Source organism: Malaya genurostris, chromosome 3 (assembly GCF_030247185.1).
Source record: "Malaya genurostris strain Urasoe2022 chromosome 3, Malgen_1.1, whole genome shotgun sequence".
Classification (NCBI taxonomy): Eukaryota; Metazoa; Arthropoda; class Insecta; order Diptera; family Culicidae; genus Malaya; species Malaya genurostris.
This window is the reverse complement of record NC_080572.1, coordinates 28,849,780-28,921,868: the sequence shown is the minus strand read 5'-3', so window position 1 is coordinate 28,921,868 and position 72,089 is coordinate 28,849,780. Positions and strand designations below refer to the sequence as shown.

Here is a 72,089-nt window from a genome sequence, read left to right as displayed (position 1 = left end):
AATATGATATAATGGTTTTAAATAGCCTTCATTGTTTGTGTTGATGTTGTTACTACTTTCTGTCGGATTCATGCAAACAATTTCTAGCTAACTAACATTCTATAAAAAAAAGCATACCAATGCGAAATTCACCCATCGTAATGATAATAAATTTGTCACAATTTTGTCCATTGTGATAAGGTTCGAATAAGAATGACCAGAGGGATACTTTTTTCAGATGTTAAATTTTTCATAATTTCAATAATGTATCGTTTTCCCGATAGTGAAAAACTGAGTTAGTGGTGACTTTTCCGTTATAACTCCAATCAAAAATTATTTCATTAGAGCCGTGTGATTACCCAAATTATTTTACTATTCAATAAAGAAAAACATGCATTTCGTATCTTTATTATATTGTTTACCTTTATCCAGAATCATTTCCGGTCTTACAGTTAAGTGATGTGAAATAATGACATAAAATTTATCTAATTTATCCTATTAATTCCAGTACTTCTATTCGACATAGCTATTAAAACTATTAGTTGCAGTAACCTTAACTATCTCTTTGCAATCAACTCAAGCAGTCTTTATTATTCACAACAGCATGACTCTTCAATTGTTTTGAACAACCGAAGAAAAAAATCAGTACCGACTGGAGAGCAATTTCTTGATTGTAGTTCAAAAAAGGTGATAAATGAAACGAGATTTTGTGAGAAATTTGAGAACGAAAATCAAGAAAAAATCTACTATTCAGCCAAATTTTAAAAAGCTACGGTAATCAAACGTATCAAAATATCAAAATAATGTGGAGTTACGAATAGTGGAATGAGTATACTTGTCATGTATGTATAAGCACTCATCGTGCAGCTATTTCAGGTGTATAACAAATATTCATGACTAAGAGCGGAGTAATTGGCCGAGTATGCAAATCGATGAAATCGTTTCTCTGATGGATCTAAACGGCTATCCGATCTTCAGAAAACGGTTAGTGCCCAGGCTAATGAATTTCCCTTCTTTTGGACGCACTAATGACATGGAAGTTGAGAACGTCAAAAAGAGTGGTCAACTGTTTCAAGCAAAATCCCAACCTCTCAGTCCTCTCAAGCAAACTAGGAGAATCGATCCGGACTATAGGCTTACAAGAAGGTGGAGACTCCAAATCGTAATGATATAATATATAATATATGATAAATATATAACTGTATTCAAAGCGACTATTTTCGCTTTACTGTGTGGTATGCATTAGGGGTGAAATCAAGTGAATGAAAGTCGAACTCAATTAAAGAGCTGAGTACTTCGAAAGTTATTTAATTGAAATTACAAATCTTACCATTGTCAAACTAATTAGATAAAAACTAACATTCAAATTTGGTATGTCCTCGAATATGCTAACCGATGTCGAAGCTTTTAAACTAGTATCCAAAAGTATCAATTTGATGCATTTTCCCAAGCATACAGTTTACAGTTTCCAAATCAAAGCACTGAAAGGACATTGAAAACTCAATTCTAACAGAGCTACTATTAATCGTGCTTAGTATAATCATAATCTATTTTTGATTCTTTTGAATTATAGTCAGCTTTTTGTATTTGTTCAATTGAATTATAGCCAGCTTAATAAAAAAGAATTCTGTCGTCATAGGTAAGGAACCTTATGTAGCAAGAACCTATAAGTAGAAAGGAATCCTCCATAAGGTGCTGAATGCTGCTCATGCATTTATTTTTCATGAAACTTATGAGATATCATGATAATTTCACCAACTTGAAATAAATTGGCCAATTTTCCAAACGTTTTACTTGAGCCGATTCCTGATGCCCGTCTTTTTTTTTAGTAATTGAATCAAAATTCTGATGCGAGCAAAGCGGTTTGAATCATGCTTTGATCTCTTGACTCAAATTGTTCTGTACCCTCTTTATTGTGCTGTAAAACATTACTTTAACTCACACGATCGTTACAATACAGATTTAACTCCATGCTGAGCTGACACTGTATTACTGTGTGGATGCAAGTGATGACATTTTTATAATACCCACGAGAACCACACCGTCGTTTCTTATGCGATTACCGTATACTTAGTTAGCTCATAAAGTTTAACCACCATGATTTCCATTCGTTTGTTTACATTTCCTTTTATTCTGCCTCGTTTCAGATTTTTCCTCAAATTTTTCCTCAAGTGCAACCAGAACTGTTTAAAGAATGCCGGCAATCCGCGTGACATGCGACGATTTCAAGTGAGTATTAATTGCCGTTTTTTTGCTGCGGTCTCCTCTCGGTCGATTATAGCGCATTGAACAGCTACCCGATTAAAGCAAAGAAAAATTATCCCGCATGGTGTTTGATAAATTTTAAAAGCGTTTCTCATTCATTTCCAACATCACTTGAAGTTCGGAAAACAGTGAAACCAAAAGCTAAGCGATATAAATTAAAGCGACTGGAAAAGAATTGTAAAATGCCGAGTTAACTGTTTTCGTATGAGAAACGTAATAAATTTTGTCGAACACGAAAAGATCAGCCCAAAATAGACCGTACTGAACCCGTTGAGCTTGTCGTAGAAGCTCTGAATTCAGCTGATGTACAGGAGCAAATTAGAAACGTCGCCGCCTACTTCGCTCTTCGTGTCGGCACTTCAAACCGAACCAACTAATAACGATGGCAATAAATTCCTCCATCTTGGCCCCACAAGGCTGCTTCTTCGTTTACCTTCTCGGCCATCGGTTGGTTTAGCATGCAGACCATAAATTAAAAGCTTGTTTCTCCCACTCCACCATAGCGAGTCATGATGGTGCAAGGGAAACTGCAAACCATTCGACGATTTTTAGATGTTCTCCATCTTTTCTTTGAGACGCATTGACTCTCTTTTTTATATCGTTTATTTTTACCCGGTTTTAACCTAATTGTGGTCGTCCACCGGTATTGATTCTCTTTATGTTTCTACTACAAACACTCGTTGATTCAATTAATTATATTTCTTTTCTTTTTTGATCCTTTCCTTCGCCCACCTACAACAACCTATCTTCACCTCCCTTCCACATATATTGCAGGTAGTGATAGCGACCCAGGTCGCCGTAGACGGACCACTTCTGGCGATATCCGACAACATGTTCGTGCATAACAACAGCAAACACGGGCGCCGAGCGAAACGGCTCGACCCCGAAGGTACGGGAGGTTCTCCATTGGCAATTTCGGGCCATCCACTGGCACCGGACAGTACGTACGACGGTCGGTTTCAAAATTCTTTTCTTATCCATATCAGCAAGTATTCTAGCGTGCGTGTGTATTCCTCTACCTAATTGGTTGCATTCTTCTGTTTGATTGGCCCAGAAACGAAGACCGATTTCGAGCGGAAGCATAGATTCTGCAATAAATTACAAAACGAAGTGAGAAACACTTCCGCTCGGAAACGAAATGCGAATACCATAAGCTATCGTCGTTCGTACTGGGGATATTCCCAGCAGACACAGCGAGATACGAGCGGTAACGGAGTTCATTAAAAATGATGCAAATCGAACGATTCACTGAACAGCAACTTTCAATGGGTGGTACTAACAAACTGCAGTGGTAGAAGAATATATCAAACTCCCCACTGATTTACTTCACATCGATTCGAATGTACTAAACTTTACAGCATCAGCTTCTCATAACTTATGGCAGCTTAAATGTGTTTTTTTGTTTAAAATACAATACGCTAAAAAATGGCAAAACGAAGAAAAGTTCACAAAAAGCTCCGATTCATCTTCTACTTCTACTTGATTCGTCGAACAATGAATGATCGAATGATGATTACTACATCAAACAAAAACTTTTGCTTCACTCAAAAGAACTGCAAAAATGCATTTTATACGTATTGATTATGTTGTAGGGGAGACCGGGCCTGGCTGACCGAGTTTTGCTTTCGGAATTTCTGTACTCTTTCTGGTTAGACTTTTTGATAAACTGTTCACACCTCTTGAGCACATTTTCATACTTGAATAAAAATCAAGGAAATAGTTATTAACAATCAAATGCGGAGAAAAAAATCGACCAACCTCTGAGGTTAGCCGGGGTAGGTTGGCCGAGTTTAAAAAAATATGTGAAACACATCTAATGCATCAATGGAAAACAAAAACAAACTAGCATGCATCATTTTGTATCATGTAGGTACGTAAAAATACTCCCTCCTTACTACTTGGTCTTAACTATTTTAGTCTTAGTTTTGTCAGCATTGGTTAACTATTTCAGGTTAACTTCTATCTTTTCCGCGCGCTTATGTTTGATTTCATTTTTCTCATCCTCCAATGCAGCTTTTGTTGGGAGATTAGTCAAAGTTTAGATCATTCCACGATTTAAGACCTTGACGCTCCTCAAAATCAGTTCGCACACTCGCCTTGGGGAGAGGTCTGGCGTTTTCAGGCCTTGGTCTACATCTGCAGCAGATTCTATACTGATGGACGAGTGTCGTTTGAGGTCAGATCAATCTGAGACAAATCCTCTCAGGAACTCTAAGTACAGAAATTCTTGATGCCATCTAATTTATAAAATATTGGAATAATCTTTTTTATCGATAGTTTCCTACTTTTATTGATTCTAGTCTCTTATTTTTATTTGTTAATAATTTTAATTTATTTTCATTACATATTTCTCATGAATGTTTTTTTTAATCAAAAGGATAACATTACACGAATATCCAAGTGCACATTGTTCTAAGCTAAAATTACAACTCGGCTAACCAACCCCGCGCAAAGCTTGGCCAACATGCCTCAATGAATGTTTTCGAGAATAATCACGTAGTAGTACTTTATGAAAACAGAAATTTACTCACCAGCGCCGAAAAACGAACAAACGTGCTCCTGTCACCCCCTGCTATGGAAGCTGGTTCCTGAAACCGACGCATTTTGTTTTGGTGGCGTTGTTGTAAACAATATGTTAAGCTACGTTAATACCATACAATCAAACCACACTGGTGTCAAAAGCTAATTTCTTCAAACCCAATATAAATATATCTCTAGTCTAGTATTCTCTATAAAACAAATAATTTGACCTCTTTTTGAATAAGAAAAAGAAATTGTGGTTTATTATAGTTTGATTATGTTACATCAAAATCGTTTTCTTATGTTGGTGCAACCGCATGAAGAAAAATATAAACGTGTGAACACTGCTTAAACACAGCATTTGATAGCGAACTAGAACCAAAGAACCAAAATTTTCGGCTTCAAGCCAATTGTATGCAGATGACAATCGTGCCACCGGGGTGGCTCCTGTACGTCGACACACTCCACCAAAATCACTATAGATGTCGTCACTGTGCATAACAGCCGTTACAGAAAAGCCCCCTCGGCCTGACCTGTCCCTTCGGCCAACCTGCCCCTTCGGCCATCCAGCCCCGGTCTCCCCTATATGTATAACATCTACAGCAACCTACAGTTACATACGATTGTAATCATTCTCCAACTTGTTTTTCTTTTGCCACTTTTTTTCAAGCATTCTACCATGACCATCGTTTGCGAACTCAATTAAATTTTCATTTTCAACTATGAAGTAAAGCACAGAATAAATACATCGACTTCTAGTCATGTTCATATTAGTTTTCCGAACCACGAATACGTTGTTGACCGTGGCGCAAGGTTAGCAATCAACACGTGGTTGAATTTTTAATTTGCATAACTTTAGTCAGATCCGTATATGCGGACCTTTTTCACCACAAGTTTCATTCATCCAGTCTCGAATGCATATATATGACACCAAGGCTAACGTTGATTGCCCCCGGAACCGCAAAAATTAAGTCTCCGCAAATAGAGACATAAATTGAGTGTGCTCGGTGTGTCTGCTGGTTGTAGCTATGATTCCTGTAATCGGATTATGTCAACCATCAGGAAAAATCCAACTGGAAGAGGAGAGAAAATAAATCCTTGTTCCTTTTTTTTTCTTACTGCCGTTTGTGATCTGCTACCGATACACAACCATTAGGAATCTATCCGCCGCTGCCTATGGCAACCCCCTGCATCAAGGCTATATCACCCAGTGAAGGCTGGACGACTGGAGGCGCGCAGGTAATCATCGTGGGCGATAACTTCTTCGACGGACTACAGGTGGTTTTCGGCACAATGCTAGTGTGGAGTGAGGTAAGAGACCGGTCCTTCCTTACACAATCATCAGAGTGCTCGTTCTAAGACAGATTTTTTTGTCTAATTGACAGTTGATAACATCGCATGCGATTCGGGTGCAGACTCCTCCTCGTCACATTCCAGGAGTAGTGGAAGTTACGTTATCCTACAAGAGTAAGCAATTTTGTAAGGGGTCTCCAGGACGATTCGTCTATGTCTGTAAGTGTTGCAATCTTTCACCGCAAAATCGGAGGACGGTGCCAGTATTGAATTTAGCTTTTGATTTTGCAGCTTTAAGTGAACCTACCATCGATTATGGTTTCCAGCGGTTACAGAAATTAATTCCTAGGCATCCTGGTGATCCTGATAAACTACCCAAAGAGATAATCTTGAAGCGAGCGGCAGACTTAGCGGAAGCACTGTACTCAATGCCACGGTCACCAAATGGCTCTTCGGGTTTTAACTCCTACACTGGTCAGCTAGCGGTCAGTGTCCAAGACGGCACCGGACAATGGGCAGAAGGTAATCCACAATCTACACAACTCCATATCGAATCAACTGTGACATCTGCTTCCATTTGTAGCTGATGAGTACACCCGAGCACAAAGTAGTAGTGTTAGTCCCCGGGGAGGTTACTGCAGTAGTGCCTCCACACCACACTCCTCCGGAGGCGGGTCCTATGGAAGCAGTAATGGATATGCGACTGCTTCTAACATGAGTGGACTGACGTCTTCAACGGCGAGTGTTTTCAACTCATCGTCGAGTAAGTATTCAGTATTTGTTTTCGTATATAATCGATTAACACATGCAATACTAACACTAAGGATTGGGTTCTAATCACTACAAAATTGATATTAAAGAAAAAACAAGTATAACCAACCGCTACAGAACGATGTGACGAACAATTTTATGGATTTCAGCAATGTGAATCAACCCCGTTAACGGAAATCGATGAACACGCTGTCGTTAGTACTGCATGTGGCTGTCGATTTGTGTCTTTGGTTGTGTATTGTCAATAGTAAATTTCAGAGTCGAAAATTATAATAATCTAACTTGCCCAACCTCCTTATTATTTCAACATTTTTTCAATAACACACAGTTACTTCGACGCCGAATCTATGGCACTCGCAGCTGGTACCGTCACACAGCTACTCGGCCACCGGTGCACACCAATTCTGGCACGCTTCGTCATCGTCTGTAGCGACAGCGGTTTAGGAACCATCTTTATTGTTAGTATATATGTTCAGCATACTACTACTACTTGCTAGTTTTCAGTCACACGAAATTTAATATATATAAATAAATAAATATATATATATATATATATATATATATATATATATATATATATATATATATATATATATATATATATATATATATATATATATATATATATATATATATATATATATATATATATATATATATATATATATATATATATATATATATATACTTATATATGGATAACATCGCAAGTTTTTGGCACATTAAGGGTTTCTATACCTTCCGACGAATCCGTTAATCCGTTTATTTAAATCATTTTTCTTAAGAAAATTATGACTTTTTCATGATAGCGATAATGGAGAAAACTGCATTTTGTGTTTTTCAACAATGACTGTTTTTCTAAGATTGAGCCTTAATCTAGTAGATGCAAAAATGATTTTGTTCCGATGAAGCAAAAACCATCGGATAGTACATGCGTTTAGAGGTTAGGCCACCATGCGCATCAAAAAATAAGAAAATTTCAGATACACTTTCCGGGTTAATAGTGAAGGCTTACGAAATATATTTTTCTGTGTTTAATCAAGTGTATTTCAACATACAATAAAACTATTGCTACATTATTCCGATAAAAATAGCCTCTTCATGACCAAGTTGCTGCGGCTAGTTTTCCGGGAGGTCCAAAACGGGTGAACCGGCTGTGTCTTCAAATTTAAAGCTGAAACAAGAGCCAAAGTTTTTTCTTTAAGTATATATCATAAGCGAGTATATCACTGAAGAGACTTCGAAAACACAAATTTTTCGAAAAATTTTAAGCATATAAGTCAAAAGCAAAATTTTTTACATGAAAATTTCATATTGTATTGTTTATAAAAATAAAAGTTTTCAACATATCAAGAAACATATATATATATATATATATATATATATATATATATATATATATATATATATATATATATATATATATATATATATATATATATATATATATATATATATATATATATATATATATATATATATATATATATATATATATATATATATATATACTTATATATGGATAACATCGCAAGTTTTTGGCACATTAAGGGTTTCTATACCTTCCGACGAATCCGTTGATCCGTTTATTTAAATCATTTTTCTTAAGAAAATTATGACTTTTTCATGATAGCGATAATGGAGAAAACTGCATTTTGTGTTTTTCAACAATGACTGTTTTTCTAAGATTGAGCCTTAATCTAGTAGATGCAAAAATGATTTTGTTCCGATGAAGCAAAAACCATCGGATAGTACATGCGTTTAGAGGTTAGGCCACCATGCGCATCAAAAAATAAGAAAATTTCAGATACACTTTCCGGGTTAATAGTGAAGGCTTACGAAATATATTTTTCTGTGTTTAATCAAGTGTATTTCAACGTACAATAAAACTATTGCTACATTATTCCGATAAAAATAGCCTCTGCATGACCAAGTTGATGCGGCTAGTTTTCCGGGAGGTCCAAAACGGGTGAACCGGCTGTGTCTTCAAATTTAAAGCTGAAACAAGAGCCAAAGTTTTTTCTTTAAGTATATATCATAAGCGAGTATATCATTGAAGAGACTTCAAAAACACAAATTTTTCGAAAAATTTTAAGCATATAAGTCAAAAGCAAAATTTTTTACATGAAAATTTCATATTGTATTGTTTATAAAAATAAAAGTTTTCAACATATCAAGAAACCCCTACTTGGGATACTAGATAATGTGTTTATAAAAGTCTCCTCAAAATTTGAAACAATAGATAATGGTTTGTAGCTGCTATGAGTTCGCCCGATTTCGAAGATCGTGTTTCGAGAAAAACGCGTTTAAAGTTTGGCGAAGGATTTTTCAGGCTTGTTTTCTCGCGCCGGAAAGTATACAACTCCTTAAACGATCCTCTTAGTCTGTTTATTTTATCTTACTATTGCTTCAGACTTACTATAAAAACGTGAAACCCTCAACTCATCATATTTGGATTGTACCTTTTCTTAAACATCCATTATAACTAAGGACATTCGTGTGTTTGACTAAGTTATTTCAAGAGAACTATAAATTAAATATTAAACTGCAATTCGTACTGAATACCACGGATTCTTAGAACTTTTCTGATGAATTTTAGAGTTAAAAAATTTGGGTTATGCCGCACTTTACTGAACAATACCAATTATTTGCTCAATTTGTGTAATTTTATTGACACCTCATAATTCACTTTTAATCCACGAATTGTAATAGAATCGGGAACAATATATTTGCTTCCACTCTAAGAAGCAATAGAAGTTTCAACTTACTCATACAGTCTATCTATCGAACAGAGACAGCAGATCTAACTCTAAGTAATGGTTTTTGTGTATTGAGATAAAAGAACTACCAATTTCAAAATTATAAAATAATTCCAATTAATATTCGAAAAGCTCAAATTTTTTTAAACTTCTGGAAACTTTTATTCGAAAACTGCTCACTGCGATGTAGTTCGACAAGTTTCGTTTTGTTATGAGTCAAGTTTCGTTTTGTTATTAATCATGCCATGCCTTCTATTAAATATTCAGTTGACTTCGTCACAATAAATTATGAATTCGAATTCGTTCTGATCCTTAAGGATCATATTCCAAATATCATGATAAATTCAGAGATTTTAGATCGATAGTCGAAAATCGATAATTGATTTTACCTTTTCGCCTTTCTCTAAAGAAAGGTTATAGAATTGCTGAAAAAACCGACGGGGTATGGCCATCAGAGCCATCAACGATTTTTCCATAATCTCATCTCGGGTGCTGAAACGCACTCCACCGAGCGGTTTCTTGAGTCAACCGAATAAGAAAAAATCGCAGGGAGCCAAATCAGGTGAATTCGGTGGTTACTGAATGGTATTTGTTTCGTTTTTAGCTCAATGTTTACGAATAACGATGACATTGTGTGACGGTCACGCAAACGTCTAATAACGCCCAAATAATACTCCTTTTTAACTAATACTCCTGGCCTTGTGGAAAGAATTCATGATACACAACACCCTTGTAATCAATGAAAACTGTGAGCATCGCTTTCTTTTTCGACTGAAAACGACGTGGGTTTTTCTGTCGCGACTTATTCGATGCACGCAATTCACTCACTTGATGTCTGGATTGCGTGTCATACTCATGATTCCACGTCTCATCTCCAGTAATAATCCGTTTGATGAATGTTGGGTCAGATTCGGCCTTGAAAATCATGTATTTCACGACGTCAACGCTCTTTTTTGTATGAAACTCTGGTCTTTCGGCACCAGCTTTGCAGCGACACGTCTGAAACCCAAATAATTAACCAAAATGTCTTGAACGGATCCAAGAGCAATGTCCAACTCCTCAGCCATCTCTCTAATAGTCAATTTGTGGTCTACGGTCATCCATTCTTTGATTTTGTTGATGTTTTCGTCGGTTTTCGATGTCGATGGCCTACCGCTTCTCTCATCATCATTTACAGACTCACGGGCACTTCTGAAACGTTCGTGCCACTGATAAACGACTGTTTTCTTCTGAGTATCGTTGCCGAAACACTCTTCTAACATTTGCAATGTCGTCGCACCATTGAAACCGTTTTTAACGTAAACTCGATGTTGCAAATTCAATTTCATTTTGAAAATTGTACAAAATCGAGAACACGCTCAATCGCAGATGCACTCAATCTAGCGTAACTTTTACAAATGTCCAGGTATCAAACTAAAAATTTGATAGAATATCAAAGACAGATGTGGCAACCTGAAAAAAATCAAATCAGGTGACTGAGAGCGTCACACGATGGTGATTTCGGGAACTTTTTGATCAAGGTAGTATAATGGTATTAGAGACGTAACCGACAAAACGAACTTTATTTCTTACTTAAATTAAAATTGGGCTGCTAGTCGATTTCGAAAACCATGGAGCTGACACTTCGATTTTCGAAAATATAATCGTACAAGTAACGTGATCGACGTGATTAATTTTCCTATCCGCTATCCTGTGATCACGCTCAAATGTTTTATTGTTAATGCACTTGGTCTGAGAAATGTTGCCGAATATATGGCATAAACGCTTAAGCATACTATTGTTAACTACCCAAGTCAATCTAAATAAATTGGTTTCGAGAATGAGCTAAAAATAGTGTCAGAAATTATCCTAATAAAAGAGGTAAACAATGTTTTAATGAGACTGTTTAGATAAAAGTGCAACGCTTTATCACACCTCTAGAGGAATTAGAAATAGGTTTTTCAACTTGAAATCAACTAATCGATGTCATTCTAAGTAATAATAGTATTTGGGTTAGTGTTGAAAACGGAAAAATAAAGCCGTGTTTAGCCTCTTCGCCATCAAATATAATGCGAAACCTCGATGGGTTGATGAACTAAAAGAATTTTGTTTAGAAAAAAAAATCTTAACTCTACTTTGTTAAAATTTCTTCACTATTTCCTCATTAATGAAATAGTGACATACACAGATACTAGCATTTCGGTCTGCTTTCTTCAACTTTCATCAGTGTATCAATTTTGCGTCTGTCTTTTTAAAAAAAAACGACCTTCTAATATCAAATTAATCAATATTTAACATAAAATGGAAGCCGCCTAAGCAAAACTTGTGAGAAATGACTGCTTTCTAGTTATTCATTTTAATTCAAATGTTTAGTCCTCGCACATTACTCTCGATTTTGAGTAAAGGTATCCAAACTCACCCGTCAGTGAGCGCCAGCATAGCAAAATGTCTTAGATTCAACCTCTGTGCTATCAAGCACTGGGAATCATTGATGTAAAAAAATTAGACTTATGATCAAAAATAAAATGGAAGTAACAGGTTTCGAAAAAAAGCATATTCCCCAAGTAACGTTTACGATGACCACAATAAATTGGGTATAGTATTTACTCGTAATATGTGAACCATAACATCATTAACCAACGTTATGAAACGACTTGATACAACTGTTTTATCAGGGAGACTTGATACTACTGTTTTATCAGCTACTGTTTTATCAGGGTTTAGATGCCAAAAAGAAACTTAATGCAAACTGCTTTTCATTTAAGATGCAGAATATTGGATTCTGATATCATCATCCTTCAAAGTACTGCTTTGAAGTGGTAATTTGAACAGCACTGCAACTTAACTAACGCAAAGATTACATAAAAGAAGGAAATAAATTTATTCCAACATTTGCTATAGGTAGAGGCTATAACTTAAGGTGCGAGAACGATTCGACCGATTCCACACAGCTGCATGTGCAACTTTGCAGAAAAAAAGTCAATGCCAGAGAGCTCGGATCGGTCCGATCGACTAAATGCGGATAAACCTTTATAGCCTGTTCGCAATATACCGGGACGACCGGGACGGGACCATCCGGGACTACTACGAAAAACTCGGCGAAGAATATCGGTGGCAAAGAAATGGATTTTATCCCGGATCCCGGATTCCAATACATACACACGCCGGCAGCTGAGTCATCGCCGATGAGGAAAAAACGTCCCGGATAATCCCGGATGGTCCCGTCCCGGACGTCCCGGTATAGTGCGAACAGACTAATAATGTCAGCCATGTAATTGTTCTGTTCCCTTGCGAATCGACCTTCAATTGAGCATCTGTGTTTGTTGACCATATCATAGATGAGTATCTTTGAAATTGTTTTATAACAATATGGACTTCAAACCAATAAATAATATACACAGTAAAGGAATCTCGAAACTTGATGAAGAATTTGAATGCAGTTTTCTATAATGAAGCAAAATGTTTTAGATTCAGTGGGTACCTCAAATTTTAAAAAAATGATGAACAAATTTTCGAAATTTTTCGGGAGCTGCTTTCAGGATTTTCGTAATTGAGTACCTGGCATCGATGTTATCAATGAGACTTTGAAATTTGCAAAACTATTCAATTTTCTGAGCATTCCAAATTAAATTCCTTTTTGTACAACGACTTTAATAACGTGTTGTAGTCACTCCGGAGTCAGAACTCGGAACGAATTCAACCAGAAGAAACTTTTATTCGCTATTGTCATAATGAAATTCATCCAACGTTCTTGAGAAGACATAGTAGCCATTTCGTTTTAAGAATGATTCTAACATTTTCCACGACGTCTTGAAGTACTCGCAACATTCAAGCTATCTATTCGCTATTTTCGCTGTGATAGAACTGAAAACGCATGTTGCCATTTTATTACAATTGATTTTCACATCATAAATTTGATGTTTTTAAGAACACTGATATTTTATTAATCATTAAAATATGTTTGCGATAAGCTTCGACAACTAATAAACATGATAAAAATTTGTGAACTCTGGTTTTAGACGTATTCAACCAACTTGTTTATGCTTGTAATTATTGGTATCCCAGATGAACCTTCATAGATTTTGTCCCTTTTTTGTCACAGAACTCAAATGGGTATTTTATATTCGATCACACTCATCAACCCGTAACTCAGAAACCATGTGATTTATTGTTTTGGTTTTACTAGAGATTTTTTTATCGTTCTTCAATGATCAATGATCAGAGATAATTAGTAGTTAAAAATGTTATTATTGGGAGCTATTTTTTCAAACGTGCAGTTGTTCTTTTTTCAACAACTTCAAATACTATACTTGGTTATGTATTTGTCAGTGCTGTTTCCAGAATATATTTAAGTTTATTTATATCCAAGGATCCGAAAAAGCATTCGATGTCTATGATTTATCACTTCCCAAGCATTTTCCAATATTGTAGGAACTGGAGTGTTGTTTAACTAGAATAAGCTCCAACTCAGATTTAAAAGTAGTTTCAAGCATCGATTTCCTCATCAAGTTATGTTTGCTCCCTCAAGCACTGAGACATTATTAATGAGTACCCCGGTTGTCAGTTACTTATCTGAAGTAGTCCATCCACTCAATAATACTCTCACTGACTCAACAAACCATTACTTGTTTACCTTTTAGCAAAATAGTGTAATTAGCATTTCGATTTGATCTCGATAACTAATATTATAAAACTAGAGACAACATTTGATTCCCTGCGTGTTTTACGAGAATCAACAGAGTAAAGGTCGGGGGCGCTTGTATCGGAATGTAAGAAACGACTATTTCCAAATTCAAGTAAAACTTGAACACGAAAACTACAAGGATCAGCCCTATGGGGTTGTTCGAGCCATTGATGTGGAACAAGGCAACCAAAATTTCTAATGATCGACATTTTCAATAAGTAGTCACACTTTTGAATCCGCAAATGCACGAGAGTCTACTTAGATCGTTATTAGGAACCAACACCGAACACGCGAACGCAGAATATAGACTCTAATTGTCGTGATTTGTTTTATAGCCGACGAAATTACATCAATAGCCCTAATGTATGCAATTATATGTTTGTACATACTTGAGATACGGATATCGATATTTAAGCTTCTCTTCTCCAAGTTTGTGTTCAAGTTTTGTATGCAAGCAGTTATTTTTATAGCGTTTCTCTACCATTACTACCATTCTGCGATTTCGGTTGAAGCCAGGCCCGTGCGCAGGAATCATCCATGGGGGGGGGGTTTCAAGGGGAGAGGGGGGTGTCCAAAAATGTAAAACGAATTCTGACAGGATCGTGCGCGGGGGATTATGTCAGTTTATAAATTGATAAAAAATTGATAAAAAAATATGAATTGTCAAGTTATTTGCACTTTATTATAATAAGTACTCCATTGTTCATGAAACTTAATTTTAAAAAAATTCTTCATGGGGGGGGGTTAAAACCCCCAAAACCCCCCCCTGCGCACGGGCCTGGTTGAAGCAACAAACTTTTTCTCATTATCAATCGAGTTCATCTTATATAAATTAGAAATTAATCTTATGCACTCAAAATTTACCCTGGGGTAGTTGTCAATTTCTCGAGCGAAACGATATAACATGGAATTTCATCCGATCTTGCATGACACAAGATCATAGCATACCAATTAAAGCTTCAAGTCATTTTATAGCGTGTTTTGTCTTGCTGTCTAGCTACAACCTATCTCTGGCATGCTACACGTAGGATGAAACGTTAGCTATAATTTCGCTTCTATTTATAGCTTCGCGTGCTTCCAACAGCTTTGCTTTTGCATCGATTGACCAATCAGAACGATGCTTTCCCTTTGGTATATCGCTTACTCCTTCAAAAACCGTGGACTATGGCAGGGAAATCCTGTATGCCGGCAATTTTTTGCAGGCAAAATAGAACACTGCTAGCTATTAATCAACATTTCAATGATACATAATTAAAAATACATGGCTATGAACATTCAAATCAATACGTAGAAATATTTCCAATCAAATGGTGACATAATATTAATAATTGATAAAAAATTGACTGAGCTGTAATTGCTTAAAACCTGACCACATTTCTACGTGTATTTTTCTTGAGTTTCTAATTTGCACCCCTATATAGAAAACAAAAATGTGTTCCACATTAAAAAGCACTAAAGAATTCTCAGGGAAAGATTATTTCACATTTAATTTAAAACATAGTTGTTCTTCTCCTATACTAGTGCATCATGATCAAACATAAACCCAAACTGATGTTCTGTCGTCCCTCGGCGAAAGACCAAAAGTTTAAAACCGAGTATAAATAAACATAAATAATTAATGTTCTGTCGTCGTTTCAAAAATTAAGAAAACCATCAAAATCAACATAAAACTTAAACAACAACGTGCTGAGTAAATTATTTGCGATTTTCTCCATATACTTGCTTTATACATTAAACACTCTTTTATTATATATTTGCATTTTTTTGTCATAGGAATCAACGGACTGATGAGTGGTGGTAGTGGATTTAGTCCCTATTCGATGACCACGTGCGGATCCCAAGGCTACACACCAAGTCCGCTAGCTGTATCCACAACTTCGTCGAAATAATACGAAAAAATTAGCGTTATTTGTTAATCAGTTTTATGTTTCTTTTAAACATTGTTTTGTATATTATCCGCATTTAAAGTACAATATTTTACTTTGGTTGTTCTTGGATTCATATTTATTACACATTTTCTGTTTTTGTTATAGGTGCAATAAGAAATTTACTGTACTGTGAACCTGTATATTTGTAAAAAAGAAAGTTATTTAAATATTGAAGCGTATCAAGTATCTTTGATAGTAAAAATTTTACCAACATAAGCTCCTAACACAATGAATCAACGAAATAAGATAAACAGTAAATGAAACATATCCAGATACAAAAAATAAAACGAACATTTCATCAATCATATCTACATGTGTCAGTAACAAAATAAAAACAACCATAAAGCAAAAAAGAACATCAAAACCAAAACTAGTTCTAAACTTCTATTGCAATCGAAAGCTCTGTCTAAGCAGAAGACGCAAAATTTGTATACGAAACGGTAACAAAGTACAGAAGCCAAAAGCACCATCGCTACTTTCGCAGTTCTAACATACAGCCGTACTTTCATGCTTTTTCCACAGTCAAGTGTTTTTGTTGGGAATTATTCAATGGCACTAGCCGCTTGTAAACATACCATTTTATAGATGTACTCAGTGTAATCTGATTTTGCTACTTTATAATTGTATTAATTCAGTTTTTAATTTAATTTATAGTTCATAATTCATATTACATACAATCATTTTCAAGCAAAAACAATTCCTTTTCATTCATTATACCGCGATGCCGCACTTGAATTTATTTACCAACATTACAGCGATACCCTACAAACATGTGCTCGTATGAATTTAGGCGAAATTGTGAAGAACAGTAGTACGCACGTGTGACAGTGCTTTCCCTGTGAAAGGTTTATCTAAACTCATCTTTTGTTGTATAAACTTGCTTGAACAGATCTTGTACAACACTGCTATTCTGTAATATTATATTTCCTTCCCCCTGACACGAGCGAATCGATCTCAGCATAGCTAATTACATAAAAAAAATTATTTCACATTGCATTATGCAAATTGTTAATGTGTAATTTCATTAGAGCAAATTCATCAGCTAGAAGTTACAAACAATTTCTGTAGATTCTTTTTTGTACAAAATTAATAAGTCAATCGTTAGAACTACAGGCGCATCGAAAAAAATAAAAAATTGAACCGAAAATTCAATTAATGTTAAATAGTTTCAATTCTCGCATAATGTCAAGCAAAACAGTTCAATTGCATAAAACTGTTAATGAACACAAAGAAGAACGATCTTATTTATATAACTACTAGGAGAAATATTAAATTATGATTAATGAGCCATCATTAAACGTCTTTTCTGTCCAAGTAAGATAAAAATGGAGAGCCTGTGACAATTGCCGGAATCGCATTTGATGATACCAAAAAATGGGAGACGATTTACAATTAAACAATTATTGGTGTGGAACATTCTGAACAAAATTATCTTAGCTCTTGCATAGTATCCGAATGTCCCTTTAATTGAATCGATTTACCTTTTTTAACTTATTTTATGAATACAAAACATAGCTATTACAGGGATGCAAACTGCCTCCCTTTTTGCCTTTCTCTATAGAAAGTTATTAGAATTGCTGGAAAACCCGACTTTCGAACGGAGCCTCGGAGACCCATAGTGTTATATACCATTCGACTCAGTTCGACGAGATCGGAAAATGTCTGTGTGTATGTGTGTGTGTGCACTTTTAGAAGATATTTGAACGCGCTCAATTTTCTCAGAGATGGCTGAACCGATTTTAAAAAACTTGGGCTCGTTTGAAAGCTCTTGTTGGGCCATTGATCAAGTTCAAAGATCAAACGGCTGTGACTTTCTGTTCCAGAGATATGATGGTATAAGTGGCGTAACCGACAAAACGCGTTGTATTTATACGCGCTCAATTTTCTCAGAGATGGCTGAACCGATTTTAAAAAACTTGGGCTCGTTTGAAAGCTACTGTTGGGCCATTGATCAAGTTCAAAGATCAACCGGCTGTGGCTTTTTGTTCCGGAGATATGAAGGAATAAGTGACGTAACCGACAAAACGCGTTGTATTTATACGCGCTCAATTTTCTCAGAGATGGCTGAACCGATTTGAACAAACTTGGGCTCGTTTGAAAGCTACTGTCGGGTCATTGATCAAGTTCGAAGATCAAATGGCTGTGACCTTTGGTTCCGGAGATATGATTGTATAAGTGACGTAACCGACAAAAAGCAGTGTATTTTTACGCGCTCAATTTTCTTGGAGATGGCTGAACCGATTTTGACAAACTTGGGCTCGTTTGAAAGCTACTGGGCCATTAATCAAGTTCGAAAATCAAATGGTTGTGACTTTTGGTTCCCGATATATGATGGTATAAGTGACGTAACCGACAAAACACATTGATTTTTACCGCTCTTATATATATATATATATATATATATATATATATATATATATATATATATATATATATATATATATATATATATATATATATATATATATATATATATATATATATATATATATATATATATATATATATATATATATATATATATATATATATATATATATATATATATATATATATATATATATATATATATATATATATATATATATATATATATATATATATATATATATATATATATATATATATATATATATATAAAGGACTATTCACACATATCCGGTCCGGTTCAGTGCCGGCACGACACCGTGCACGGATACTGATATTATTTCATTCGTTTTCTATGCGCGCATTTACACCTATCCGGCACCGTGCCGTTTCAGTGCAGCTCGCCGTCAGTGTAGCGTCCGTCCGGCAAACTCAAATTCGTCGTCACCGATATTTTTTATTTTCACTGAAGTCGGTATGTCATTCCATTGGCTGTGCCGGAACGGAAACAGCACGGAAACGGAACGGAAGGGTTCCGATAAAAAAGAACACTGACGGCGCACTGAAGGCACTTTCACTGAACCGTCACGAAACTGAAATGTGTGAATAGTCCTTAAGGGTGCCAAAATTTTGGGATCACCTCTATTTTCGTTAAGTTCGCAATATATATAAGAAATTTTGAAATTTCCGATCTTCTACCGATTTTTTGAGATTCTACGAAAAACCTAAAACAAAAAAAACTAATTTTATTAGTTATCAATTGCGTTGTGCATAAAAATTGTTTAGAACTTTTGTCCAATACAAAAACAAAATTATTTTTAGAGTTTAGGTATATTTACCAAAATTTTTAAAATTTTCAGTTAAATCCAAGTTTCAGTTTTTTTGTAAAATTTGTTCATAATATATTTCCAACTAAAATAATAGAAAAACATATGTTATAAAATTTCAAAATTTTTGATTTGTTTTTTTTTGGCAAAGTTTTGAAACAAATTTCTTGATTAATTTTGATCATCAATACATTGTTTCTGGTAATGATTCCAATATTTTGAATCAAAAAAATGTACATGTCATCGCTTTAATTTTTGAGTTATATACAAACAAAATGAAAAATTCATATATATTTATAAATTCATCGAATGTTTAATGTTTTCTTTTTATTGTGCAGGAATGGTAGTTGAGCGAAAATTGTAGCTGGTATCACTAGCAATCGAATGATGTATAAAAATATATAGGTCATCGCTTTGAATTTCGAGATATTTACGATCATTGTAAAAAGTCTCATCTTTTCTTAGGTCATCTATTTACAGTTTACATTATAACTTTGGGTAGACAACCCTATTTTTAGTTTTTTTCAGTGCATTTTATTTGTGGAAGTAGTACCTTTCCAATGGTGAACAAATTTTGATGATCGGTTGACTAACAACAAAGTTATGACTCGGTAAAGTTGAATTATTCAATATTTTCTTTTCGACGTTCATGCCAAAGGAAACAAAATTGGAAAGCAGATAGGGCATATTGGGCGCGTGAAAAAAACTTGGAACGGGAAAAATTAAATTTTCATTGGTTTTCCTTTACCAATCGTCTGCTACAAAGTTTTGGAATCAATCTACGAACTTCACAAAATTAGAGTGTGTAAAATTTATTGAGATTCGTTGAAAAACAGCTGAGCTATGACAGCTCAAAGTTACCGTTCCAATTTTTTTTTTAGGCTTGGTATTTGGAGTGTTAATAAGTTGGTCGGCGATTTGTTGAAATTGGACCCAGTCGGTGCGATAATAGTTCCTCCGAGGTTGAATAGGCACTGTTTCTGGTGAAGATCCCAACGTCAATATTACTAGAAAGTGGTCGGAAGAGAGCTCGTTGTAGACAACCGGAGAGCTGTCTATGGCGATGTTGCTGATGAATATATCCAAAATGGAATGAACTCCCGATCTGAAAAGTCGCGATGGTTGATCCGGAGCGAGGTTGTTTTACTGTCCAGCTTCGTAATCTTCGGCAAGTACGAATCCGTTTCGATTCTGTCTTTTGTTTCCCCACAGCTCATGCCGTGCGTTCAGGTCCCCAGCAATGGTGAATTTGTTCTGTCGTCGAGTAAGCTTAGCCAGATCTAGCTTCAATGATGCACACGTACCATCTCGAAGATTTGTTTGTTTGGGGCAGTATGCTGCAATGATGATGATGGGTCCCATCGTCGTTGTAATCTCAATTCCGATGGCTTCTATAAGTTGCAATTTAAAGGCAGGCAGAAGCCTGTACTGAATGGATCGTTTAATGCAATGGCAACTCCCCTCTGTTCTAACCACCCTAGCGCGAGAGAATTACTTACTGTGCTTACTAGAGATCGAAATAAAAGCCAGTTTAATACATGAGTTCACACAGTATACACCGTGTTATAATAGTTATTAATATCACATCTCCAATAGCATTGTTAGATATAAAAGTGGCGACGAGGATAAACATTTCTTAAAAGTACAACTGGAAGATTTAGTTTTTCCGTTGGTATATAGATGATTGGTGTGGCCGGTAAGTTTGCCACCTACGTATTAAATATACAACGACGCCCTGTTTGACCATCTTAAGTTTGGTGAGTCGCTTTGGTGGGTGAAAAGTAACTTATGGTGCTCGGTTTGAACTGCGATAGTATCATCAAATAGTAATAGTTACTCTCCTTGAGGCAAAAATATATATATATATATATATATATATATATATATATATATATATATATATATATATATATATATATATATATATATATATATATATATATATATATACATATATATATATATATATATATATATATATATATATATATATATATATATATATATATATATATATATATATATATATATATATATATATATATATATATATATATATATACACAGTGTTTAAACAATATATAAAAAATTAAGTGTAGTGTTTACCGCAAGTGAGAAGTAAAAGATAGCATATATTTCTTTGTTTCTGGGTAGAAAAGTTTAACCCGCCATCGGTTTATTCTTCGTTTATAAAGCAAATTATTTGGCTCTCAAAGCTTCATCTGTGGAAGGTCATTGACCGCGCTATCATCATCACCTAATAGTGCGTCAATATCGTAATATCGTACGAAGGAATACAGTATTTTTTGCGGAATAACGATCGTGGTTGCTGCGCTGTGGGCTGTTCGAATCTGATTGGTAGCAAAAGGAATTGTAAGTTGTTTTGTTAGTTATTTGAGAAGTAGTGAATCGAGTAACAGGTACGTGTTAAATATATATTTCGGTTTATTTCGGTAATTGATAATAAAGATCGTTCGAAAGATTGTGTGGTATTTAGCACGTATTTAGTTCGAAAGATTGTGTGGTATTGGTAGTTTGTTAAGAATTATTATTAACACTTGACTCTAAAAATAAAAACCCCAGGGATTGAATTGTATTACGATTGCTTATAATCATTATTTGCTTTATCGATCGGTATAGTTATGTGCGTTTGTTTTTATGCACATTCGCAAATTTGATTTTCGATCCATATTCTAAACCATTTTGTGCTGTTTCAAGCATAAGTTTTATTTGAAGTTTTAAGTTCGTGTTTTAGTTCGGTTTGTAAAGAATGCCGTTGATGAATAGCATTGAACCGTATATTCCCGGTAGCATCCCTTTTGCACATTATTTGGAGCAGCTAGAGTGGATATTTTTACACCAAAAAATTCAGGAAAACGAAGAGAAGATTACTTTTTTGGCATCGTGCGGAATGGAGGTGTATAGCGAATTGAAGCTTTTGTTTCCGGGTCAAAATTTAAAAGACATGGAGTTCAAAATCTTGACGGAAGCGCTAAGGAAGCGTTATGACAAATGTGAAAGTGATCTGGTACAACGTGTGAAGTTCTACACCCGAGTTCAAAATCCCAACGAGCGAGCTGTGGATTTTGTATTGGCTGTTAAGCAATTAGCTGAATATTGTAACTTCGGAGATTTCAAAGAGATGGCAATTCAGGACAAACTAGTATGTGGAGTTTCAAGTAAGCAGCTACAAGAGCGATTACTGGACGAGGATGAATTGACGTTGGCGAAAGCGGAGCGAATCATTGTCAACCGTGAGTTGGCAAGAGAACGAGCGACGATCATCAACCAAGAGCCAGCCAGAGTTAGCGTGGTAGAGCCGGCCTCCTGCCACGATGCCATCTTGATGAGACCAAAATCGGAACTTCAAAATCAGCTGATTGCAACGTAAACAAACAAACAGTAAGACATTTGTTTAACGCATTCACCTTGTTTAGGTGAATCACAATAACTTGTCGGTTTACCTAAAATACAGCAGACAGTGTTTTGGGACATCAAGTGGAGATAATTTTCACAATTTGAGTGTCGCGATGAGTATCAAAACATCGCAGTGTTTGGGGCTCGAAACGCGAGGGGCTTAACGTATTCGGTATACTTTCAAATAGCTGGTGCTCACATACCGGTGTCAGATGGCTGGGTAAAGCGTCTTGGGACGCGTAAGGTTTTCTTCTCCCGTGAACTATCTCCGTCAACCTCGAAATATCGGGGTAGAAGTCGTCATCGTCAAGATCGAGATAGTAGCGATAGTCACAGCCGTAGCAGAAGTCGCTCCGATTCAACCAAGAGATTGCAGAAAAGATCGCTCTTTTGCAATTATTGTCGTCGAAAAGGACACACAAGAAAGTACTGTTTCGATCTAAAGCACCAGAAAAAAACGGTTTGGTCGGTTGCGGTTGTTTTGAAAAACCCTGACCTTACCGAGCGATTAAAAAAGGCAAGAATTTCGGACTCAGAAGAAGAAATGGATGTTTTAATGGTTTCTTCCAAACAATGCCTTAATACACCATGCTTTGTGAATGCTGTAGTAAATCGGAAATCGTTACAAATGGAGATAGACAGTGGATCGGCTGTCTCTGTCATATGCAAGCGAATATACGAACTGTCGTTGATAGAGCGCGATTAAAAGTTGTTGGTCAGATTGCAGTACCGGTAGAAATCAACGGTCAGTGCGAGGATGTTTCACTGATAGTGTTGGAGAGCAAAAACATGGTAACGCCATTGTTTGATCGGGGCTGTCTAGATATATTCTTCCCAACCTGGCGAGAAGCTTTTCAAATACAGATGTCGGTCAATCACACCAGCGCGCCAAATGGGGAAAAGCTACTGGAAGATCTAAAAATAAGTTTCCTAATGCTTTTGATAATAATTTTTCTACTCCCATAGCAGGTTTCGAAGCAGATTTGGTACTGAAAGACGATAAACCGGTGTTTAAGCGAGCCTATGAGATTCCATACCATATACGTGATAAAGTTATTGAGCATATAGATCCTCTTGAGCAGGATGGAGTAATATCTCCAATCGAGGCGAGCGAATGGGCCTCTCCTGTTATTGTTGTAGTTAAGAAGGATCAAGGTATCAGGATGGTAATCTATTGTAAGGTGTCCATTAACAAGATCATCGTACCAAATACTTATCCGCTGCCCCTGGCTCAAGATTTATTTGCATCGTTATCTGGTTCAAAAGTTTTTTGTTCGCTGGATCTTGCTGAAGCTTACACACAACTGCGTCTTTCTAAGAAATCAAGAAAGATAATGATAATAAACACAATTAAGGGTCTCTATTCATACAACCGTTTACCACAAGGGGCATCCAGCAGTGCTGCTATTTTTCAGAAAGTTATGGATCAAGTTTTAAAAGGGTTGGATGGAGTGTTTTGCTATCTAGATGATTTTTTTGATAGCTGGTGAGGATGCGAAAGACTGTAGAGAGAAGCTTTATTTGGTTTTAGAACGCTTAGCTACGACCAATATCAAAGTTATTTTAAAAAAATGCAAGTTTTTTGTATCCAGTTTGCCTTATCTAGGACATGTGTTGACTGAAAAGAATTTGTTGCCTTGTCCTAAAAAAGTTGAGACAATTCGTCGAGCATGTGCTCCGAATAATGTCAGTCAGCTGAAGGCGTTTTTGGGATTGATCAATTATTATGGTCGTTTCATTCCCAATTTATCCTCACTTCTTAACCCATTATACAGTTTGCTAAGAAAAGATGCTCGATTTGTTTGGAGCAAGGAATGCAATAATGTTTTCGAAGATTGCAAAATACTATTGTTGAATCCAAACCTTTCAGAATATTATGATCCTGATAAACCTATTGTGGTGGTATCTGATGCTTGTGGATATGAATTGGGTGGTTTAATAGCACATGTTGTTGACAAGAAAGAGCGTCCGATTAGTTTCACGTCTTTTTCTTTAAATAATGCTCAGAGAAAGTATCCTATCCTGCATTTGGAAGCCTTAGCGGTGTTTAGTACGGTGAAAAAGTTTCACAAGTTTCTGTATGGTAAAAAGTTTACCATTTATACAGATCATAAGCCTTTAATTGGAATTTCTGGTAAAAATGGAGGAATGCGATTTTTGTAACACGTTTACAACGTTACATCATGGAGTTGTCAATTTAGGATTTCGACATTGTGTATCGACAATCAACAAAAATGGGAAATGCCGATTTTTGTTCGCGATTTCCATTACCGCAAGAAATCCCACGTATTCTGCAGCGAGAATATATCAAAAATCCTAATATCTCTTGAAATTTGCCACTGGATTACTCGGTAATAGCTAAAGAGACCGATGCAGACGACTTTCTTCAAAAAGTATTATTGTATATGAAATTCGGTTGGCCTAAAAAGCTAGACCGAATGTTTTCCAGGTTTCGATTGGTGGGCGAGTTTATTCGGCTCATCGAGGACAGATCAAGCTAAAACCAAAACATTACCGAAGGTTTGTTTGCGGGCGAAACGAAAATCATGCTTCAAGTAGAAAGCGTTGGAGAGAGTTTGAAGCGGACGAAATTAACGACCCAGAAAGCAGTTTTTACGGTTTCCCAGTAAATTCTACAAAGTTCAACCCACAACAGCACACGGTGGTTGAGGCTGGCAATAGTTTGTCAAAACCTTTAACCGATGGCAATAGTTTGCTACAATCGTCAGGCAATAGTTTGCTTATCAGAAATAATAAATCGGGTAACAATAGTTTGTTGCCTTCGTCAGTGTTACCGACAACAGAAAGTGTTGACAGTTATCTTCACCAAATGGAAAGAAAATGTAAAAAATACCTCCAACAAACAATGGTACAAAAAGTTCGGTTCCGAACTTGTTCGACCAAGGCTCAAGTTTGCCTTCCGATCAGCCATTGGATACGATACAACATGAATCAGCTGATCATCGAATATTAGTGGTTCCACGAAGACCTCGTCGAGTGAAACGACCAAGAAAAGACGGAGTTTTTTCTATTATTGAATTGTTTTCCTATCGAGTTTGTATTATGAAGTTTAATATTTCTTATTTAAGTGTAAATATTATCTTAAGAGGGAAGAATTGTAATAACCTCCCTAGCGCGAGAGAATTACTTACTGTGCTTACTAGAGATCGAAATAAAAGCCAGTTTAATACATGAGTTCACACAGTATACACCGTGTTATATTAGTTATTAATATCACATCTCCAATAGCATTGTTAGATATAAAACCCTCCTCTGGTAGTTGTCCTGTCGTGCCTGTGAATTCTGTAATTGAAAATAAAAACAGAAATTTCGGTTTTAAGATGAGTTTCAGTTAAAATAGCAATATCGGCATTCTTCTCTTAAAGAAAGTCGGACAATTCAGCAGTTTTGCTCCTGAGTGAGCAAGCATTTTAATTTACTACAACCAACTCATTATATTTCAAATTCGATGATGAATTTGCATAAGGCGTTTATTTGATTTAACCGCGTTCTTCAGTTGCGTAGTTTTTTTTTCATAAATACGTTTATTTCTTAAGGCAGTTTACATAAGTTTATCTTCGCCGTAGTATCACTTTTACATAAAATTCTTATCCTAATATAATTCTAAAATAGTCAAAACGATTTAAATTTATTAAAACATATTCCTCTTATTACTTAAATATCATCTTAGGCAATTCGCCATTAATTATGAAATCTACTCGGAAATATTATTTGAACCAAACGATTAACTTCTATAAATTATAAAATAAGCTGTTATTTTCAGACATTTTGTTGATAATTTCATAAAGTATTTCGAGTTTGTTTGTATCATTACATAATTTCTATTCTAATTTAGCTATTGGTTGAACTCATGGACGCAGCTGGAATCAGAACTAAATCTTAAAAGGGTCCTTTATTAAATTGAAACCCCAATTTTCTTTATGAAATGATAAAGAATTTTCATGTATGGAAGGTTACGACAAGCAAGAATGTCTCGAACTGAGACATTGTATAGTCCAACTTGAATACGCAAAGAATTTATTAATTGAGATCTGACATCACGATACTCCACGCATGTCCAAACGACATGATCAATATCCCGATAACCTTTGCCACAAGCACAATGATTAGTCTCGGAGAGCCCAATTCGAAGGAGATGTGCGTCTAACGTGTAGTGATTGGACATGAGTCTGGACAAGTTTCGTAGTTTTGTTGTCATTGTTTCAAAAATGACGATCAGTTGTTTAGCAGAGAATAAGTCACCAGAGTCATCCTTTGCATGTGGTTGATTATTGCCCCATCCAGGAGGGATTTTGAAGGAAGAATCTTTTTATGATCCAGCGGATGAATCTTTTGGATTGCTGTGAGGAAGTGGCGGCAAATTTGGAAAATCCTTCTTCGGTTGGAGCCGTGGGAAATTATGAATGAAATTATTCTTCTGTGGAACATTCTTGCGCGTTTTTTGTTTACGAAACACCAGTTGTCGAATTTTTGTGAACTCAGCACTGTTGGGACACGTGATCGATTTTCGACCACGGTTCCCCTTTTATAACGTCCAGTTGAAGATATGTACCTGACTACTTCAAAATCGTCGTCCTTGCGCGAAAAACCCAAAGCGAAAGTAAAGACTTTTCCACGTTGTTTTCAAATTTCGAGAAAACTTAATTTTTTAGTTGTTTGTGATTATCTCACACTGTTTAAAATATTATCCTAAATTCCTGATCATATTTTTGATGAAATAGTGAAAGAATTATGTTGCTACCGTTAATACAAGTCGAGATATTCACGATTAAGTTTTGCCCATTCTTCCGTATGGTTAATTTTGAAAAGGTGCCCCATAGTAAAGCAAGCCATATTCACGACAAAAATCCGATGTTAGCTAGTCATATCCTACACGCTGCCAAAAAATTACCTAATTTTAAGTACTTTTCACTCAATAGAGGGGTTGTGTGCAGGAAGCCAATTTTGGGTAAAATGGGTTTTACTTATTTTTGAGTAAAAGCATCAATAGTACTGATTAGGTAGAAACCACGCAAGCGATATAAAAATCAACTTGGGTAATTTGATTTCAGTTTTCGTTCGATGGTTTGAAAAATAAAACGCAAACAATAAAGTCAACTATGATTACTTTATTTATTTAATATTTATCTTTTACATATTTCTACAATGTAATTATGTTCAGATGGTTTGTTACCGTTACATTTACAAAATTCAGAATGGGTAATAAAATTAAATCACACTTATGTGAATTCATATTCATTGTACTTTGCAATTGGAGCTGCAACAGTATTAAATCTACAGACTATATAATTGAACTGCCAAGGCTGCTCTATTGAGCTGCTGGGACTGCACCGTTGAGCGATCGAACGCATCTCAATATCTTCCATCGCCTGAAATGATATTGCGGTGTAATTATTGTTTTAAAAAGAAATTATACAAAGCTACTCACACTGCGATTGATGACAATCATTGAATTATTCTCCCAAAACCGGCAATTTTACAAAATAATTTCAATCACTTCAAATCTGACCGATAGTTTCTGCGATGCAACACACAAAATTTTTTCACCCAACAGCAACTTATTGAAGTAAACTACACTGTTGAGTGAAAACTACTCAATCGATACAGTACTTTTCACCCAACAATTAAAAACATGTTTGATTACTTCATGTTAGGTGAATTTAAGTCAACCGTTGGGTTTTTTTTGGCAGCGTGTATCTCCTCTCTTTTGCAATCCCTGACTACGATTATGGTCATTACGTCTATCAGAGTGAGTGATAGCCTTCCAAGTCCATGATCCGCTCTGAGACGGATGGGTCACTCACGAGTAAGGGCAGTGTCGATGTACTTGCTAGGTGTCACGCTGCTACGGTGTGAACATGTCGCGCAACATATCATCCATAGCTGTTGCAGCTAGGGGAAGGGCTACCAAACTTGATTACCCAACCTTAATTGGGTTGGTGTCGATGCAGCTTCTGGGTTTTGTCGATGTCAGCCTTGATAAACTTTGCTGGAAGAGCTTTTTCTATTTCCGAATACCGAAGAAATCAGTAGTGCGCGCCGTTATCTCTAGATTTTTATGCCGGAGTCGAAGAAAATTGTGAAAATAAAACACGGTTAAAATTGTGTAAAAGTAAAACGGTGTTAGTACATGTGATTATTGAAAGTACAGCACGACAGGAAAACACATTAAAATTAAAAGCAATTGTTAAAAAAAGACTTCGTCTGAAGCATTATTCCACAGATCGAAGAGAATTGTTCCGGCAATATCGAGTAGCCACAGTTTGACACCAGTGTGACTATGCCAACGTATACTCGGTCGATTCGGTGGGAGTTCATTATACTGAGACGACAGTTCCGTTCGCCAATTTTGAAGCACCTTAACCACCTTGGTAACCGAAATAGTTACGGAGCATCTTTGCCATCCCGTATTCAACAGCGATCGATCGAAGAGCAGTCCCAGAAAAGAGCTTGATACGAGCCCGTACAGAACGTATTTGCTCAGGAGTATCCGGAGACAGAAACCCCAATGAAAAGCGCAAGTAATAGACATAAGATATGATGACATCAATTTACATAAGTTATGCTAGTTGTTAGGCCTAGAATAAAAAGAAAATGTTTGTTAAAATGAAAAGTTGTAGAAGATAGACACTGTCAGCACATTCATCCTTTTTTTCGTGTATTGATACGGTTTACTGACTCAAAAGGAGTCGCCAGCCCTTGTCTTTGGTAGTAAATTTGGATTTTTCTATGTTTGTTTTTCAGAGTAGAAAAACTGAAATATGTTGACCTTTGCTAAGTTCCACCTTGATTTTCAGTAAGTTTATTGTTGAGCCATTTTCAATGTGAGGAGTTGGAGCCCCGTTGGATTAGTTTTACTGGAGAATTTTGTTAAGTTGCTTAATACCTATTATTTTAACAGTGTTTATGAATACTTTAATACTCCTAGTAAGATAACATCACATTTTCTATGTATATGAAGAAAATACCCAATTTTCTCACTACACTGGACCTATGTTTGTGATCTGTTATTCTTTGGTCACAATGTAGTTCCTTTGGTCACTGAGTCCAGGTTGTATATATTTTTTTTAATATTGTATATTTTTGTTTCTTTTCATTGTCTCAGTAAGTGTCTAAATAAAATTTAAACGTCAATCGCGTTTTACTCCGTGTTTACACGTTTGAGTCACGTTTAAGTTCTACTTAATAGCAAAGGTTGGTATCAAAAGTAGGGTGTATTCATTTGTTTAATTATTTATGCTATTTATTTATTTATTTATTTACATATTCATTATTAAATTATATATTATTCATTCAAAAATATTCATTTTTTTTATATTCATCATTTTATATATATATATATATATATATATATATATATATATATATATATATATATATATATATATATATATATATATATATATATATATACCTTATGATAAAAAAAGAACCGGAATTTTCATTTTAAAATTCCCGCGCTTGTCCAATCGGTAAGCTTTTATTCTCTAAACGTTGGCAACACTTTTATACACATTCTGTCAAATTTTTACGCATATCGAACGTTTAGTTTTTGTTTGGCGTCTATACAAAGAAGTTGAAAAATTTTCGTGTGGCGATTTTTATAATGGATGAAAATTTAGAACAACGTGCTTGCATCAAATTTTGTGTTGCAAATGAATTTAAGTGTTCCGAATGGTTGTTATAATGGATGAAAATTTAGAACAACGTGCGTGCATCAAATTTTGTGTTGCAAATGAATTTAAGTGTTCCGAAACGTTGAAAATGTTAGAAAAGGCCTTTGGTGAATCGTGTCTAGGAAAAACACAAAACCAATTCATATATCAAATCATATTACATATTCATACAATAAAGGGAAACAAGTGTAGTAGGTACAAACACTAATCAAGACACCAACCAGGAAAAAAAACCATAAATTATTTTAACCGTCATCTGTCTATGCACTGTCATCGTCGTCATCATCGTCATCATCGCAGCATAAAATGCGTGGTGGCATGCTTGGAAGGTGGTGGTGGGTATGCGATGGAAACCGGACAACAAGTCTATAAAACCCGCGGGGTGAAGTGCGTAGCAGCGGGTCACGAAACAATGTGACAGTGCGATTCATTTGCAAAAAAGTTAGTCAATCCAAATGGATCAATCCGTTTGGAAAACTGCATGTGAGAGTTAGGTCACTAGGAGCGAGTAAATACTCATCCCAGGTAACCATTTAAGACCACAAGCGAGTGTGGCTAGTAGCATAGTTTTTAGGGTTTCTGTTCCAAAGCCCTGTAACCTTAAGACGGTATGCACTAGATAATGCTTCTTGTTTTAGGAACACATGTAGTGGTTTAATGCACAGTAGCGCCTCTAGAGCAGCAGTAGGAGTTGTCGTGAATGCTCCCGTCATCGTTATTAGGACCATCCTTTGGAGATGACTCAGCTTTGACTGAACCGTATGCTAAAATTGGTCTAACGATAGTTGTGTAGATCCAATGAATGTATCTGGGTTTGAGTCCCTATGACCTTCCAAAAGCTCGTCTACATTGGCCGAAAGCCATGCAAGCTCTTTTAATCCCGAAGTCAATGTGAGCAAACCAATTCAGTTTTGAATCACGAACAACCCCGACGTATTTAACTTGATCAACCACAGTGACCTCTGAACCGAAGAACTGTAACGGACGAGCTCCTGTGATTATCCCATGATGAGTGAAAAGCACCATTGATGTTTGCCCGGATTTACTGATAATCCAACCTGACAACACCATAGTTGAACAGATTGCAGGGCTTGTTGCATTAAATCGAAGAGAGTGATAATGCTTATACCGGTCATCAATATATGATAATCGTCAGTAATATGTCGGAAATACAAGGTTATTAAGTTTCTTTAACAAACCTTCAGCGACTAGGTTCCATAAAAGTGGGGATAGGACACACACAGACACTTGTAATGTAGCTTTGTAATCTCTGCTTGCGAAGCGATGAACAAAAAAATCGATTGCTAAGCATTGCGTGTTTCCAGTAAGGGAAAAACTCAAGATATTCCGTTCACAACTGCATTGTTTAACCTCCTGCAGCCATTCAGTCGTCGGCATGGAAATACACCTTAACTTAGGAGTTCCTATTTTTGTGGCATTTACGACATGGAACAGGAAACCAGTGGATCAATTCATGGTAGAAAATAATTCCGCCGGATGCCACACGGCTTACCTGTTTGGTGGACTTATACCACCGGTACAGGTCGACCGTAGCATTATTCTTAGCCAGTTGGGAAACCGCTACCGATACTACACGGCTATCTAGGCTGCTTAGAAAGGGAAGTTGACATTGATGGACAACTTCCATGGATGGCCGAAAACACTCCGTTGTGGCCGTGATGCCCGTTGGTCGACTTGATGGTACTGGCGACGTATGCAGGGTGGCACTTGCCTCAGGGGCGATGACACAGCTACAAGATGACCAGGGTATCCAGGTAAAGCAGCAACTTTTGGCCTTTTTGTAGCGGAGGCTTGCGTTTCACATACAACCCGAAGAGTACTACGCATTATCTATTGCGAGTGTCTAACACCGAGTCGAGTGGGATATTCAACTTTTTCGGTCGTTCCCGCCAAACTCTGCCGATACGTGGGTTGTGGCGTCGAAACGGGCGTCTTTAGTTTCGCCATCACATACCGTATTTCGCACTAGCGTCGTACTTGCTTTTAAGCTTAAAACCGGCAACCACACTGATCCCGACTCGACTCACCGAACAAAAACAAGCGTTCGTGTGGATCTTCTGAACGGATTGATCGATTTGGATCGACTAACTTTTTTGCAAATGAAACGCACTGTCACATTGTTTTGTGACCCGCTGCTACGCACTTCACTCTTCCCGGCTGGTAATATACTAGAGACTCCGCAATAGTTTTAGCGCGGGTTTCCATCGCAGACCCACCGCCATCTTCCAAGTATGTCACCACGCATTTTATGTTGCGATGATGACGATGATGACGACGATGACAGTGTGTAGACAGATGCCGGTTAGAATGATTTATCGATTTTTTTGGTTGGTGTCTTAATTAGTGTTTGTATCTACTACACTTGTTTCCCTTTATTGTATAAATATGTAATATATATTTGATATATGAATTGTATTGAACAATAACAAAGATAAATGAATATGTTTGAATAAATAATATTTATTTAATAATGAATATGTAAATAAATATATGTAAGTAAATAAATATGTAAATAAATAAAAAGATAAATAAATAAATAGAATAAATAATTGAACAAATAAATAAGCCCTACTTTTGACACCAACCTTTGCTATTAAGCTAACTTAACTTAAACGTGATTCAAACGTGTAAACACGGAATAAAAACGCGATTGACGTTTAAATTCTACTTAGACATTTACTGACAATGAAAAGAAAAAAAAAAAGGCAATATTTAAAAAAAATATACAAGCTGGACTCAGTGACCAAAGAATAACAGGTTACATATCATATCAAAGAATAACAGGTCACATATCATATATATTCCCAATAATCTTTATATTCCCCGACAATTGCGACAATACAAGATAGCTGCAGCAATCTTCGCTGCGTAAATAGAATCAAGTTCTCCATCACAGTTTAGAAATGTTTCAAACTGTATGTACATTCACTAAATCGCCAGTGATTTTTTTTTCTAAAGATCGTAACAAGTGTCAGTTTCTCTTCGTTCATTTTCTCATCTAAACTCTTCGTATGTAATGAATGCATACTTATCAATTAAATATTGTAAAATTTGTGAGAACAATCATATTTGCACCACGACGCAACGAAAGATATATTTTGGCAAAGAAATTATAAAATTGAATTAAACAATTTAATAAGATTAGATTTTCAATAAAATAAACAATATTTAGCAAATTATTGTGTTACTTATATCCAAATGATGACATCTTAATATGAACAAGTATTCTACATGAGAGTTATGTGAAAAATATGTTAAAATTTAAGTATTTCGATTAATTTATATGCACTTGTCTGACAATTCGACTGTAACTGCCAAGCCAATTGAATATTAGAAAAAAAAAGATCAACGGTGGTCCTTCGTTGGTCCAATACGTTGGATCATTGGTTCAATGAAATTCCAATCAATCGTTAAACAGGAGGCCAACACGGAACCTATGTTTGCCGATTTTGAAACAGACCATTGAACCGAATGCCATTTTTTTCGTTTAACAATCCCGTCAGACAGAGATCCATCGTTGAGCCATTTTTATTATGTGGATTTGGAGCCCCGTTTTTATGTACCTTATGTACCCGTTTTTCCACTTTTTTTGTAAACTAACACTTCATACCTGTACAATTCTTCTACTTCACGTAGAATAATAACAAATTTTCTTTCTATATAAAGGTAACATCAGACCCTGTCAGCTTGGAGCGAACTCAATATTCAGTTCCTCAACGCCATCGTGCGGCGCTCAACAAGCGCTCAACGACCAACAAATTAGAACGGCCTACTGAGAGGGATGAAAGCGTATTATCCATGGAATTTATTGTGATTTCATTTGAAAAAGGTTTGAAGTGACTTACACTTGCAATTGAAGTGTCGAAAATGTTCGGTAATCAGTTCGGTAATTGAATTGATTACCGTTCGTTCGGTTATTGCTGAATTGTCAAACAACTAGGGTAACAGAGGTATTTTGGCCCACTTTAGGATTGATTTTATTTTGGCCAACTTTATAAATATATCCACCAAATATTGTAATATATTTAAAAACCCCTTTCGCAATAGGTAATTTAATGTGATTAGCTTCTAATTGATGCAAAATGAGTTACTTAACATCGATAAAATCCGATGAAATCGATCAAGTTTGTTAGGTGGGCCAAAATATATGAAGTGGCCAAAATACCTCTGTTACCCTACTGTGAACCAAGTCAAACAACTAACTGTGAACCAAGTGGATCTAACAAGTGGTACGGTAATTTTTTTATGTTTGTTTATTTTCGGTTAAAATTTTGAATTTGAATGGATTTTGGGGTTTCATAAAACGACACAAATTATAAACTTACGATTCGGTTTTCTGGATTTGTATATTTTTCATAGAAACGAGTGAAGAAAATTCGAACCAGTGCACTATATACGCACGAAAAAAATTGGCAAAATGTCTAGAAAAAATGTAACTTCATTTCCCGATTGCCCGGAATAAGCGTCTTTTGGAGCATTGCCGTCAAGTCCACCAAAAATTACTCTGCGTAAAACTGATCGTCTACTAAAAATTGGCATGATTGTTGTAAAATGAAACTTATGTACCGAAATATCGATTATTTCTATTGATTACCGAAAGTGAAAACCGGTGAAACCCTCAACAAGTGGACATGTTGTATCGTTTTAGTGCGGTGGAAATTTGAGTATTTCGCAAGAAAGAAAGGATTTTCAACCGTTCTTTGGTCACTCCACGTTGTCGCAACGAGGTTTTCACTTATAGTCCAGTGAAAAAAAATTCCATTGGACTATAAACGAAAATTAACTGGCAATATATTCTAAGTTGCTGTGCCATCAATCGGTATCATCTCTGTGAGGTGACGCAATCCAGAAGTGAAGAAGAAGAAGAACAAACTGAACGAATATTTCGTCCAGAAGTAACCCACTTAGAAAAAAACGTTCAACGGTGGTCCTTCATTGGTCCAATACGTTGTATCATTGGTCCAATGAAAGTCCAATCAATCGTTCAACGGGAGGCCAACACGGGTCCTTCGTTTGCCGATTTTGAAACAGACCGTTGAACCGAATGCTATTTTTTTCGTTCAACAAACCCGGCAGACAGAGGTCCATTGTTGAGCCATTTTTAACATGAGGAGTTGGAGCCCCGTTGGACTAGTTTTACTGCAGAATTTCTGAAGTTTTCTCCACTCATTTGTTTAAACTAACAATACATACCTGCACAATACTTCTACTTCACGTAGAATAACAACAAATTTTCTTTCTATGTAAAGGTAAAACTTAATTTTCACACTATTTTTGCAAGAGAAAAAACAACAACAAACCGTTCCAGCAAATTGAACGAATATTTCGTGCAATATATCGTTCAACAAGCGATCAAAAATCAACAAAATTGAACGGCCTGCTGAGAGGGAAAGGTCAACCTGCACTAGGCCGACCCGACAGATCCGACCGACCCGACTCCGACTTTTTTCTACTTCAACTGAGCTTTTAAAGAGTGTTTCTCTTCATGCGCATTATAAATTCTACAACGCTCTATTTGTGTTTCAAAAGTTTTGCGTATAAATATCAAGTGTATCGTCATATGACATGGGCGAGTGTCAACACATTAGAATCTTCAGTGTGGACATGTTGATATCGAATGCTTTGAACATAAGACTAAAGTGTCACAAGAATAGGAAAAGAAAGTAAAGTTGTTTGGTCATGCAGCCTTCTATAAAATTCACTAAGTACTGTTTTATTTTAATTTGTGTGACTCATGGAATGTGTTTGTATTTTCAGCCTAAGAAATTGTGGGTCGTCAAACCACTTTTTTGTCTGTTGCCGAAAGCGAAACTATAATCTTAATAAATTACTTCAATGGAATAAATCATGTTTATCATGATATTGATGGCATTTCAATATAAAAGTGTACTCTACATTATAATTAAGTGTTAAACATCTAAGGAATCTAAGCATTTTCATCAGTGTAAATGTATTTTCAATCAAATCAAATTGCAAGCCAATTGAATATCAAGTGTAATACATTTTTAATATATCTGCTGTTTGATTGATGAAATTTGAATAGGTTTTAATACGATTATATTCAAATAGGATTTTAAGCGATTTACACTTGAAATTTAAGAGTCGAGCCATATCCCGCGCGTAAGAAATTCTGGCAACCGGTAGACGCCTGGCTACATTCCAGCTGCTGTCAAAATTGCCTCGACAAAATTGCGTCATTCTCTCGCCGTCGGTGTCTTGCTTAATTCGCTCTTCCTTCTTTTTTAGCTCGTCTTCGTTTGATATTTGTGAATCCCGCTTGTACATACAAAAAACAAATCTTGACATTGTGCATTTTATAACTATTAATCGGAAACGGAATCACCCAGAGCGGTACACTTCTTACCTGTAAGGTTGTTCGTGGTGAAATGTTCAAAGCAATTCTGTTACAGCTCGCTTGACCTGGTGCAATGATGTCTACCGCAATTTGTCATGGCATACTATACATTAGTTATTATAAACTCGTTTGCACCCACACATCCACCCTCTTCTCAAAAAAAAATGAAATACTAGTTCTCTTAGCTTTACTTCTAATAAATCAAAATAAAAACAAATAAAATAATCTTATAGGTCGATATACGAGAACTTATGTCAGAGAAGGAATAACGTTTCAGTGTAATCATACCAGGCGCGTAGCCAGAGAAAATTTTCGGGGGGTTTTTAGAACATGGTGATAAATCAACACATGTACAATTTATATCACAATGTTTCCCATGGGTTATAATTTTTTGTTTCGGGGGGGGGGGGGGGGGGGTGTTTGAACCCCTAAACCCCCCCCCCCCCCGCTGTGTACGCGCCTGAATCATACAGTTTCACTCAAGTTTTCAGATTTTTCGCAATGTACAGATTTTTTTTAACCTTTGGCATCCCTGGGTGTATCGAGTGGTATATCGCTCGGATCCACGATGTAGAATTAACACTGCACACTTCGAAAAAATCCTGTGATTTTATATTTTATCAAATGCACATAAATGGAGCAATTTTACGTGCAAGAACATTCAATATTATACCTAAAATTCCATGACATGAAATTCATTGAAATAAAAAGAAGGTTATGATTGCGACCGCTGTGACTTGAACTGAGAATAATCGGATTACAAAGTACGTCCATTGATCGACTGAGCAACAGAAGAACACATCTGTATTCATACAGTCTAACCCGCTAGCCGAATGCACACTACAATCAAACTAGTAAAATTCATGCACTACAATCAAACTAGTAAAATATTAAGCCATTATTTGGAGGCCGCAGAACAAGCCCAAACCAAACGATTTCTTGGTCCATCGTCTAACAGAAGGCCTCCAAGCCCTTGGTGGGACAAAGAGTGCTCAGGTGCTAAACACGCGAAAAAAATGCTTTCAAAACGTTTTTAAAACGAGGATGAGGAACTCTTCAGAACTTTGAAAAATTCTTGTTTTAGAAACCAAGTACAAGAACATACTTCGAGCCAAGAAATGCAGCTATTGGAGACATTTTGTCGAAGGTTTGTCAATACGACCAGTCGAATGAGAAATCGTTACGTAAGACATGAGAGTGAGGAATACTCGAACAGATGGATATTTGATTTTGCTTCTGTCCGCTCCTCTATAATTGTTACGTAAATGACATTGACAGCTAACCCCATGTACACTAAGACAACTGCAAAAACCATTGCAAGATACCTTAGATCACTTGTCCGTTTGGGCTGTTCATCTGGGTATCGAATTCTCTGCGGAAAAAACGGAGCTGGTTGTATTTTCAAGAAAGCATGATCCCGCGCAGCTTCAGCTTCATATGATGGGAAGAATTATCCAACAGGTTTTGACTTTCAAATACCTCGGAGTGTGGTTTGATTCCAAATGCACGTGGGGAGGACACATTAGGTATCTGATAACAAAATGCCAACAAAAAGTAAATTTTCTTCGAAAAAAAAACAGGATTTTGGTGGGGTGCTCATCCGCAAGATCTAATAAAATTGTATCAAACAACGATACTTTCAGTGATGGAATATGGATGCGTTTGTTTTCGTTCCCCTACAAACTCTCATATTATCAAACTTGAGCGAATTCAGTACCGTTGTTTGCGAATTGCCTTAGGCTGGATGCATTCGACACATACAATGAGTCTTGAAGTTCTGGCGGGAGTTCTTCCATTGAAAGATCGTTTTTAGGAGCTTTCATCGCGACTGCTAATAGCATGTGAGGTACTGAATCCCTTAGTTATTAATAACTTCGAAAGGCTAGTTGAGTTTCAATCTCAAACAAGATTCATGACAGTATATTTTATCCATATGTTACAGGAAATCGACTCTTCAAGATATATTCCTATCCGTCACAGCCTCCTAAATGTCCCTGACTCAACTTAATTTTTCGACACATCCATGCAGCGTGGAATTCCGGAACACCTACGCTCGATGGAAATCCCAAAAATATTTTCAAGTAAGTTCAGTCCTATTGACTCTGAGAAAATGTTTTACACGGACGGATCGCGAATTGAAAAAGCGACAGGGTTCGGTATGTTCAACAATAATGTTTCGGCCTCATTTAGGCTTCAAGAACCTGCATCTGTTTATATAGCAGAGTTAGCAGCAGTTCATTATAGTTTGAGTGTAATCGTCACATTATCTCCAAACCATTATTTTCTTTTCACAGATAGTCTGAGTGCAATTGAAGCCATTCGCTCAAACGCTGCTGGCAAAAATGAATCATTTTTCTTGGGCAAAATAAAACAGTGTCTGAACGACATATTGAATAATAATTATCAAATCACTTTAGTTTTGGCTCCCGGTTCATTGTTCCATTCTAGGCAATGAAAGAGTTTGTCCAAACGTGGTGCTTTTGAGGGTGAAACTCATGAGAGACCAATTGCTTTCAATGAATTATATAGCGCGTCCCGCCAAAGAACACTTGCCAGCAAGCTTCTTGGGATATAGATTATCTGGGTCGGTGGATGCACTCAATTATTCCTAAAATATCGACAAAGGCATGGTTCAGGGGACTGAATGTGAGTAGGGACTTCATTCGTGTGATATCCAGACTCATGTCCAATCACTACACATCTCCTTCGAATTGGACTTTCCTAGACTAATCATTGTGCTTATGGCGAAGGTTATCGCGATATTGATCATGTCGTTTGGACATGCGTGGAGTATCGTGATGTCAGATCTCAACTAATAAATTTCTTGCGTACCCAAGGTAGACTATCCAATGTCCCAGTAATAGTAAATCGCTTGATAAAAACATACTAATATGATATTCGAAATGTATTACGTTTAAAGTACTATGTATTGTGGATGCCACGGCGAAGAAAAACTTAAGCATATTGCCTATTAAATAAACGTACTTATGGAAAAAAAATTAAGCCATTACAAATGAAATTTCCCAGGTCTTTATGAGTACACCTGTAAAATACAATTTTTTTTTTGTGTGTGGTGTATCATGATGGCGAAGCGAAACTCCTACATTATTTGTTTGTACATTTTCTAAATCATTGTCAACATGTTTTCGAGTTCGATTTCACTACCTGAAGCATAACATGCTCAAATTGCACGGCGTTACTGAAATCGTTGACTCCTCGTCAGTCTGATCAACAGATGCGTCAAATGTCGTCTGATTCTCTGCATTGCTCGTACCGCTGACCCATCGGACATATTTTCCGTTATTTTCCATATATCTTGCTTTTAACACTTTTTTTTGTGGTCTGGAATTGCACGCAAAAATATGCGCGTAAGATTACTTACGAAGCAAATGTGCGCGATCTCAAAATCCGCTTTGCAATGCACGATTATTCAAATCCGCTTTTTTTATTTGCACGGCCACGTTGCCTGCTTCCTTTTGTGCGCGACGTTTCCGGTCCGCTTATTTAAATTTAAATATTTGCGCGACCTTCCTGGTCCGCTCTGTGATGCGCGATTTCGAGAATCCGCCATTTTTATTAAAATTGCGCGACCTTCCTGGTCCGCTTATAATGCGCGACCATAGTGATCCGCTTTTTCATTCATTTCATTTTCTCTTCGGCCATTTTCGTTTCACAATTGAACGAGAAAATCTGCGTACCAGATAGTACGATTGTAGCCGAATATTGGTATATATTTTGAGTTGCCCAATCGGACATATTTTCCGTCGTTTGCCATATTACTTTAGTTTAACGCCTTTTTGTGGTCTGGAATTATACACAAAAATATATGCGTGAGATAACTTATAACTGAAATGTACGCGATCTAACGATCCGCTTTACGATGCGCGATTATTGAAAATCCGCTCATTAATTTTCTTTTTTTTTTTCATTTGCACGGCCACGTTGCCTGCTCCCTTTATGCGCGACGTTTTCGGTTCGCTCGTTTATATTTAAATATTTGCGCGACCTTCCAGATCCGCTATGTGATGCGCGATTTTATGAATCCGCCTTTTTCAATTAAAAAAAATCGTCAACATTTTTTTAAATGTATTTTAATGCGCGACCTTCTTGGTCCGCTTTGATGCGCGACCTTCCTGGTCCGCTTTGATGCGCGACCTTCCTGGTCCGCTTTGATGCGCGACCTTCTTGGTCCGCTTATGATGCGCGACCTTCCTGGTCCGCTTATGATGCGCGACCATAATGATCCGCTTGTTCCAGTTATTTTCAACGTTACGTAATCTCCACCGACGCTTCTTTTTTTTCATTTGAAAATGAAAATCTTTGTGCCAAATATTTGAATAATTTTCTGGGGGACGGGTATAGCGTGATGGGATAGTCGATGCCTATCACGCAGCCCGCCTGGGTTCGATTCCCAACCCCGCACATAGGGCCAGAAAGATTTTCTGGTCCGAAGAGGCGAATGACCTTAAGATGTTAAAACCTCTATAATTGAAACAAAAAAAAATAATTTTCTGTTGCTTTAGGTGATTCCGTTTCCGTTTTGAATAACTATGCTATTTGAATTGCAACTCCTGGCAGGATCGCCATTGTGCATTTTATAACTATTAATCGGAAACGGAATCACCCAGAGCGGTACACTTCTTACCTGAAAGGTTGTTCGTGGTGAAATGTGCAAAGCAATTCTGTTACAGCTCGCTTGACCTGGTGCAATGATGTCTACCGCAATTTGTCATGGCATACTATACATTAGTTGTTATAAACTCGTTTGCACCCACACAGACATATTGCACGAAATATTCGTTCAATTCGCTGGAACGGTTTGTTGTTGTTTTTTCTTTTGCAAAAATAGTGTGAAAAGTAAGTGTTACCTTTACATAGAAAGAAAATTTGTTGTTATTCTACGTGAAGTAGAAGTATTGTGCAGGTATGTATTGTTAGTTTAAACAAATAAGTGGAGAAAACTTCAGAAATTCTGCAGTAAAACTAGTCCAACGGGGCTCCAACTCCTCATATTAAAAATGGCCCAACAATAGACCTCTGTCTGCCGGGTTTGTTGAACGAAAAAAAATGACATTCGGTTCAACGGTCTGTTTCAAAATCGTCAAACGAATGTCCCGTATTGGCCTCCCGTTGAACGATTAGTTGGACTTTCATTGAACCAATGATTCAACGTATTGGACCAATGAAGGACCACCGTTGAACGTTTTTTTCTAAGTGGGAATTTTGGTAGCCGTTTACCCGCATATGCATGGCTGCCAGATGGCTGACTAAACGCTGCCAGCTGGAAAAATATGGCTGGCAGACATTCTGGTGACCGACTGCCTCACCGCTGCCAGATATACAACTCAAACGATACAACCGTATCCAACCGGATTTTTCCACATTGAAATCTTTGACATTTTCAGCGAAGGTGAGAAGATGAAAACGCTCGGCTAACTTTGATACAGGCGACTTTGTTTTGTCAAATTGGATTTGACAACCGTCACTGAATCAATTTTGGTAGCCGTCTGGTGGCCATGGCTGCCCAGGTAGCCAAAACGCTATGCGGGCGTTTGTGCTGTCAACAGCAGAACTGCCAAATTTCTAAAACGAACAACTGGAAACTTTTGAAAATCGATTTTTTTACTGACATTCTTTTAAATTTACAAATATTTTGGTTTGCTAAACCGGTACTGCATAGAGTATTTAAAACATGCAGACTTGCTCTTTGAGTTGACAAATTTGTTTTACCCTGTCGGAAAAAATTTAAAATTGTCACCTGGCATCTCTGGTCAACAGCAAATAACGCCATAAATATTATTAACAGGCTTTGTTGTTCTGTGGTTGATCCTATAGATATCTTTTTTGAAACTATACAAGATCATAAAAAATGAACTACGAGTATTTGCAGAAACATTTGTAAGTAAACGCATGATTCATTGTTACCGCTTCATCTGCGATTATTTTCGAATGTCAGCATGAATTATAATTTTAAAACCTACAAACGAGCGAAGAATTTAATAATTACCAAAAATTCATTCAATGTTTACAGAAATATTTTCGCACACCGTTCCATCTGCCGGCTTTGTCTGAGCACCAACGAAAATATGGAAGATTTGTTTAGTAACAACGAAGATAATCGACTGATTGACACGATTGCTGAGTGCACTTCGATAAAGGTAAAAAAACATAAATTCAGCTATACATATCCCAATAATGTGAATTGCAGATGATTCCATCGGAAAATATAATTTCATCAATTTGCCTAACTTGCAAACTAAAATTATCCGAATGGTATGAATTTCGCGAACAATGTATTCGCAGCGAAACTATTTTTCAGAGCAAAGTGATAAAGATGGAAACCATTGAAGTTGTACCTGATATATTTACTCTACATAGTGAAGATGAAAACGAAGACAGCCCATTCGAAAACTCTACCCAACAAACTGGATGGACGTTTGCAAGCGTTGTAGACGAATCATTTGTAATAAAATCGGAACCAGAGGGTTCCGAAGACAGTTTGTCCGAGAAAAATACCGAGAATAGTTTTGAGAAACAAAGAAAAGAGTCTCTTGCACCTCCAATGAATATCGACCTCAAATCGTTAGTTGTTATAATAAAAGATAAAAAGCACTGGAAATGTCCTCATTGCGAGAAATGTTTTAGCCAATCAGGAAACTTAAAAGCTCATATAAATACTCACACCGGTTATAAACCCTACACGTGTCACCTTTGCAAACGTTCATTTGCCCAGAAAAGTAACCTCAACTATCACATGAAGGCATCTCATGATCCCCAACGTCCATTTAAATGCAACGCTTGCGATCGGTCCTTCCCATCGATGGATCAAATGGTCGTACATTTGAGAAACAAACATGAAAATCTAGATGCACAAGATCGTCAAATGCCGCTAAAAAGGCACCGATGTCCTTTTTGTGGGAAAGGTTTCTCTCAAAGTTACAATCTGAAGCTACATGTCAATATACACACAGGCGAACGCCCTTACAAATGTAACATGTGTCCAAAAACATTCACTCAGCGAAGCAATTTGAACGTTCACGTCAACAAGAGCCACCGGACTGCAGTCGACCCGAACAGAGAAAAACAAGAGCCAGTCATTCAATGATTTTTTTTTAATTAGAACCTATATTCAATATAGGTTGAAACTAAAATCTCAGCATAATGAATATGGAAACCAAACCTAACTAGAAATGTCACCAATATTCTATAAAAAGAAATACTCGATTGCATTTGAGTGAAATATTCAGGAGCTGGCGAGTTTTTTTTATTTTATTAGTTTTACAATATTTTAGTATTCATTGAGATGTACTGATTAGCAGTATTTGCCATTTTAAAAGTGCTGGTAATAAAAGAAATATCATAATGTTTTTCGATAATTAGTAAATATGGCTTGATTGTGTATTATAATTAAATAAAATAATGGAACTCATGTATTGTAAAATCCAAAACTCTCATTTTGATTAGCATACATCATTAATATATGGCAAATGTTTATATAAGGTCATATTCTAAATATGCGTTACTGATTTGCCAAGGAACTTCCTAAACTCAAAAACTGCCGATTATGGAATGGTTGCTCCTCAATTGTCCAACAATAAATCAATTCAAAATCGAATTCACAGTCAATAAAGTTGTTTGGAATAATCGGAATGGATTAGTGACTAAGTATATATTTTATAACACACTGATTTATTTTACTTGCTATATACAACTGTCTGTACGTTAAATACGATCCCTTGAAGATACCTAATTATTTTTTGGTAAGTCAACGATGGCGTCCGGCTAAAGCTTCTAGCCAGATTTTACATTTCTTATTTCCGGTTGATAAATGCTTATTTAAAATTGTCATTAAAACTACAAATTTGGAACACTTAGGCGTGAATCAACATAATAAAAGCAAACGTGCTTGCAAAGTCAAATAAAACACTTATTATTGTTCACTATCCCGACTTTAAGCAGCAATTATTTCAATTGGGATAAATAGCATACTATTTTAGTATTGAATACTTGTTTCGTTCGAGACGTCAGTTTAGACTCCGGTGCAATAGCAAATAGTATTTTATTTACGCCTGTTTCGAGGTTTACGTCGAATCATTAGATGGCGTTATCTGTTCAACATACACTCTTAACGCACTGGTGAATCGAAGACGAAATGTAAAAACAAATACTATTTTAGTATAAATGTCACCAATAATTAGTTCAATTCGAACGTATAGATTAAATGCCTTCATAGATTACATTAATGTAGTCCCTGAAAAATTATGTAAAATCTTACTTTTAGACATAATACAACCGCACGACCGATTTACTGATCAGCGTTTCACCATCAAAAAAGCTAGTTTCTATAGTCACGTTTCCGTTCAGCACCTTAGCAGGCATCATTTGTGACTCTGGCGCAGCTTCAATTGTTGATTGCCATGTGTTGGTAGTGTTTGGACTTACCCAACCCATTTCAAAGAACCATTCCTCCATAATGCGCCCCTTGAAGAGAACCTGCACAAATAAAGGCCAATGAAACAAAACGATTAACTTTTTTTCGATCTGCTTAGTTCAATAAAAAATCTCCAATGAAGAGCTAATTAGAAACGTCAATAAAAACTTTCGTGACCTCTAATTACATTTCTATCCATACCCACCTTCTGATCTAATCGGAAATTCTCCATCGATTCTACCGTACTGAAATTGATTTCTCTCGAAACTGCTCTTAAATCCAAAATTTTTATCGGTACTCGAGCTTCATGCTCAACATCGGAACTGGAGAAATCCTTATTTTCCTGCCATATTATTTTACCGGTATCAGCATCCCGGAGTATCAGCCAATTACTGTTTTGATTCAATTAAACAATATTATGAATGAATCTTCAAAGTCAATTAAACCTCATTCAAATTATTACATTTGGAATCCATCGCGTATTTTCTCACTTTTAGTAACATCGTCCGTCCCCATGATAGAATGCCTTCAACAGTATGAATTTGACCAATGATTACAATATTGTTATTGCAAGCTAGTATTTCGCTAAGACAAGACCTGACAACTGGCTTCTTATTCTTCCTTCCGAATAATCCTTCTCGTCATTTTCGCCCTGTGGAATAAATACCAACGTATCGGCTACAGTGTAGCCATATTTACAGATTTTTTATTAACTATGATAGGAAAAATTAGAGTGCCTATAACCAGAGTGACGACATCTCATCCGTAATTTTGGCAACAATTCAAAACAAAAGGGCCTAACTGCAAATGAGAGCCTCTCTTTGTTTACTTTCTCTTTTGATTATTACGGAGCCATTATTGCAAATTCTCTAAAGTTTCCAATATAAATCGAAAGATTGTAGTTTTACCTTAAAAGTTTTGCGAAGAGTAAAGCGTCAAATATAATATCAGTTCGGTAAATCGTGAAAGAAAAAGTAAACAAAGAGAAACTGTCATTTGCAATTAGGCCCTTTTGTCGTGGGACGGTCGAATTGACAGGTCGTTTGCTCGTTTGGAACTGGGAGCTGTCATTCCAAACGAACAGCTGTCGCCACTCTGATTATAGTCACTCTAGTAAAAATATTACATTTAAATTTTTAGACTTTAAGCACAGATAACAGATATACAGGCTCGAACAAAAAATTTCAAATTCCTGTGTAAATTTTTAATTTGCTGTACGTTGGGATCACTACCGCCACCTACTCGACTATTCGCCTCGATCACAGCTTCAATATTTTAAAACGTTCCTCTTCGTTCCGGAATGATAAGAAAGGTTATTTTTCCATAGCACAAATTTTCTTTCCACAGTAATTGGGAATCGAATCGAATATCCAACATTTAGCAACATGTTTGTGGAGTAGATGCTTAGGAGGTGATTTCCAATAATCAATTTGTGATTTAATGATTTAGATTGATTTTTTTCCAGGCTGATAAATCTGGTTGGATTGATGAGATCGATGAGAAAATGTGAATAATTAGCATTCGGAAACCAAGTAATTTTGATCGAATATGATTTGGACATTTTTCCGGCACAACATTAACAACGGAGATGCGATATAAAATTCCTGATTAAAGTTTATTATCGACCTCTTCATTCTACTAGACATTTAAACATATGATCATATGTGTCCGGTTTCCTAGGATGGTACAGAGCTGGACGAACTACAAAACTATTGTTACAAAGCAAACAATATGCACTGAATTGCAAATTCACTGCAGTTGACAGAACTCGATAGCATTCCGGCTCTTTGTTCCTCGAATGGAAACTACATTGCATAAAAATAAATAAACCGAAACTGTTTTTTACCAATGGCGATCCGATGCCTACCGTTTTCAAACCGACTATGGCAGTGTACGCCAATCTTATTTTGAATGATAATATTCCATGGCGAAAGATTTCATCACAATTCACATCCAGTTCCCGTTATCTAATTCATCAGAAGAATCACTTCCATCAAACACGAAAGCCATTACGAATGCAAATAACTGTACATTGGAGAATAGTGTAACATTCATATGACAAGAAAAATTATCAAGATGAACTATATTAGCAACACTATTACCAATTACTTGTTTCTCCCGATACCCGCTTGTACGCGATGGGCAGATTTCCCCTCAGAAGGCTGGCTATGTCTGCCAGCCATTTTTGCCGGAGTTCTGCCAGAATTCCGGCAAAAGTCTGGCAAAAATGCAACAACCGTTTCCGGCAGAGAATTTCGCCTAGTGGTTATTATCGAATCTGTTCCTGTCGGATTCTTGCCATACACGATTGGCAGAACCGTTTTTAATCGGTTCTACATTTTTAGCGTCTTGGTTTTATTTTTTCAATAAAAAGTACATATGAAAGACAATTAGTTATTGCCCTTCATATATATTAATTATATAAAATGTTATTGCCAATAACATTGCTTTCTCACTACCAAACATACCCATATTTCAATCACGCTTACCTCGTCTAAAGATTCGTTTTTTGTATGGACATGCGGGATTTACAAATATCAAAAAAAAGAAAAAAGAAGAGAGAGAGAAATAAACAAGACACGTGCGGCTAGGTAATGACTTAATTTCGCCTGGACAATGTTGACAGCTACCGGAATGCAACCAGCCTTCTGACGGCTGCCAGAATTCCTCACAAGCGGGTATCATTAAATGCAAGTGATGTTGTATGAAAAACTCGAACTCAATCGAAATACAGATCGCAAATTTTATTCGATATTCCGATTCGATCGGAATACAGAATCGAATTGTATATAAAGATCTGAATGTCACAATAAGAACCTTAAGTATGTGCTGAATGGCGGATTTGGTACGTAGAGAACGAGTACTAGGATTGAACCTTTCGTAAAGTCACTAGATAGGGTAACAGAGGTATTTTGGCCCACTTCAGGATTGATTTTATTTTGGCCCACTTTGTAAAAATATCCACCAAATGTTGTAATATCTTTGAAAACCTCTTCCGCAATAGGTAATTTAATGTGATTAGCTTCAAAATGATGCAGCATGAGTTACTTAACATCGATAAAATCCGATGAAATCTATAAAGTTTGTTAGGTGGGCCAAAATATATGAAGTGGCCAAAATACCTCTGTTACCCTAATAGGCAAGGAGACAAGCAAGATATGGATTATGCATAGATCGTAAACAGTTTCAGTAGATCGACGTTAATTTTCAATTTTAGGAATTCGGTATCGATGTTTTCAGTCGTACTTTTCAGATGGTAGAGCTTAGATATAAAATAAGTAAAAATGTACACAATTTCATTGTAATTTTAATAATTAACAAGAGTACGGGAGCTTTCTAAATAAATTCGTTCAAATTCATGCGAACAGCTTTGCGGTTGCGTTTCTGCCGACGCTTATTATCCGCTGCTATTTTGTTCCTGAAGTGAGTCTCTTCTAAAAATCCCTGAATAAACGTATTATAAATACAATCCATTAATTTGGTAAAATATGATTTGCAAACTGAGGTTCCGAAGCTTTCGTATTTAACATATTATTTCATTCGCAATTTAACATGTTTTCTATTTTCATATAATTTTTTTTTAAATTTTTGTTTAAATACGGCAAATGAAACTAACCCAATATCATACAGTTTGTTGTTAGGAATATTAATCTGACGAAAAGAAAATTGAGATTTTAATTTGCAAAACGCGTAATCTTCATTATGCGAGGAAGCGTTATCCTGTTCAATTTTCAACACTGAACGACATCTTGCATGAGGCAGTTTATGAACTGCTGCTCCAATGATATATATCAATGCGTTTATGTCCTTCTTCCTCATTCAGGAAAAATGGAAGCCTATCGTTCTCACAATTCATACCATCATTGGCGACAGGCGCGTATACAGGGGGGTGTTTTAGGGGTTCAAACCCCCTCCGAAACTCAAAAAAGTATGATATTATGTAAACTCTTTTTTTCAAATAAGTAAAAAATAAAATGAATAATTTTCAACAAACGACTCCACAATAAAAAAATTTCAAATAATTATATAAAAAGTTCCATTTGTATGGAAATTGATCAACATGTTCTGAAACACCCCCCGAAATTTTTTTCTGGGTGCGCGCCTGATTGGCGATGTTACTTGATTTACTGGATGATATCATGGCATATTTAAATGCAGTGCAAAATTGGAAAGCATTAAACCCACAACGGCGTCGAATTTCAGAAAAAAAGTTCTCCAAGCAGTCCTGGCACAGTGGGTTTGTGCATAGATAATTGCAGCTGTATTGTTCTTTTAGCGTGTTCCAAATCCACTTCAAAGCGTTGATGTTCCCTATAAAACCTTTAAGGTATACCAGACGTTTTTGGGCACTAGTTAGTGCTCTGGACAATTTTTTGCCTGAAAATAATTAATATATTTGGTATAAGTAATGAGTTCGAATAGGCCCAAATTTTTTTTACTGTTTTAATGTTGAAGCACGTATTTACAGTATAGTACATTGTCTTGAAGACTCGTTGTGTTTCCTCTAGAAATTTAAGATGCACAGAATTGTCTGTTATTGGAGTTCTGTAAGGCTGAAGTAATAAATGTGGTTAGGACAACTGGTATTCAGTCATATATTCCATGCAAACTAGAACCACTGCTCGATAGAAACTTTGAATGATTTTTTAATTAAGTTAGCTTGCATAGATCTGGTCTAGATAGGTTGGTTTCAAAATAACAATATTTCCGTTTACCTTGCCAATTGAATTCACGTAACGTTCTTTCGAATTGAATGTATCGAATAGTTTATCGTGGAGTGCGATGCTTTCACGCTGATTGTAGTGCTGCTGTTGGTAGTGATCCTATTTCCACATAATGTCGAATGGCAATAGCACATGATTCGCTTAACGTACGTGTTGCTATAGAAACATTCATTTTCGAAAATGGTGGAAGTTGAATAGCTTTATAAAGAAGTTTGAGAGCTGAACGCAACGTGGATGCCACATCAGTTTCAAAAAGAAGCTTGATGTGATTAAATGAGGCTATCTGATCTTCGAATACAGCGTTGTACTTATAAAGTGCATTTCGTGCATTTTTCAACAAATGGGGTGGATCAAACATAACGGCTATATCTTCGTTGTTAACTTGTATTATTGGGTGTTCAGCAGTTCCACCAGCTTCACGAATCATTTTTTGATTTGTTGTAGACTGATCCATCACCAGAGCTATCGGTATGAGTCCGGTATCACGAATAGCAATAATACTTTTTCTTGTGAGCTTCATTTGAATTTCACTTCCAAGAGTATTGTGAGCAAGAAGATATCCAACAGGCTAGACAGATAGAATTCATGTAACTAAAATTAAAACAAAACAAGTTGTATAAATAATTATTTTACACACCTGCTTGAATCTACTGTATATCCCATGAGACCATTATTACAACTGCTATAGTTGCCAGTTTTTTAGGATCATTCCTTTCGACCTTTTTTACAATGCCGTAATCCGAAAATCCATAGAACGTGTCGGACTTAGCACAATAAGTCAGTTCTGATTTAACAGACATTCCATCTAGGCAGACCATTACTAATTTGTTCTGTTTAGTTCGCAGCCACTTAGTTTTAGTTTTCATTCGATTCAAGATTGCTCTGTCCAACCCTGGCTTTAAACGAATGTTTCGATTAAAATTGTACACACTGTTTTTGTGTGGTAACATTATTTGCTTTGACTTTCTTATATACCGGTAAGTACGAGGTCCGTTTAGATACACTCCAGCTGCGAATTTCATCGTAGCTGGATTATAACGACGAGCCGCTGGGCGTCGCGCTGCATTAAGCAATGAATCTTTTACTATGGGATTAACCTCAGCCAATTCCCCGAGCATTTCCCTATCAGATTTTTGTCTTATGATTTTTTGTCGTGAATACTTTATTATGGGGTGCCTTTTCAAAATTTACCCTCTGAGAGAGTGATAAGTTTTTGATCGTGAATGTCAACATAATTCTTGCGACATGCCATCGGAAATATGATCACAATTTTATGATAAAATTTTCAGTTTTGTGACATAGTCTCAAATAATTCAAAATTAAACTTTTCTGATATGTTTGGTATAAACGAGTATCAAAGAGGATAATTCATAAGGCGCGTTTGCCTTTCTCGTATTTTTAAAGCTCATAGCTCAGTGATCTGTGAAAGGATTTATATAATCTAACTACCAATAGAATCGAAATTTTTCAATTTAAAGGTGTATAGCGAAAGCATTGAAGTATTTCAATGGTACACTATTGAAAAACCTGTCTCATTTGACCCATGTCAACATCAGTCAATCAGAACGCGTTCTAAGGAAGAGAACAAAATATCTGCTGCTGTACAACAAATCGTTCGAGAAAAATGTTCCGAAAAGTGGTGAATATCGCAGTGAGTTCCTCAATTTGGTCCTTCTGAATGCAAGAAACGAATCCCTACAGCATATTGATAGTTGATTTCAATAAATTATGCAAATCCGAAATGAAATAATCAACATTAAAATTCTGTATGCGGCTATTTTTATAGCCGTTAGGACCGCCCATTAGTGAAAAAGCTACAAACGAAATCTGGTAAAAACAAGCCTCTCAACAAAAATTGAATCAGTTTGAATTCTATCGCCACTGCGAGCATATGTGTTTTGTATCATCTGCACAGCTAGTTTCGCTTTCGACAAGAGCGATTACGTCACAGCTACCAGTCATTAGCATTGGTGAAAAAACAACGGTGGAGAGCATTACACAAAATCAGCCGTTTAATGGCTCTAAAAGTTTTCTAAAGAACTATTAGGATTTGTTGTTCGCAAATCGAAGGTAATTATCCTCAGTTTAGGGCAAATCAAGAACAGTTTGGTTAGATTTGTGCACTTTTCGCTGTGTGAAATTCACAGTAATCGAGATCAAGTGAAGCTTTCTTTGTTTTTGCGAAAAATGTGAAAAAGGGGAATGCTTGCATAATTCATACAATTGATATTCGGAAGTGTTAAGGAACATGTCAGTTGTTTTCGTATTCACGACATCCAGTTATGTCTCTGACATTACCCACCCGCCTTTTTTATCTTACTTAATAGCTTAATTGAAATACGTTTGCTTCGATTGATCATTTTTAATCGACAATTACTGGTTTGCATAGATACAAAAAGCTGACGACGAACGGACTTAAGCTTAACCTTAAGGATTTTTATAGTTTTCTTTTCATTTTGTGTACGTTTCCATCTTTTAGTTTTATTCCACGATTCACTGTCATCGTTGAACGTGTTTTTATGGTTTTCATACATCGATATATTTTTCAGAGTGTTGTCATTGGCAACTTGTTGAACTTGGTCATATACAGAATGACAAGAAGCCTCAAGACCGTCTGTTTTACTGGTTAATACTTCCGAAAGCTCGTTGTTAAAGGTGGTTTTCTGTAACGAAGGTAACTCTGTGGCAATTTGTTCATCATCCAGAATATCTTCTTTGACAATAATGTCATGAAAACAATCAGATGACAAAAACTGTATTGACTTTTCAGCTTTGAGATTGATATCTTCATTTTTTAATAATGTATGATAATTATCGCTATGGCACACTATTGACAAGAAAGAGCCTGCTAGAATCTGGTCATTATTTAGTTTCTCATTTTCAATGTACTTCTGACCCCACATTTTTATTTCAGGGTTTCGATCCTTGTTTTCGAAAATCATCTTTGGTGTAATATTCTTACTTCTGTTTACAAATCCCTCACAGGTTAACGGTACCGCACCAAGCGTCAATCTACAATTTATATTATTCTATTAAAATATACACAGGAATTAACATTGAAGTACTTACCCTTTATTTTTCCTATCAATATTTTTGAATGCAGTTGGTGCAAAATGGTTAGAGCAGATTTTTCCCATTCGAAAAGCTTCGGCTCCATTCGTTTCAAAAATATGAGTTGCTTCGGGAGAGCAACATGCCTTTACCCACAAAGAACACCTAAGAAATAGATTTTGTCGTGAATACGACTTACTTTACTATGGGGCGCCTTTTCAAAATTTACCCTCTGAGAGAGTGATAAGTTTTTGATCGTGAATATCTCATGTTATATCTAATGAATCAACATAATTCTTGCTACATGCCATCGGAAATATGATCACAATTTTATGATAAAACTTTCAGTTGTGTGACATATTCTTAAATAGTTCACAATTAAACTTTTCTGAAATGTTTGGTATAAACGAGTATCAAAGAGGATAATTCATATGGCGCGTTTGCCTTTCTCGTATTTTGAAAGCTCATAGCTCAGTGATCTGTAGAAGGATTTATATAATCTAACTACCAATAGAATCGAAAATATTCAACTTGAACGTGTATTACAACAATATTGAAGTTTTTCAATAGTACACTATTGAAAAACCTGTTTGATTTAACCCATGACAGCACCAGCCAATCAGAACGCGAGATGTCTGTATCTATACAAGAGCATCCATATAAAAGTTGAATGGTTCACTTTTCCTATCATTTGCTGAGCAACTCTTCCCGAAACAAGACACACGACAGCAACATCGAGGACCTGTCGTCTCATTGTTTCCCGATATGAATGCACGAGACACCGTCAGCACAATGCCACCGAAAAAGGCAGCCAAAAAGTCCAGCAAGGCCCATTACCGAAACAAGACACACACGAGAACCATCTCAGATCTCAATATTTCCTACCAAAAGATTCATCAAGATGGGAGTTAAAATAATTTGCACCGTCACTAACACATTCAATTACGAACGGCAATGCGAAAGCGAAAGTGATGATTTTGAACACATCTTTATACTAGTTTACAAATATGCCGTGCGAAACAGATTTGCCACAGATCAATATGTATTTTTGTCGCGATTACTTTAGTATGCGGCCGAAAACAAAAATTGTTAGAACAAATGTTTCCACTTGATTTGCACATTCTACTTTCCAGGCGTATCAGAACTGGCTAAACTTAAAGCAATTCTAAATATTTCTTTATCACAGTGATGTGGTCATCCTAAAAAGGACGGGGTTTTCAACGGATGGCCAGCTGCAGATGGCGAGGGATGATTTTCGTTTTCGTTGTCATGGGCAGCGTTACCGGTCAACTCCAACACTTCGGCAACCAAGTACTCCATCACTGCCGCCAGATAGACCGGTGCACCGGCACCGACACGCTCGGCGTAGTTCCCCTTCCGAGGCAAACGATGGATTCTGCCGCCAACTGGGCACTTCAGACCAGCACGGTTTGAGCGGGACTTTGCCTTGCCCTTAATTGTTCCTCCACAGCTCGACGACCCATTCAGTATTACTGGCTGCCGCTCTGCTAACTCTCTCTTTTATATCGTTTCACTGTTTCCCGTTCTGCGTATAGGAAAGGAATTCTAACAAATGGGACGTCTTACCGTGCTACCACTAGCACGTATAAAAGGAAATGTGATGTGAGAAATAGCGTCATTTAAGTTAAAGCAGCTACTCTGTACGTACGAGACACCGTCAGAACGATGGCTCCGAAGACAGGTAGAAAAGCAGATTTGTACCGTCACTAACACATGCAATTACGAACGGCAATGCGAAAGCGAAAATGATGATGTTGAACACATCTTTATACTAGTATGGGGTCGTGTGAAAATATGCCTTGCGAAACAGGGTTGCCATATATACAGATCAATCTGTATTATCATTATTATTATTATTATTATTATCATTATTATTATTATCATTATTATTATTATTATTAGAATCACTCTTGCATACCGAAGATCGTAGATACATTTCAGACCAGGCCATTGCAATTGTCTCGTACTGAAATTTCGAGAAGAATCAGATATCTTCGAACTTCATAGCTTCAATAAAAATAAACTACAAATTTGTCGTACCTAGCTTCCTATATTAGCAAATTAAAAAGGAATTGTTTCAAGTTTGGAATATATAGTTGTAGAATAGTAGCTGTTTAATGTAACTAAACTGTACTTTAATGTAGGTGCATCGCTTCAAACTCTATTAGTGAAAAAAAGGAAAGCTTGCACAATTCATACAATCAATCAACTAACTGATATTCGGAAAAGTGATGGGAGCGTGTCAGTTTTTTCGTATTCACGACATCCAGTTATGTCTCTGACATTACTCACCCGCCTTTTTATTTTGCAATTCAACTCACGCTTTTTTTTGACGATTTTTGAATCCCCATCCTCCCTTTGTCACAAATTGTCACAGAAGCAAAGACCCCCCACCCCCCCTATGTCACCTATGAATTCAAAATAAATAAAATCTCCAATCTCAATACATACTCAATATGTATGACAAACCATACAAATATGAGGGAAAAATCGATTTATTACATGCTGTCATTAGATTAAAAAATATTCCTTAAACTACAAAATCATCGGAATTATTTTATTAATATCAATTATATAAATTAACAAAAGTATTTGGTTGGAATTGATGAAACATTTAAATCATCTGTTTTATTCCTCCTAGGGGTACACAGACATATTATTGTTTTAGGTAAAGAATAATATTTCCTTAGTGTAGCATACAGGGCTGAGAAAATAAAGACCAAATCCTCATCAAAACGAGATCACTGCCGCAGAATCTTTTCATGATCAGTTGATCAGTGAATTTTAAAACACATCGATCAATATCGGTACTGATTTTCCGTCACACAATGGGTAGTGATTTTGAGCTAAAATGATTCTTGATTTATGTAAGTTCAATCATTGGATGATTCGATAAGCTTTGATGTTGGTGGAGGAAAAAAATGATCAAAATAAGACATGACATGATCTACGTCTGAAATCGTTGATCTCCCGCCCTTTTTCAAATGGAGTACAATTGAATAAACTGCATTAGAATCAAATAAGAGAAATTCTTATGATATACTATTATCAATGCTAGAAAATCAAACTACTGAAAAAATTGTCAGTGCATAACTTAAATTAAACCGTTTAAAGGCATCTTTTTTTTACTCATATTAGGAAAAATTTATAAATTTCGCTAATTTACTCGCTCTACGTGCACTTTTGCTGATCACAACAGAAATGATTTCCTGCATCATTCATTTCCGAATTTACAAGAAGAAGCTTTTACATCAACAAATACACGTTTTCCTATAGAATGTAAACGTTTATTGTGAAGATTTTTTCAAGAAAAAGGGCAAAGCAGTAATATAATTAGGTATTTTAAAAATGCGCTCATTGAAAATATTGGACGTCACATTTCAAAAACCTCCCCCCATTCCCCATGTCACAAAAGGTCACATTTTATGAAACACCCCCCTCCCCCTTGCGGCGTGACGTCTTTTATGGACAGCCCCTTACCATGTCACAGAAAACGACAAAATCTAATAACATTAAATTCAATAGCAGAACAATCACGACGATTTGACATGTGATATTAAGCTACATAAAAACAAATTGGCTTGATTGAAATCTGACCCCTGGAACACATAATGATAAACAAATTGGCCTGATTGAAATCTGACCCCTGGAACACATATTGGCGATCGCGGCGACATCTGCAAGTGTTCGCCACACTGAAGAGCAAAGCCCATATGTGAGCCTCTATATCTGTTTTCTGTGGTTGAACTGTCATTTGCTATTCATCAACTGATAGAACCATGTTACAACATGTATATTTTGTTGTCTTGATTATGAACCACGTGCTTTAACATAAACGATTAAATTTTCTTGCCTCTACTAACGGAGCACGTAACAAAGGAGTATCACTTTCTGTATGCACTTTAAGTGGATAATGTATGTTTAAGAATCCATGGCTTTGATACTGAATGTTACGAAGTAGTGAAATTTCGCATAATTATAAATGATTAATGTGCATGGCAGTCTACATAGCATTGGTGTACAGTGAACTTCGCTGGAGGGATATAATCAGGCAAGAGAGACGTCGCTTCTGATTTTTTTCTGCAAGCACAATTTCATCTCGGTATATCAAGTGATATCAGCGCTAACCCGCTTGTAAGAAATTCTGGCAGCCGTCAGAATACTGGCTGCATTCCGGCAGCTGTAATCATTGTCCAGGCGAAACTACGTCATTACCTCGCCGCACGTGTCTTGTTTATTTCTCTCTTTCTTCTTTTTTCTTTATTTTTATTCGACTTTTGATATTCGTAAATCCCGCATGTCCATACAAAAAATGAATCTTGGGACGAGGTAAGCGTGATTGAAATATGGGTATGTTTGGTTGTGAGAAAGCAATGTTATTGGCAATAAAATGTTATATAATTAGTTTATATGAAGAGCAGTAACTGATTGTCTTTCATATGTACTTTTTATTGAAAAAATAAAACCAAGACGCTAAAAATGTAGAACCGATTAAAAATGGTTCTGCCAAACGTGTATGGCAAGAATCCGACAGGAACAGAACCGATAATAACCGCTAGGCGAAATTCTCTGCCGGAAACGGTTGTTGCATTTTTGCCAGACTTTTGCCGGAATTCTGGCTGAACTCCGGCAAAAATGGCTGGCAGACATAGCCAACCGTCTGGGGGGAAATCTGCCCACCGCGTACAAGCGGGAATGTGAACATACTATTAGATTTTTTCAGCGTGTAATGGAACCAGAGCTGCCATGTTATTTTTTAAATAATCTGTCTTTGACTCAAAAAAATTTACCTGGATTTGTCTGTGCCTACGTACAAGCAAATTTTGACTGAGCCCCATTTCACGTCTTACCACCTATCGTCTAACGGCCAAAAGCATAAATATCTGGTGACATCAGACAAAATCTGGAAAAATTAGTAAAATCTGGCAAAAGATCCGGTTAGTTAGAGATAAATCTGGAAACCTGGCAACGCTGAATGGAACTTTGTCGAGTTGTCATACAAATTTAATCGTGAAGTGAAGATAGTTTTCTCTTTTGCAACAAAGAAATCAAATATTTTATATTTACTATGAGCTCTAAATTGAAACGTGGTGATAATTCTGGGAAGGAAGAAGAGGTACATCGAACATGCTCTATACTCCCTAGACAATACTAGCAATTTTAAATACAAATCGACACGTCAGTTCTCATTCATCGCTTATTTTCAGCCGGTCAAAATCAACAAATGGGACGGAACCGCTGTGAAACACGCATTAGATGATTCCGTCAAAACTGCATTGATGAATCTACCTAACATGAAGGAACACCACGCTATCATCGATGGTCGCCTATTGATTTGTGCCCTTGCCGTTTCCACTGCTCTGGTTGCGCTTGGTTATGATTACCAGTATTCTTTTCCGGCGTCGAAGCGTGTTCTGATTGTGTGCGTTTGCTTCTATTTCTTTCTAATGGGAGTTCTCACGATTTACACCTCCTACGTCGAAAAAGGTATCTTTGCAGTGGGCAATCAAAAAGACGAAAAGGGAAACCAGAAACGCTGGCAAGCAAGTTCAGATATGAAAAAATATGACGACAAATACGAGCTTACTATTCAGCTGCAGGATTGTCATGGAGTCCGGGAGGCGACAATCGACAAATCCGTGGCATATTTTATAGATTCTAATGGCACCGTTCTAGATGATCTTATGGCAAATGAACTGAATCGTGTTGTAAAATCTTTAAATACCGACAAAAAGGACAAGTAATATATAGAATGTTCAAAAATATACGATCATTTATAAATCTGCATTTAGTGTAACAATTCCAATAAACTAATTTTCCAAAATCGAAGAACTGAATATTTCGTTAGATTCCACAAAAATTAATATTACAAATTCACATCAGATATATATTTTACTTCATATATCAAGACAGCTCGTAAAAATTCATAAATAGAAGAAATAGAATAGAATGGTATAAACGAAAAGTGCAATCAGAAAACTCATATTTCTGGTATACCTTATTTTGTTGAAAACTAAAGGTTTCTAACATTGTTTTTGAAATGAAGTTAATATAAAGAGTAGCGGTAGCATAAAAATCTAGTTTGTTTCTCAATTGACAAAAGACGAAGTTTTAAACCTATTTTTCTGGACTCATACAATTATTTCGCAATGAATTTTTAACATATTGCAGTATTTCATTTATGACGTTTTTTCCTGCACTTCCACTCAGATAGCTCAACGTTAAATAATAACCATCTGCCGGTTTTTGTATCACACAAAAAACGGCCTTAACCAATGGCTCTGTTTTCGCCCTCTTCGTTGATATTGAATAATTGGATTTATCATTCTCACATAATTCATTATGAAGATTTCTATCATCTAGACTGGGTTTCATTTTAGATTCCCGCCTCTTTCGACGCTGATGAGACCAGGTATTTTCTAGAGCTGTCAACTCCCATAACGTATTTTCGTCAGATCCTTCCAAACGTTGAATTTGTAGACCTAATGATGATAGTACTTGAACAACTTTGATTCGAACATCCTCGATAGAATTCTGTTCATTCAAAGATAATATTCGGCCTTCCAACCGCTTCTTAGACAACTTGTTCTTTGTAGACTGTAAATTAAATTGGTCGGGGACCTGAGAAAGCATAAAGTTTTGAGAAAAACTCCAAGCTACTGCCCATCGAGTGGTATTTCCCTGGCAAAATCTTGTAGTAGTCATATTCGATATGGAACGAGTTTTTAATATTCGAATAACTTCTTCAAAGTTCTGCTTATGGCCAATCATTGTAGTATAAATGCTAATACGGTCTTTAAACTCGAAGCTTTCATCAATCAATTTTTTAATAAAACTTATCTCTCCGCCTTCAACATACAACTCCTCTTGTGATCCGGTACAAGCATTTGATGCTGCTTTTCGTTTACCAGTCCGATTTTTTGCTTCCTTGTTACCCTCATCGTAGAACGGTGGATTGCACATACAAAAATCGAACTTGTCCATACTATTGCTATTCAAAAAATATCGAACTATGCTTTCTTCATTCTGATTTTGCTGTACAACTTCAATTGATTCTGTAAGATTGTTTTTTTCAACATTCGCTTTTGCATATCGGACACTATCGGGAGACTGCTCCAAGCCTGTCATTTTCCAACGATGCTTAGACATGATTATACACAAAATAGGATAGATGCAGGAGGCACCACATCCGATATCGAGGCCACGTGGCTGTTTATCATCCAAATTCCATTTGAATGCTGTTTCGAAATCCTCCAACCAAAGCACATAGTTCAAACGCAAAGGTAGTGTTGGAATTAATTTATCTGATGGTAATTCGATGTCCAGATCAAAGTCCCGCTTTAATAAACAACGGGTAAGTAATTGGAGAGCAATCCTGTTTTTATAATCTAGTTTAATGCGTCCATCTAATCCCTAAAAAAATAATTTTATGAAATATTCAATAGTTGGAAGATTTGAATGCTGGGAACAGTGAACGTACAACGGAAACAACATTATTCATCTCTGGGAACTGGCGAACTAATACATCAAAGTTCGGTGGCTGACGGTAAATATTTCTCGGGTGCATGAACTTATTCATCGACATGTTTGCTTAGATTTATCAAGCTGTCAGGAATTTTGAAATTGACCAATAACACAGCGATACCAATATATCTTACTAACCTAAGAGCAAATTCAGCAGCTAGAAGTAGTTTGTATACACGACGTAAAATACACTGGTGGCGTAATAAGACAGTTTTGGTTGTGTTGGTAATTTTCTCACGAAATTAAGTATGGCGCGTCGGGATTCAAGCATGTAAACATAAACAAACGACCATTTCAGATCGGGATTTCACTTCTAAGTTACTCCAGTTATCGCGCAGCCTGGCGAATCTTTGGCACTAATTGAAAATCTGGACATTTTTTCTTCAAGGGCTTGCAAGGTAACGTCGAAATATGGAAAATTTTACACACATCCGATTCTATTCATTTCGTTGGACGAAGGATTTGACGGATCGCACTGTGATATCTATTACAGTTATTATGAATAATGGAGTGATTGTGCTGTGGGTGGCATTTTAAATGTAGATGATGAAAACGATTGAAACACCCCGGAACAAAACACCGCATTTCACTGTCGATATTTTCGCAAACAGAACCAACTCTAAATATTTTCATACAAGCAACTCCCGGAACGTCATTTGTTTATGTTTTCTCTTCTTTACGTCTCTCTGTTATTCCAAAACAAAATGACAACCGCACTAACACATAGAAAAATGTGATCACCAGGGTATTTTACATCGTGGTTTGTATACGCATTGAGCAATTTGACGTCTCAGTTACTCACACCGATGCAGAGTGCGTAGATCCACGATGTAAAATACCCTGGTGATCACATTTTTCTATGTGTTAGTGCGGTTGTCATTTTATTTTGGAATAACAGAGAGACGTAAAGAAGAGAAAACATAAACAAATGACGTTCCAGGAGTTGCTTTTATGAAAATATTTAGAGTTGGTTCTGTTTGCGAAAATATCGACAGTGAAATGCGGTGTTTTGTTCCGGGGTGTTTCAATCGTTTTCATCATCTACATTTAAAATGCCACCCACAGCACAATCACTCCATTATTCATAATAACTGTAATAGATATCACAGTGCGATCCGTCAAATCCTTCATCCAACGAAATGAACAGAATCGGATGTGTGTAAAATTTTCCATATTTCGACGTTACCTTGCAAGCCCTTGAAGAAAAAATGTCCAGATTTTCAATTAGTGCCAAAGATTCGCCAGGCTGCGCGATAACTGGAGTAACTTAGAAGTGAAATCCCGATCTGAAATGGTCGTTTGTTTATGTTTACATGCTTGAATCCCGACGCGCCATACTTAATTTCGTGAGAAAATTACCAACACAACCAAAACTGTCTTATTACGCCACCAGTGTATTTTACGTCGTGGCGTAGATCTATTCATATAGTCCAATCCACGTGCGAATGTGTTGGTGTAGCTATTCTCGGCAGTTCAAAGGTTAATGCTAGTGTGAGTATGTCGAAATAACCCAGTGAATTTTTTCGAGCCGCATCGTGCCAATTATTGAAGGCATATATGCAATAAAAAACACTGCAATGCCAAGAGAACAGTTGAGAAAGACATAAAATCGTTCATGAAACTCTATATCACGCAATGGAACTGTCTTCTACTTGGTTCATTATTTCATAGCTTACGAAATTCTATAAGCATTTTTCGCAGTGTATTAATATGAGTCAAAAATGTTTTATCTCAGTGTAAAATTGAACCCACAGCAACCCACCCCACATTATCGAAATGACGGAATGAGCAATGAAATCTTACTCGACTGCATGATTTTTTAGTGCTCGATCGGTTCAGTGCTAGAATTTTCGCCTGAGTTGACTGCTCGATCAACCTGATTGACAGTGACATTTTAAATGTCATTGAATATTCGTTCATTTTATGAATGTGTTAGTGTGAAATTTATGCGACTTAAGCCATTTCACTACACTCCAGCTTGAGGAATGGATGATGCTGACTAAGGTAGGCCGTTTTGTTAATTTCCAGCGAATTTCAATAGTTTATGTTGGGATTCTAAGAAGAACTGGTTATTTACTAGTTCTGTATATCCAAAAAACATGAAGATTTAAACTTGTATATTCAGTTATATAATGTTTTCGTTTAAAAATAAATTGAAAATCAGCACGAAAACGTGCAAAATCAGGAAAGAAGAAGAAGAAGACGAATTGACAATTCAGTCCGCATCTTCTCACTCAATTCCGAATGATTTCCGAATCAACCGGTTGTAGGCGAACCGGTTCATTCGGAATCGGTTGTTGCACTGGAGTTGGAATTGATTCGGAATCCATTATGATTTCCACATGAAATTCCGAATAAAAATTTCTCGCCGATTCGGAATTGATTCGGAATCCATTCGGATCTGATAATGTGGGACATTATCGAAATGACGGAATGAGCAATGAATTCTTACTCGACTGCATGATTTTTTAGTGCTCGATCGGTTCAGAATTTTCGCCTGAGTTGGCTGCTCGATCAACCTGATTGACAGTGACATTATAAATGTCATTGAATATTCGCTCATTTTATGAATGTGTTAGTGTGAAATTTAAGCGACTTAAGCCATTTCACTACACTCCAGCTAGAGGAATGGATGATGCTGACTAAGGTAGGCCGTTTTGTTAATTTCCAGCGAATTTCAATAGTTTATGTTGGGATTCTAAGAAGAACTGGTTATTTACTAGTTCTGTATATCCGAAAAACATGAAGATTTAAATTTGTATATTCAGTTATATAATGTTTTCGTTCAAAAATAAACTGAAAACCAGCACGAAAACGTGCAAAATCAGGAAAGAAGAAGAAGAAGAAGACGAATTGACAATTCAGTCCGCATCTTCTCACTCAATTCCGAATGATTTCCGAATCAACCGGTTGTAGGCGAACCGGTTCATTCGGAATCGGTTGTTGCACTGGAGTTGGAATTGATTCGGAATCCATTATGATTTCCACATGAAATTCCGAATGAAAATTTCTCGCCGATTCGGAATCCATTCGGATCTGATAATGTGGGAAACTTTTCGTAATTCGAATTTCGTAAGCTATGAACTAATGAACCAAGTAGAAGACAGTTCCATTGCGTGATATAGAGTTTCATGAACGATTTTATGTCTTTCTCAACTGTTCTCTTGGAATTGCAGTGTTTTTTATTGCATATATGTCTTCAATAATTGGCACGATGCGGCTCGAAAAAATTCACTGGGTTATTTCGACATACTCACACTAGCATTAATCTTTCAACTGCCGAGAATAGCTACACCAACACATTCGCACGTGGATTGGACTATAGCCTGAATGCTATTTTGTAGGCTAAATGCTATTTCCCGCTTGTGAGGAATTCTGGCAACCGTCAGAAGGCTGGCTGCATTCCGGCTGCTGTCAAAATTGTCTAGGCGAAATTGCGTCATTATCTCGCCATATGTGTCTTGTTTATTTCTCTCTTCCTTTTTTTTCTTTTTTTAATTCGACTCCATTTGATATTCGTCAACCCCGTATGTGCATACAAAAAAACGAATCTTGAGACGAGTTAAATGAGATTGAAATATGGGTATGTTTGGTAGTGAGAAAGCACTGTTATTGGCAATAACATTTTCCATAATTATTTTTATGAAGGGTAAAAATTTATTGCCTTTCATATGTACTTTTTAATGAAAAAATAAACCAAGACGCTTAAAATGTAGAACCGATTCAAAACGGTTCTGCCAATCTTGTATGGCAAGAATCTGACAGAAACAGAACCGTTAATAACCGCTAGGCGAAATTCTCTGTTGGAAACGGCTGTTACATTGTTGCCAGACTTTTGCCGGAATTCTGGCAAAAAATCCTGGCAGACATAGCCAGCCGTCTGGGGGTAAATATACCCGCCGCGTACAAGTGCCCGCATACGCATGACTGCCAAACGGCTGACTAAACGCTGCCAGCAGGCGAAATATGGCTGGCAGCCATTCTGGTGGCCGCCCATTTCATTACACTCCAGCTAGAGGAATGGATGATGCTGACTAAGGTAGGCCGTTTTGTTAATTTCCAGCGAATTTCAACAGTTTATGTTGGAATTCTAAGAAGAACTGGTTATTTACTAGTTCTGTATATCCGAAAAACATGAAGATTTGAATGTGTATAATCAGTTATGTAATGTTTTCATTTAAAAATAAACTAAAAGTCAGCACAAAAACGTGAAAAATTGGGAAAGAAGAAGAAGAAGACAAATTGACAATTCAGTCCGCATCTTCTCACTCAATTCCGACTGATTTCCGAATCAACCGGTTGTAGGCGAAATTCATTCGGAATCGGTTGTTGCACTGGAGTTGGAATTGATTCGGAATTCATTATGATTTCCACATGAAATTCCGAATGAAAATTTCTCGCCGATTCGGAATTGATTCGGAATCCATTCGGATCTGATAATGTGGGCGACTGCCTAACCGCTGCCAGACATACACCTCAAACGATACAACCGTTTCCACCAGGATTTTTCCAATCGGTTCTAAGGGAAACATGGTTGACAGCTGTTTGTCATACCGCTGGCAGCCAGAGTGAACAGAACCGCAAGAAACCCGGTAATGATTCTTCTTTGCTTGTTTTGATTGCTTTATTCCTATTTCGGATGCTAATGATAGGAAATGAAAGAAAATTTTCATGTTCATATTCTGGTATAATTTTGAATAAGTATCAAATTAGTGGTAACATGAATTCAAATGTGAACGAATTCACGACAATTGAGAGTTTCGATGTTGAAAGTTTCGAATCATTTACGAGTCTAGTGGCACCGGTCCAACGATAAATTACTCCAGCACCGTCATATTATTCTAGAAGAGACGTTGAACAAACATTAAAACCTTAAACTAAAATTCGTGAAGCTTTAGCTTTACCTAACCGGCTCCTGGGCTCGATACATATATCGAACAAGTGATGACCGCTTTGAGCATCCTTGGCTTCAGAAACATATCGGTTCTGCGTTAAGATGATTAGTTTCAATATCTCGTACTAGAGCTTATGCATTCACCACCAACTCGTTTCCATCGAATTGCTAGAATTTATTGCAGCAAAGATGATTTACCAGCACCCACCGATCCGATGACACCAATAACTATTCCTTTCCGGAAGTCGGGAATGAGATTGGCATCATAACCAAAAACTTTGAAACCAATCCAGATTGCTCTTTCAGTGCATCAAATTGATCTGTAACATTTCGCATTGAGATAACAACATTCAGGGGTAGTTGCGTTTCAGATACAAGTTTTACCTTCTTCGAACTGTCTCCGTTTAGGCCGGACTCCTCGTGATAGTTATTGTATTATTATTTTGTAACTGGGCCTGCATAATATAACAAATTTTCGTTAGTCACATCGCTATCCTCCCTGTGGAGATAATATAGAATATAGTGAACATTTGTATCGTTTTTTTCTTTTCATTTAACGACATACCTATAATATTCCAGAAGTAATTCAAGGAAAACTGGTTGCGACAGCTGGGCTACAATATCATTAAAGAAACAATGAATCCTAGAAAACTTTACTCGCACGAGAACGTATTAAAATGACTTCTCCATCATATGCAACGAAAAAACAAAAGTGAAAATTCGCGGGTTACTAGACGACGGACGATTTTTTTGTCATTTTGGCATTGGCAGCCGTCACTGAATCGGTTTTGGTAGCCTTTTGGTGCCCGTGGCTACCCAGGTACCTATTATTTGACTTCTTTTTACTTAATTTAGAGTTCTTTTGAATTTGTCCTTTCATTAGCGGCCCTTACACGATCATTAAAAGTGTCATTACTAAGTAATGACACTTCTGCTCAAACGCTCGTCATTACTGCATTACTGTACATCATTACTTTTTAGCATTACACGTTCATTATTAATGATGAGTATTTGTAACTACTCCAGCGATAGCAATAGCAATATTTTTATTTTTGTTTAACTGAAAATAAATTTGATTTGCCATTGAAACGTTAAGGTTAATGAAATATTAACAATTTAAATCTACACGTTGTCATTTTTTCGCGTATAGTTCTAAAGATATTCAGCACTTCCACAAAAAAAATAAGAAGAAGAAATAATGTTGGTAATGATGGAAAAACCGGAGTTCCATCGTTACTCGTGTCATTACTGAACTCGTAGACCTTACACGATCATTAAAAGTGTCATTACTTTTTAGTAATGACACTTTTAATGACCGTGTAAGGGCCGCTATTGGCTCCTTCAATTGTTGTCAGAATACAAAGAGCAAAACCACCCAACAGCGAAAGTTTAATTTAATAAGCTAAAATTAAGTAAACCGTACCAACTTGAAATTAAGTGAATACGACTCAACCGACGACACGACCTGCCACTCGGTTATCAAAACTGTATCGCAAATTGAACTACCCCTCAGTAACTGGTAATGTCAAAATGAAATCTCCTGAAAAACTATTCAAACTGGCAACACAAGTTGATGAATTGTTGATTTTGAATAACAGTTACCAAAACCATGGTTACTGCATATTGAAGACTTGAGGAATGTAAACAAAATAAGCTGCCACAGGTGGAAGATCCTTATTTCGCGGCAAAGTTGTCGGTTTCACATAACATTTCAATATCCGTTGATACTTGTTAAATAATTCAACGTAATCAGTCTTCAGATCAGATCTGTGACGTGAGTTTTAAAATGTTAGCAATCTAAATAAATGAGTTTTAAAATGTTAGCAAACTGCAAGAGTCATTGAATCCGTCATAATAAATCTTATTATCAATCTGATGATTTAGTACCGAAATATGAATGACAAAGCTGAGTCAATCCGGTATATCAGTACTATTCTACGAGATGCAATTGCACTTCATATGCAGATGCGAATACACTTATAAATAGAATTCATGTTTAATTTACTTTAAATAATTTTATAATTGGTTCTCAAGCAGAATATAGGCCGTAACTTGATGATTATATAGAATGAAGCCTGTCTATCGTAGCACTACATTTAGTGTCAGATTTGGATATTGTTCCGGTCGGCGCGAATACAAAAAGAACGTTGTAACCTTCACTTGATAGATGAATGTATCTTTTAATATTAAAATTCGTTCATGATCAACTATTGAACGTGGGCTCTGGTGCAGGATAATTCTCTAATTCATGATAAATTATATACTAATTATTTTTAATTATTATTAATTCATTCCTCGTACCTAGCGTATTGTGAAATCGTCTAACTTTGTCGTATTTAATAATTAAATTTTTCAGGGGTACCAGTCCCCGGCCGATAGCTCGCGGTGTCTCGTGCAACTTTCACAATCTTAGTTTCTGAGTTCTTTTAATTTTACGCTGATGGCACAAAAATTAAATTAAAAAACTATTTCAAAACATTCTCGACTGGTTTGTTTATTTATTATGGGGCTCCTTGGTAACTAGTTCGTAGCAACTTAAACAGTGTTGCTCAAGAAGATTATTTTGATCGTCATCAAGGGGTCGCTATATTTCTGGTAACTGGCGGTAAATCGCTCACGAACACTTTTCATTGCGATTTTTCTTCGAAGTGCCTGGTCGTGTCGTCGACTCAACTGTACAGTAAATATAACTCATAATTAAGTATTTTTTTGCATGAAGGCACATGGAACTACCTAGGGCCACTTTACCTAAATTAAATTATTGAACGGAACCCCCAAATTGAGTGGAATGTATTGATAAGACATTTTTGGTTGTGTTGATACCCAAATTATCAGATCCGAATGGATTCCGAATCAATTCCGAATCAGCGAGAAATTTTCATTCGGAATTTCATGTGGAAATCATAATGAATTCCGAATCAATTCCAACTCCAGTGCAACAACCGATTCCGAATGAATTTCGCCTACAACCGGTTGATTCGGAAATCATTCGGAATTGAGTGAGAAGATGCGGACTGAATTGTCAATTTGTCTTCTTCTTCTTCTTTTCCGATTTTGCACGTTTTCGTGCTGACTTCCAGTTTATTTTTAAATGAAAACATTACATAACTGATTATACACATTCAAATCTTCATGTTTTTCGGATATACAGAACTAGTAAATAACCAGTTCTTCTTAGAATTCCAACATAAACTGTTGAAATTCGCTGGAAATTAACAAAACGGCCTACCTTAGTCAGCATCATCCATTCCTCTAGCTGGAGTGTAATGAAATGGCTTAAGTCGCCTAAATTTTACACTAACACATTCATAAAATGAACGAATATTCAATGACATTTATAATGTCACTGTCAATCAGGTTGATCCCACATTATCAGATCCGAATGGATTCCGAATCAATTCCGAATCGGCGAGAAATTTTAATTCGGAATTTCATGTGGAAATCATAATGAATTCCGAATCAATTCCAACTCCAGTGCAACAACCGATTCCGAATGAAATATCTCCAACAACCGGTTCGTTTGGAAATCATTCAGAATCGAGTAAGAAAAGCTAAATGAATTGACGTTTAAGATTCTTCTTCTTCATTTTCTTTTTGTTTTGTTTTGATATATATATATATATATATATATATATATATATATATATATATATATATATATATATATATATATATATATATATATATATATATATATATATATATATATATATATATATATATAATACAAATAGAGCAAATAGAGGTTGTATTTCAATGATATTTATTTATACATAACCCCAAAATAAAAAAAAATGTCCACTTCCCATTCGGCGAATTGGTGCCTCGAAAATGTGAGATTTATTTCTTAACACGTTGATCGAGTTAGGTAAAAAAGGGAATAGACCTTGGCGAAACCATTTCAATAGATCATTTACTGCTATTGTTGATATATTGTAATGTGAAGACCACGATATGAGTTTGTTGGCTACATCATACACTTCTACAGTAGCAGATTCATCATCCGAATCACTGTCCATTACGTATTCATTCTCTTCATCCCGATCCAATAATTGATCCATAACATTATTATCATCTTCTAACGGTCCAGTCTCGTACAATTCCACTGTTTCGTTCCGAAAATCCATAGAATCACCGAAATTTTCATCGTAGACAACAATGTCGTCCATTAGCACAGATCTTTCGTCATTACGTTGTCTTATTAGTGGAACCCCACTTTCCTGTAAACGTACGGCTCTATCGATTTCACGTTGCACTCTTCTATATCGGGTGCTTCTCGACATTTTTATAACTAATATAGAGTTTTATAATCATAATAATAATAAAAATCAAAATTTACCTTCGAAGCTGAACGAACACAAACTTTTTTTTACTTTTTTCACGTTTTTCACATGTAGTTAATGACGTTTAATACAGTGGTGTCAGACGAAAATTCTAGCACTGAACCGATCGAGCACTGAAAAATCATGCAGTCGAGTAAGAATTCATTGCTCATTCCGTCATTTCGATAATGTGGGATCGAGCAGCCAACTCAGGCGAAAATTCTAGCACTGAACCGATCGAGCACTGAAAAATCATGCAGTCGTGTAAGAATTCATTACGCATTCCGTCATTTCGATAATGTGGGTAAGTATGGCGCTCCGGGATTCAAGCATGTAAATATAAACAAACGACCAGTTCATATCGGGATTTCACTTCTAAGTTACTTCAGTTGCTGCGCAGCCTGGCGAATGTTTGGCACTAATTAAAAATCTGGACATTTTTTCTTCAAGGGCTTGCAAGGTAACTTCGAAATATAGAAAATTGTACACACATCTGATTCTGTTCATTTCGTTGAAGGAAGGATTTGGCGGATCGCACTGTGGAATCTATTACAGTTACCCTGGATAATGAAGTGATTATGCTGTGGCTGGCATTTCAAATGCTCTAGCTGATTCCGAATTAGATGAGTAAAATGTTGCACTTATCGATAATTTTAATTGATAAACAATGGAGCCCACACGTTTATTGTCGCTTAACCTATCGGTAAACTGATAGTGAATATATCTTGGTTTTACAATTCCTAATCGATCAAATAATATCTGCCTGTAGTTCTTCAGACTCTTAAGTATGGTTTTATTTGACTTATTTTTTTTCTGACACAATTTATTGTCATCGGTTCAGCGTCCTCACTAAGGCTGTAAACCATTTCGCGGTTAATTTTAACTTTTGGTTGAAATCTGACACTTGATTGGTTATTTTGTGTCGAGTAGTTAAATTTAACTAAAACTGCGGCCCATTTCAAAATTTTACGGACGGAAAATTATTTGTCAGAAAACAACCACCGATCTGTCAAAATAACCATGCTCTCGAGCAGGGTTACTTTTGAGAACTTCAAATTAACCGCTCGAGTGTCAGATTTTAACCAAAAGTTAAAATTAACCGCGAAATGATTCACAGCCTAAATAAGTATTTGGCGAAAATGATGTTTTGTAAACACTACAAAGAGACATAAACCCATCGTGAAACACCAAAGATGGCCAAATAAAATTATTCCAGACTACCGATGTTCATATGGAGGTCGAGCGAATCGATCCATTTGTTTGCTCGAATTACACCGAAATCCATCGGTGGAGAATGTTACCAGCCGGAGTTTGATATTTCGAATGTATACTGGGTATATCTGTTCGATGTTAACTACGAGCGAGTTGGTCATACGCTGCTCTACTCTACGATACAGGCTTCAGTACGCCCGTTAACTCACACCCAGTACGAACAGTTCATTTCAAGTTTCTATCCGTAGTACGTAAGTGCTTTTTTAATGATGGTCGACGTGTTTCTGATCTTGTTAGTTTTTGTCGTGAATACGACTTACTTTACTATGGGGCGCCTTTTCAAAATTAGCCATATGGAAGAATGGGCAGAACTTAATCGTGAATATCTCGACTTGTATTAATGGTAGCAACATAATTCTTTCACCATTTCATCAAAAATATGATCAGGAATTCAGGATAATATTTTGAACAGTGTGCGATAACCACAAACAACTCAAAAATTAAGTTTTCTTAAAATTTGAAAACAACGCGGAAAACACCTTACTTTCGCTTGGGTTTTTCGCGCAAGGACGACGATTTTGAGGTAGTCAGGCACATATCTTCAACTGAATGCGTATAAAAGGGGAACCGTGGTCGAAAATCGTTCATTTCTTTTCGTGCGTTCGATGGAAGCAGACGTCGTGGGAGTGGAATCATCAACCAGCAGCGACGGGCCAAATAGAGTTCCTCAATTTGGTCCTTGTGAATGCTAGAACCGAATCCCTACAGCATATTGATAATTTCTTTCAATAAATTATGCAAATCCGAAATGAAATAATCGACAATAAAATTCTGTATGCGGCTATTTTTATAGCCGTTAGGACCGCCCATTAGTGAAAAAGCTACAAACGAAATCACATAAAAGGAAATCTCTTAACAAAAATTCAATCAGTTTGGATTCAATCGCCACTGCGAGCAGATGTGTTTTGTGTCGTCTGCACGCTTTCGACAAGAGCGATTACGTCACAGTTGCCAGTCATTAGCAGTGGGAAAAAAACAACGGTGGAGA

The 72,089-nt window shown here is 36.4% G+C and overlaps 5 protein-coding genes and 1 long non-coding RNA gene across 8 annotated transcripts in view; 3 read left to right on the top strand and 3 right to left on the bottom strand.

The window, feature by feature from the left end:
* LOC131434927 (transcription factor collier) overlaps positions 1 to 17,606 on the top strand; it is a 128,074-nt gene extending 110,468 nt beyond the window's left edge. The window contains exons 7-14 of one of the 3 annotated variants that reach the window (XM_058602214.1): positions 2,127 to 2,208; positions 3,019 to 3,196; positions 5,921 to 6,075; positions 6,150 to 6,276; positions 6,349 to 6,579; positions 6,641 to 6,820; positions 7,157 to 7,286; positions 16,024 to 16,161. In XM_058602214.1, the coding sequence (XP_058458197.1) occupies positions 2,127 to 2,208; positions 3,019 to 3,196; positions 5,921 to 6,075; positions 6,150 to 6,276; positions 6,349 to 6,579; positions 6,641 to 6,820; positions 7,157 to 7,272 (1,069 nt within the window). In that variant the 3' untranslated portion in view covers positions 7,273 to 7,286; positions 16,024 to 16,161. Of the gene's footprint in view, positions 1 to 2,126; positions 2,209 to 3,018; positions 3,197 to 5,920; positions 6,076 to 6,149; positions 6,277 to 6,348; positions 6,580 to 6,640; positions 6,821 to 7,156; positions 7,287 to 16,023 lie in introns of all 3 variants that reach the window. The other 2 variants (XM_058602216.1, XM_058602217.1) reach the window with 2 other exon arrangements.
* Positions 17,607 to 42,513: 24,907 nt separating this feature from the next.
* On the top strand, positions 42,514 to 44,256 carry LOC131437391 (zinc finger protein 235-like). The gene is made up of 3 exons (XM_058606696.1): positions 42,514 to 42,760; positions 42,894 to 43,020; positions 43,071 to 44,256. Exons 1-3 carry the CDS (start codon positions 42,732 to 42,734, stop codon positions 43,965 to 43,967), a joined length of 1,053 nt encoding a protein of 350 aa, XP_058462679.1. The 5' UTR covers positions 42,514 to 42,731; the 3' UTR covers positions 43,968 to 44,256.
* A 276-nt stretch (positions 44,257 to 44,532) lies between these two features.
* On the bottom strand, positions 44,533 to 45,927 carry LOC131437392 (probable cGMP 3',5'-cyclic phosphodiesterase subunit delta). The gene is made up of 3 exons (XM_058606698.1): positions 45,757 to 45,927; positions 45,499 to 45,685; positions 44,533 to 45,355 (listed from the first exon to the last, which is right to left on the bottom strand). Exons 1-3 carry the CDS (start codon positions 45,807 to 45,809, stop codon positions 45,140 to 45,142), a joined length of 456 nt encoding a protein of 151 aa, XP_058462681.1. The 5' UTR covers positions 45,810 to 45,927; the 3' UTR covers positions 44,533 to 45,139.
* Positions 45,928 to 58,045: 12,118 nt separating this feature from the next.
* LOC131437107 (signal peptidase complex subunit 2) lies at positions 58,046 to 58,921 on the top strand. Its single transcript, XM_058606257.1, has 2 exons — positions 58,046 to 58,205; positions 58,297 to 58,921. The coding sequence occupies exons 1-2, from the start codon at positions 58,158 to 58,160 to the stop codon at positions 58,831 to 58,833; spliced, it is 585 nt and encodes a 194-aa protein (XP_058462240.1). The 5' UTR covers positions 58,046 to 58,157; the 3' UTR covers positions 58,834 to 58,921.
* A 90-nt stretch (positions 58,922 to 59,011) lies between these two features.
* Positions 59,012 to 60,878, bottom strand: LOC131437106 (U6 small nuclear RNA (adenine-(43)-N(6))-methyltransferase). The gene is made up of 3 exons (XM_058606256.1): positions 60,752 to 60,878; positions 60,570 to 60,694; positions 59,012 to 60,502 (listed from the first exon to the last, which is right to left on the bottom strand). The coding sequence occupies exons 2-3, from the start codon at positions 60,672 to 60,674 to the stop codon at positions 59,207 to 59,209; spliced, it is 1,401 nt and encodes a 466-aa protein (XP_058462239.1). The 5' UTR covers positions 60,675 to 60,694; positions 60,752 to 60,878; the 3' UTR covers positions 59,012 to 59,206.
* Positions 60,879 to 65,300: 4,422 nt separating this feature from the next.
* LOC131439586 (uncharacterized) lies at positions 65,301 to 66,380 on the bottom strand. The gene is made up of 4 exons (XR_009231148.1): positions 66,073 to 66,380; positions 65,892 to 66,006; positions 65,518 to 65,827; positions 65,301 to 65,454 (listed from the first exon to the last, which is right to left on the bottom strand). It is a non-coding gene; the product is annotated as an uncharacterized LOC131439586 (long non-coding RNA).
* Positions 66,381 to 72,089: the final 5,709 nt, after the last annotated feature.

Bases quoted from the DNA above. Each gene is read 5' to 3' on its own strand.
- LOC131437391 (XM_058606696.1), top strand. From the start codon at position 42,732: ATGAACTACGAGTATTTGCAGAAACATTT. The intron at 42,761-42,893 runs GTAAGTAAACGC...CAATGTTTACAG, and splicing joins GAGTATTTGCAGAAACATTT to AAATATTTTCGCACACCGTT. The intron at 43,021-43,070 runs GTAAAAAAACAT...TGTGAATTGCAG, and splicing joins CTGAGTGCACTTCGATAAAG to ATGATTCCATCGGAAAATAT.
- LOC131437107 (XM_058606257.1), top strand. From the start codon at position 58,158: ATGAGCTCTAAATTGAAACGTGGTGATAATTCTGGGAAGGAAGAAGAG. The intron at 58,206-58,296 runs GTACATCGAACA...GCTTATTTTCAG, and splicing joins ATTCTGGGAAGGAAGAAGAG to CCGGTCAAAATCAACAAATG.
- LOC131437106 (XM_058606256.1), bottom strand. From the start codon at position 60,674: ATGTCGATGAATAAGTTCATGCACCCGAGAAATATTTACCGTCAGCCA. The intron at 60,503-60,569 runs GTACGTTCACTG...TTATTTTTTTAG, and splicing joins TGAATAATGTTGTTTCCGTT to GGATTAGATGGACGCATTAA.
- LOC131437392 (XM_058606698.1), bottom strand. From the start codon at position 45,809: ATGGGGACGGACGATGTTACTAAAAGTGAGAAAATACGCGATGGATTC. The intron at 45,686-45,756 runs GTAATAATTTGA...GAATCAAAACAG, and splicing joins ATACGCGATGGATTCCAAAT to TAATTGGCTGATACTCCGGG. The intron at 45,356-45,498 runs GTGGGTATGGAT...TTATTTGTGCAG, and splicing joins ATTTCCGATTAGATCAGAAG to GTTCTCTTCAAGGGGCGCAT.